General features: G+C 43.9%; 1 protein-coding gene and 1 non-coding gene across 4 annotated transcripts; both read left to right on the top strand.

The window, feature by feature from the left end:
- The first annotated feature begins 15849 nt into the window (after window positions 1-15849).
- On the top strand, window positions 15850-64802 carry LOC126481045 (uncharacterized). Of its 3 annotated transcripts, XR_007587502.1 has the most exons (6): window positions 15850-16041; window positions 22112-22179; window positions 37550-37684; window positions 37786-37903; window positions 49160-49245; window positions 64221-64802. XR_007587502.1 is itself a non-coding variant. In XM_050104526.1 (5 exons), exons 3-5 carry the CDS (start codon window positions 37587-37589, stop codon window positions 40345-40347), a joined length of 1023 nt encoding a protein of 340 aa, XP_049960483.1. In that variant the 5' UTR covers window positions 15850-16041; window positions 22112-22179; window positions 37550-37586; the 3' UTR covers window positions 40348-40645. The 3 variants fall into 3 exon arrangements, 2 of the variants coding, with proteins under 2 accessions (XP_049960483.1, XP_049960484.1); XM_050104526.1 differs by lacking the exons at window positions 49160-49245; window positions 64221-64802 and adding an exon at window positions 39541-40645; XM_050104527.1 differs by lacking the exons at window positions 15850-16041; window positions 49160-49245; window positions 64221-64802 and adding an exon at window positions 39541-40645 and having other exon boundaries at window positions 22081-22179.
- Window positions 22225-22531, top strand: LOC126482886 (small nucleolar RNA U85). The gene has a single exon (XR_007587723.1). It is a non-coding gene; the product is annotated as a small nucleolar RNA U85 (small nucleolar RNA).
- Window positions 64803-72089: the final 7287 nt, after the last annotated feature.

Below are 72089 nucleotides of genomic sequence, written 5' to 3'. Positions count from 1 at the left end.
GTCAAAAGTCGCAAACAATTTTACATGCACTGTAGTAGGTTGCACTGATATCATTAATTTACCTCTAATGTTTTGTGGTTTGCTGATCATGCAGTCCATCCACTAAATCTTGATGGTTAGTACATACATAGTTAAAATGTGTTGCAGGATGAAAGAAATTACTGCCTCTTCTTATGACTGAAGGCAAAAGTCATGCTTATGAATAAATCTTGGAATACTTTGGTGTAATAAACAAAAATATTCTTGTGGCTATGATGATTTTTAGTATATATATTATCTTGCAGTTTTATACACACATACCATTTACTACACACATTGTACACAAGAGTAAAAATTACATGTCCTTTTTATGTGAGGTTTTAAACATAAGTGCTCTCAAGCGAAACTGAAACAAAATTTGTTAAAAAAAATTGAATATTCTCCAGACATTTTTCTTCTGCTACAACTTACAAAGACAATTTCTTATTACTAAAGGGGGAAAAGAAATCATCATACAAATTAATAACGAAAAAAATAAAAGGATATAATGTTGGGAGCTGGTTGTTTAGGTATTACACATTTGGCAGATCAGTTTTCTCAAGTATGGAGATACATACCTCTACCCAAATCCAAAGAAGAATTCAGTATGTTAGCTAAATTTCATACACAATAACATATTATGTCATATGCACCAAACGCAAAATCATAAGAGACCCCTATTTTTCATTGCAAACTTTTCCGAAATTCGCGCAGTGCTTTACTTCCACGTAAATATCACAATACGTAAATATCACAATAACAATGTACATTGACGAAATGATGGGCATATCATCATGAACCTGATACATAAAGCTATTATTAAAGAAAAAATTAGTTTTTTTTGCTAATAGTTTCTGTAAAATCGTTTGAGAAAGATTTCAGGGCATACACTTCTATTCCGTCATCGCCAACCAGCTGAAAGGTGGAAAAAACTTGATGGCCTTCCGTTCCAAACAAACAAACGAATGAACTCACTCAGGGCTTTGGACGAAAACAAGTCACTGCTCACTGGTCATGGTATCCTGTGTGGATTTTATCTCATTGCAGAAGGCAACTTTATTTTCTTGTTGCATGGAGGAGTGAAATGAGTTGCTCTCGGTCGAAGTTCTTGGCTCACATTCATTTCCTGGTGGATGCCATCCATTCTCTTCAATGGAAGAAATTCTTCAGTGTTATTTATTCGGCGCTGCAGTCCAGGTACGTTGTTCGGACGATTCTATTCTGTTGAACTGTATACTGTAGTGGCGTAGCTATATGAATTTACATGCAGCTTGCTACGTTATAAGATTTGCTGTTGCAGGTGACTATGTTTCGTGCTTGTTTCCATTTAGTGTATTATGCATCTTCTATCTATGGCTTGGCAATAAATACAAACTGCACAATTGATGGAGGTGGGCATGTCTGTGAAGTGTGTTGTCCACTTCATCTTTCACATCTTCGCTGTCCTCTGCATTGATTTCTAACGTGGCCATAGCATGGGCATTTGAAACAACAACTGCACAGTTCTAAGAACACTTCACTCTTTGAATATATACAAATTTAGGTAAAGTTTGAGTATCAAATGGTAATAAATATGTTTTCTGTTCCCAGATCATTTCAGTCTCACGACTCGTTTGGACACCTTTATGTTTCTGTAGCTTTAAATTAGCTAATAATAGCATCCAATATTTTCTATCTACTTACTGAGAAATCAGTGTCTCTGATTGCATCATGTTTCTTCACCATATGTGTGAGAATGTACATGTACCAATTATGTTCTTTGAAAACTTTTTCCATTACTAACTGGTTGGGTGTCTCACTTGTTGGAAGAAAGATCTATTTTTACATTGTTTTTGCGAATAACAGACACATTCACAATATCAGATTTCAAAATCGGCACTTTTCTTATAAATTTGTGTACCACAGCCATTGGGTGGAGTTTACCAATACTTCTGCCGAGATTTTCGCCATACACTGAATATCATTCGTCTTATATCCTTTTATTGGATTTAGCTGTGATCCTTCCTACTTGTTATCTTTGTTGTTTTCCTTCCAGCTGATACTTGTTGTCAGTTGTGCAGTCTTTCCTATCTTTGTGCCGTCCCTGGCGTGTTCACTTGCTGTTTTTCCACAGTTCTTTTGTTCGTTGTCCTTTTGTCGAGATTAAAGTCTGCTTCAGACTCATCTGTCCTCTCTTTGATATCTGTAAAAACGAATTTCAACAACAAATAGCTGATATACTTAAAGATCATTTTATATCCAACAAAACAATACTCAAGTGCTTTGTATAATTACATCTTTACTTCACTTTCACAAGCAAAACAAACAAACTTACATCCTATTAACCAGTGTACATCATCCTACTAACCAGTGTACATTATTACAAATCTACTTCACTGTCCTACAAATATAATTAACTTATTGCATTTGCATTCATTTTGTTTCTGTAAGCGGATGATTTTGAGCATTCTCACTGCATGAGCCATATTAGACCGTCATACAATGTGAATGATTGTCAAGTGATCATTCATGTCTCATATGAGCACTTAAGTTCGGAAAAAAAGCCTTGTTTCAACACTTACTCATAGCTTCACTAACTATTCTGTGGATATACATATTGCATGTCTTGTGAAACCAGGTGGCCCACTTACCATTTCTTGTTGTGCTAGGATGTGGCAAGCGTGTATGAAATATAATCCTGACATAATCATATGATTTCAAAGGTTTTAATGACTTAAGTTACATTTGGTCACTGAAATGAATCAATGTTAACAGGTGAAAATTTGTGCCAGACTGGGGCTTCAACCCAGATTTCCCCCTTTATGCGCGCAGTCGCCTTAACCATCTCTGTTATCCAAGTCCACTTCCCACCTGAGCTAAATTTCCAGCCTTTTGCTTGCTACTTATGTAGCGACACCTACCAAGCTGACTCTCACTCCCAGCCCCTGAGTTCCAGAGAGATCGAGCACAGTGTGCATCCACACTGAAAGACAGGATCGTTTTTATTGTTAAGTTATTGATATAAATATTTTAATACGTTTTATATATATATACAGGGGGTCCATGAAGTCCCTTTACAACTTCAAAATTTTATTACAATGGCAGTTGTTGAAATACTTTAACAACTTTTCTTTTATTATAATCAGTGTTTATAAAAGTTTATTTGACAGTGTTTAATAGATCTCTATGTGGGCGCCTTTAGTTGCACAAAGCACATCAAGATGGTATTCGATTTCTTGCCATGTGCGAAGAATAGCGTCATCATTGATGGCAATGGCATTACAAATCCTTTGCTTCAGGTCGGCAATGTCTCATATCTGTGTTTGATACACAATATCTTTTACATACCACCATAAAGAAATCCCAAGGGAGCGATATCCGGCGAACGTGGTGACCAAGGAATTGGCCCATCCCTCCCAATCCATCTACCTGGAAATGTATCATTGAGGAACCGATAAACATGCAGTTCCCAACGTGGTGGTGCACCATCTTGCTGGAAAACAATAGTTGTTTGTAAGTTAATCAGTTGTGGTGCTACATATTCGGTCAGTAGTTCTAGGTAAACAATTGCAAAAATAAGGACCAATTATTTGGTTGCACATGATTCCACACCACACATTCACTTTTGGACTATCCCGGTTAAGCTCTCTAGTCACATGGGCGTGTTCAGATCCCCAGATTCTCACACTGCGTCTGTTTAATGTCCCAGAAACATGAAAAGTTGCCTCGTCGCTGAAATAAATTCGCTTGAGGAATGCTTCATCCTCCGAAAGGCGTTCTAGCATGTTGAGTGCAAACTCTGTCCGTTTTGGCTTGTAATTTGCCTAAAGTGTCTGTAACAGTTGCATACACATGTAAGTTCTTGTGGAGGACCTTACACACAGTTGAACGTGGTAATTGCAACTGTCTGGCAACAGTGTGGATGGACTATGTAGGTGAACCAGTGAAGACTTTTAAAACGTGATCGATGTTTTCCTCGGATGTTCCTGGTCGCTCACTCCCCCCTTTATCCAACACTGTCCCTGTCTCCATAAATTTTTGTGCCACGCACGGATTGAAGGGCGCGATGATGGATCTCTTCCATACTTCGTTCTGAAGTTTCGTTGAGTCTGAACATCTGATTTTTTGTCACTAAATCAGGACATATATTGTGCCTTCTCTTGATGAATTGCCATTTTATAGAGGTTCGGTTCCTTCCATCAACAGAGTATCTGAAACACAAAATTTTAGCATATATAAAAATTTTAGTAAACAGTGATTACAATGAAAGAAAGTTTGTTAAAATATTTCAGCAACTGCCATTGTAATAAAATTTTCAAGTCGTAAAGGGACTTTATGGGCACCCTGTGTGTGTATGTATGTGTGTGTATAATCATATGCACTTGTAGAATAAAAGCTAAATGTTGATGCAAAAGATCTCGGAACTGAGCCACATTTCATAAAATTAACAGAACATGTGTCTCAAAAAACTGATGTGACAACTCTTCATTTACAGTGCATACACTGTTACATACTTAAACATTCTTCATTTATGTACTTCTTCTGAAAGGCCTTTATCATGTTATTCAGATGACTATTTCACTGCTTAAGGCTAAAGTTTGGCTCCTGAAGAAATTTTTGTGCATATAAGAATATTCTGCCCTGTGATAATTGTTATGTTAGAAGAGTTTTCTTTATTTTCGGAACTGCTGCTCCAGTAAATAACAATAATGTGTGTGCATCGAAATCAAAACGCGCTGAACGTATTGTATTGTACTTGAAGTGTGTGTTGTATTTCGTAAAACCTTGATCCACAACTTTTTCCTTGCACTGATTTCGTTAGACTATAAATTGTAAATATAAAAGTGAGAGTCATCACTAACAGACACATTGTTTGCACTGACATACGAACTGCAATGTTTAGTTAAGTGCCATAATTCCGTAAGCCCAGACCTATCGTTTCCCAATACTACAGGGAGGCAAAAGATTTTAATTTTTTTATACATTCGATCACTAATTGGCAAGAGTCTTTGTGTTTATTCAAAGGCAGCAACATAAAATTCCAAACATCTCATTCTGATTTCACGAACGCCAGAAGCTGGCAGCTTTCCTAGCAATGTTTCACTTTAAGACCCTAAATGCTCTTCACTTAAGGAAAGAACGTTTCGAGGACAATGTGGATTAAGAATTTCAATTTCCTGCCGTGCTCTTACTGACAAATATTCTGGTCGATTCATTTAAGAAGTTTAATAGAATTTTCTGCTAGGGAACGAAGAAGAATCTTCTGACTGCCAAGAAAATTAAGAGCATAGAGGAAAGATGTGGTGTCAAGGTTATTTAGTTTACTCAAGATGAAATCAGTACTTTGTAGTTTATCCTCAAATGTAACTAAATTAAAAGCAGTGTAATGAGGACCAGTTTTCAACAACACAGTGTGTGTATTAAAGCAATGCTAACCATCTTGTAGTTGCTGGTTTCGGTATATGATTCTTTTGCACGTTGACAAACACTTGGATCTCAAACAGCTGTGCCCAATGCTTGTAGGTATGAGACAAGTAAGACGATATATTTCTTAGAAGATCTTTTGGTACATGAGGGAGTTTTTTTCGCAAGATTTGCTAGCTACTAAGGTTGCTGAACCACAAACGCATTGCATTAAAGTAAAGCCATTTACTTCTTCTTTAAGGCGAGAAGCAAAATAATCTCTAACATTGAACATTACACTGGTACCATCACACGAAATGTCTACGGAATATTTGTTATTAGGATGGCATTTGCAGGCAAGCATGCTATAAATGCCATATCAGTTTTATCTGCAGGAACAATCGCTAGGGTCCAAACCAATGAGTTCTAGAAGATGTGTTCTGATTCTTCGTGAAAGTGGAGAAAGATACATGAACAGAACACAATGGGATTTATGTAAGCTAATGTCTGATCTTTGATCCAATGACTCTGAAAAGGGGGCAGTTTTAATGTCATACACAGTTTCATCTGTTTCTATTTTGGATACAATTTCCATTATGATGCTGTTGCATTTAGACATTTTCATTTGAATATTCTGGGAAATTTTAGAATCGGAAAAGACGTTTTTCGCTAAGGAGATTAAATCTTTAGCAGCCTTGAATGAAATTTAACAACCTTGAATGAAACATTACATCCCGCAGAAAATATACTCATTTTAAACTCTGCTTCCTTGAACTGAGTTGTTACTCATATGTTCACTTATTTTTATATTAGGTATGTATCCACTTACAGATGGTGTGGCCACAGAAGTTTAGACAAACTTTTTACATTTCTGACATTGAGCATGTTTGTGTATTTCACTTTTTCCATTCTATATTTCCATGTTACATACAGCACATCTACATTTGAATTGTTTACTGAGAACCTGTCTTAACCATCCCTTAAAAATGCGATCACTCAGACACCAGTCTCGAAATTTATTCTTTTTCGAATCTTTCTCACTGACATCTTCTAGCCTTAATTCACCATGAACTTTTTTTCATTTTAGGAGTACTTCGTTGGTCATTAGTTAATGTACATGCACAATGTACTGAAATATTAATATAACTAATTTTTGTCTTTTAGGCACACTTCCACTAAGACCGAGAAAATTCAAATGGAAAGGGTTACGAATACTGTAAAGTTGATTTTTTTAACAGGGTTTAGGAGATACAGTGGAACCTCGCATAGCGAGCATAATTCGTTCCAGAAGCTTACTCGTTAAGTGAAACAATTTACCCCATATAAATTAATGTAAAATACGAAGTGCATTCCATACAGAAAAAGTACTGAAAGTTTCACCATATTCATGCCATTTATTCAAAGAAAATCAAATATACAGTATTATCTATTTTATTATTCATAATACATAACTAATTCCTTTTTACTAGGAAATTGTCTACAGTTTCTGCCGACGCTTCAATACTTGGCAAAGATTTGACAGTGTTATCGTCAAATAAATTTATAGCATGCATAGCCACTGCTTTATTGGGGTGATGATTTTCAATTTACGTTGCAATCAACTCCCTTGATTTCAGCATTTCTCTTATTGCACAGAAGTTCGCTACTTTGCTGCTAGCACTTCCTCCTCCTCCTCCTCCTCCCCCTCTGAAAAACTCTCCACACATTCCTGCTGCAAAACACACTGCAACTCTATAAGCTCTTCGGTGGTCATTTCTTGGCTGTTATCTTCCACAAGCTCATCTACATCATTGTTATACACTTTTAGTCCCATCCTCTTTGCCAAAGGCACAATTTCGTTGACTACAGGCTCCACAGGTACTGACTCAAACACCTCAGGGTTACATTCGACACTGCACTCCAGTCAAAGCTTCTTTCAAGCAGAAGTGAGAGTCCTCTTGGTAGACCCTTCCCATGCCTTTTATATCATCTTGATGCAGGCAACAATGTTGAAGTGATGTTTCCAAAACTCTCTGAGAGTGATTGGTAGCTTCAGTCGACTCAAAGCAATACTGGAAGAGTGCTTGAGTGTAGAGCTTCTGAAAGTTAGAAATACTCTGCTGGTTCATAGGATGGAGTAATGGAGTGGTGTTGGAAGGCATAAATTGGATCCTGATGAACTGAAATTCTTCAAGGAGATGGTCTTGTAGGCAAAGAGAATGGCTAGGTGCATTGCCCAAAACAAGTAAGACATAGAGTGGCAGATTCATCTCAAACAAATATTTGTTTCACTGAAGGACCAAACATTTCATTGTTCCAATCACAAAAAAGATCACATGTCACCCAAGACTTGTTGTTGGACCTCCACATCACGTTTAACCTGATCTTTCAGACCTTATACTTCTTGAAGGCTCATGGAGTTTCTGAATGGTAAACAAGCAAGACATTGGCACATTGGCCCAAAATAGCCATGTGAGTCGGTCTTTCATTGGGTTGCGACCACGCAATGCACTCTCCTCCGCTGTTGTAAAGATACACTTTGGCATCTCTTTCCAGAATAGATGCGTCTTGTCACAATTAAAAACCTGTTACAGCAGATAACCCTCAGAACCTACGAGCATCTTGAAGTTGCTACTGAATTTCTCTGTTGCCTTTGTGTCAGAGATGACTACTTTGCTGTGCCTCACGATGCTGTGGATGCTGGTTCTTCTCAAATCACCCATGACTTGCCTTAAACACTTCTTTGGTAGCTAATGATCCTGGCATTGTCTTAACGAGGTTGGTGACAATAATTCCCGCCTTCTGATTAATAGTGTTGTCTTGCAATTGTTTTTCATTTATCCACATAAGGAGCAACCTTTCGACACAAGTTTAGAAAAATGTGTGATCACAAGTTGCACCAAGATGGTAGCAGAAAGAGTGTTAAACTCAGACTGCGGAACGTACTAAAGACATTTTTCATATGCCACTGTCAACAATGAATGTTACTGTAATGAGGCTCTGAAACAAAAATTTTCCTTAGAGGGTATGGAAAGATAAACTGCCTGCAAGACTTCATTCCAGTAGCAGTTACTTACAATGGAATACAGTCTGAATGAAGCTGAAGAAATATTCAGTCAGATCTTGTCCTTGATAAGATTTTAAAGTAGTGCAATGATCGGCAACTTGCTTTAAATGTTCAAAAATCTAAAATTGTACACTTCAGAAAACGAAAAAACGTAGTATCATTTAAATGTAATGTTTGTGAGTTACAGCTGAAATACGTAAACTCATATACATACTTTCTGGTTAGTAGGGACATGAAGTGGAATGATCACATAGTCTCAGTCATCGGTGAAGGAGATAGCAGACTTCAGTTTACTGGTAAAATACTAGGGAAATGCAATCAGTCTACAAAGGAGATTGCTCACAGATCACTTGCGCGATTCATCCTAAATTACTGCCCAAGTGTGTGGAAACGATACAAAACAGCACTAGCAGGGGATATTGAATGTATATGGAGAAGCGCAACATGAATGGTCACATATTTATTTGATCCTTGGGGGGAGTGTCACTGAGACGCTGAAAGAACAGAACTGGCAGACTCTAAAAGATAGACTGGCTTAGACTATTCCCAGAAAGTCTACTTACAAAGTTTAAAGAACCGGACTTAGATGATGATTGTAAGAATATATTACAAATCCCTATTCATCGCTCCCATAGGGATCGTATGTTTAAAATTAGAGTGTAACCTGCATCACATAGGATGGCGCTTCAGCGCATGGAGGCGAGGTGATAGGGAAGTATGGAGGGGATGAGATCTGCGCATGCATGGCAGTAGAGTGTGAGCAAACAAACTCCGCATCGCCGAACTATGTTGCTGTGGACAACAATCATGTTCATTTACCTGCAGTACATCGCGTTGTACGTTCAAATCTACGAGGGGAACTAACAAATTTTAAAACCGATTTCGTTCGATCATCTACATGAAAGGAATCGTACTTCACGTCTTGATCGCATTGTGTCCACAGCTGAACAGCTATAGCCCATGTGACATCAGAAGGCGAGAATAGCTGACACAACTTTGCAAAGACGTCAGAGACAGTTTTTTCTTAAAATGGCTATTGCCTAACAACAAGGGCATCGAAACTGGTTGCAGTTTGGACTGTATTATAAGTAAAAATGTAATACATAACCAAATTAACTTCAAACATAAACTGCATGTATACATGACAACTGCCTGTACCCCATAGAATTTTTTTAAAATGTGTGTGCGAGTGTGTTTGACTGTAGTTGATTGTAAATCATTCTGCATTAAAAAAATTACTGGTAGCAAAGATTGCAAGAGACTGTCTTGTAAATGTTCAGTATGTTGTCATAATTTTCGCTGTCAAAGTGCACTATGAGTGTAAAATGACTCATTCTACATTACTGTGAGAGGCTGCAATTATGATACATTGAACAAGCAAGCAATTTACCATCTGTGACGATAACGTTGAGTGCATGCTAACTGATAACGTCGAAAACCACCGATATCTCGACAGGTCATCTCCCCATCATTTTAAGGCATTTTCTAAAACGTGCTTTGAAAGTAACAGGGGTTTACTCGTAGAACTATTGGAATATTTCCCGAATTTATCTGCCCGAATCCTCGTGAGTTATTGGAGCATAAAACACATTAGGAGAAACTTCACTTCTTTATGTCGAACATTATATAGTCTGCATACTTCACAGAATACAAGTTTCTAATGAATAAAGGTTACAAAATTCCATGTGCAATTAATATGTTGACAAATACATTTTTTAAACCGCAAGACTTTAAACCAAAGTCTCTATCGCAATACCGTCATCTGTGTCCAAACCATCTGCCTGCAAATTTACGGTGATAGGTTCAAGATGTATATTCCATCTTCACCTCCCTATCAAAGCCTTTTTCCTGAATCTTTTCAGCATGCTGCACACATTGTACCCATGCTGGAGGGAGGATGTTGTTTATTGCTTCATGCACAAGCAGTACAGTGGCTGTTATCTTCAATGCTTTTTTCCTTACCACATTGCCTTAAACTTGTGCCCAAATTAATTCCATCAGGTTATACTGACAGTGATTATGTGGGTACATGGAAAACTGTGTGATCTCATTCACGTGCAAGACGATCAGTTATGTCAATTCAGTCACATGACTTGTGTGAACTAACAAGTGGCAGGAATTTGCCATGAGCTTCGTTTATGCAGTGTAGAACATTTTTGTTTTTAAGCCATTGCATATCTGCTTTCTTGGTGTTTATACATGGTGTTTTCTCTGTAACAACTGACTGGTAACTGGCATGGTATATTACAGTGACCAACTCTGAAGCCACTGTGTGTCGTTCCGTGAAACTGATAGCGTTCAATTCCCTTTGTTAGTCTCTGCTGTTTTTCTTACTCCTAAATACAAGTTTACTCTCAGGATAAAAAACACAAGAAGAGCCAGCATGTAGAATAATTATCCAAGAATCTTTTTCTATGGGGACATTCAAACTGTCATTACCATCACTCATTTTCCAGCATGTATTCCTGGAATGATGCTGATTGAACCATGTTTCATCAAGGTAATATGCTGTTGATCTACCTCCTTCTCACGTATCATTTACCTCTAAAAAACGTGTGGTTGGTTTGCACCTACGTCACTCTTTTCTATTAAAAGCGCTCTTCTTAACATATTTGAACCCAAAGTCTTAAAATTCTTTGTATTGATGAAGGGCTATCTTTGAAGCCAATTTTCTCATTCGTAATTGTAATAAGTTTTTGTGATGTCAGGTATTCACCACTTACATATATTTAAAACACGCAGAGCTTTAAAGTATCATTGTCAAAACCAAATATTTGTGTTACAAGTTTCTTGCATTTTCGATGCATCCAGGCGATACAAAAGCAACATTTCCTGAGGAGAGATATTCTCGCTGTCTAGCCAGAATGGCTGAAAACTGGACTGCCTTCCCACATTACGTGGACTTTAAAGCCAAGTCCACACACGCAACAGAAGTGTCGCCACAGCTAGTGGTATACTGCAGTTGTATGTGTGAACTCCCAGTTTTTAGAAGCGCAAAATAAAGAGACAGAACTTTCGTCATGCCGAAAAAACTATAGCTTGGTTTTACTCTGTTGGGCCACTTTTCTTCAAAATGTGCAAATGGCTCTGAACACTATGGGACTTAACTTCTGAGGTCATCAGTCCCCTAGAACTTAGAACTACCTAAACCTAACTAACCTAAGGACATCACACACATCCATGCCCAAGGCAGGATTGGAACCTGCGACCGTAGCGGTCGCGCGGTTCCAGACTGTAGCGCCTAGAACATCTCGGCCACTCCGGCCGGCCACTTTTCTTCCACCACTGCTCGCTGGTGACAGTATTTCGAAGCACAAACATTCTGTCGCAATTATCGTAGAGTAATTGATGCTGTACTCCATTCGATTTCGGTGTGTTTTCATTTTATTACTCGAAAAGTAAAATAATGGTCAGAAGATACTCTTTTGCAGCTTCTGGAACTACAGGAACAAGCTACCATTCATTATCTGCAGCAATGGGATTTTAAACTTAATATATGTAACCAAAAAAGTTAGCGATATAAACTTAGTGATTTATGAGACCAAGCACTGCATAGATTGTGGATTGTATGCAGGAGCTAGCTCCTGTGATGTGGCATGGCTATAGCCAAAGAGGGGGTCGGTGGGAACCAGGCTCCTCCTATAACCCAAATGAAATTACACTCGACCTAGGTGAAATTGAAAGATATTTTGATTTTCGATCGTATGAGGAAAAAGTGATATACTCTGTCGATAGTCAGCAAGGCCAATGATGGATTTAAACTATCTGTAATTCATAGTAGCATCATTTGTCTCCCTTCCTTATTTTAGCCAAGACTATTTGTCCATCTTTTTATTGTGCTCAGTTGTTATTTAGTTAATCAGTTCGGTTTTTACTTGCAGTTGAATTTAATATAAGTAGTATCATTTCTTGTTTTTGTGCTGTGTGCCATTGTGATAGTTTCTGGTTACAGATAAGTCTGTAGTAATAAATGGGAGGAAAATATATTTCGATTCATCCTCTAGCATTACAGTAAGTTAGAAATATGTAAGCACTACTAAAACAGCCTCATTACCTATCTATAGCAGTTTAATGTTAGCATTGGATTCATTATTTGGAAGTTCACAGAATTGGGTTTGCAACATTTCAGTATTTTACAAGGCAGTGGAGCGGTAAATATCGTTACAAATAACATTAACTTAAAATCAATGCATAAAGACACAGGTGTATTTGTCAGTGTAGCCCAAAAATCGCATTGATCAACAACAATATCATGCTATACATTCATTTCTTTCAAAAATTTACTCAATATTCTATCATTAGTAGCTTAAGTAGCAAAATATCGCCCAATTTGGTCACCTGGGCGGTATTCAGTTATAAAAAACAATTCCAAGACGGAGCGATGGGGAGGGGTTTCTGGAGAGCAGAAGGGGTACGAGATGACAGAATGTTCTTCGTTCCTAAAAGATTTTTTGTTTGTTTCTAAAAGATTTTTTCAGTGGTCTGCTTTAATTCGATTGCACTCTGTATCCCTCCCTCCCCCTCTCACCTAAAAACTATTTACACTCGCGTGTTATTTTATTAACTGAAGCCAACAATTCCATGCACAATTCAGTCTTAAGATATGCATGCATTCATGCACTATCAGTTTACTTAACATGCACAATTAAAGTAAAAACGTACAGTGTCAGAATTCAGTCTTTTGTTGTGATAAATTTTACTTTAAAACAACGTACAAGAACCAGTTTTTGCAAATTGTCTTCTGTCTTGGGGTAGCTGAGAATGTTGGGTCGCTGAGCTATCAATCACTGGATTCGGGAGGTTTCCCATTTCCATTTTAGGCAAATGCTAGGAATGGTCCATTACTATGCTGTTGTTGTTGTGGTCTTCAGTCCTGAGACTGGTTTGATGCAGCTCTCCATGCTACTCTATCCTGTGCAAGCTTTTTCATCTCCCAGTACCTACTGCAACCTACATCCTTCTGAATCTGCTTAGTGTATTCATCTCTTGGTCTCCCTCTAAGATTTTTACCCTCCACGCTGCCCTCCAGTACTAAATTGATGATCCCTTGATGCCTCAGAACATGTCCTACCAACCGATCCCTTCTCCTAGTCAAGTTGTGCTACAAACTCCTCTTCTTCCCAATTCTATTCAATACCTCCTCATTAGTTATGTGATCTACCCATCTGATCTTCAGCATTCTTCTGTAGCACCACATTTCGAAAGCTTCTATTCTTTTCTTGTCTACACTATTTATCGTCCATGTTTCACTTCCATACATGGCTACACTCCATACAAATACTTTCAGAAACGACTTCCTGACACTTAAATCAATACTCGATGTTAAAAAATTTTTCTCCTTCAGAAACGCTTTCCTTGACATTGCCAGTCTACATTTTATATCCTCTCTACTTCGATCATCATCAGTTATTTTGCTCCCCAAAAGCAAAACTCCTTTACTACTTTAAGTGTCTCATTTCCTAATCTAATTCCCTCAGCATCACCCGACTTAATTCGACTACATTCCATTATCCTCGTTTTGCTTTTGTTGATGTTCATCTTATATCCTCCTTTCAAGACACTGTCCATTCCGTTCAACTGCTCTTCTGAGTCCTTTGCTGTCTCTGACAGAATTACAATGTCATCGGCGAACCTCAAAGTTTTTATTTCTTCTCCATGGATTTTAATACCTACTTCGAACTTTTCCTTTGTTTTCTTTACTGCTTGCTCAATATACAAATTGAATAGCATCGGGGAGAGGCTACAACCCTGTCTCACTCCATTCCTAACCACTGCCTCCCTTTCATGTCCCTCGACCCTTATAACTGCTTTCTGGTTTCTGTACAAATTGTAAATCTTTCTTTCATGAAAGACTCCAGTTCACATAAAAATACAGCACCTCTGCTTAAATGAAATGAGCTGCCCTGAAAGTGAGCCGAGCATCTCTTTGGAGACTCCCAGCAGAAAGGGGCATATTATGATAAATAACAATCTAAATTTTCCTAGGCACATGCATTTATCTTTCGGGACATCTTTAATGTATAAAATGATCTTTTTTACACTGCAAGACATGAGAGATGCGTACTTTAACTGAGGAAATTTCGTTAGTGTAAGGTTGAATGTTTCTGAATCTTTAATATTTTCGTCACGAAGAATTGTTATAGCCTCGTTGTCGAACAGAGATCTCCGAAGCCCTGTCGGTAATAATTACTATTTCCCATAAAATTAACGCTTGTCCGTTCACGATCACTTCCTCATCTCAAATCCAGACTTTAAGAAGAGTAAGATGACCTTGGAGGGAGAATAGAGATTAACAGCTTGTTAGTGAACTGCAGCACTCCTAAGTAACGATATTAAATCTCCACCTGGTGAAAATTCCAAGATCATTATCCAATAAAATGGTTTATAGTTCTTTATGGAAAATTTCAGAATAAATTAAAAACATGAGTGTTTTTAAGGTCCTCTTTAAGTAATCAGACCCCCTCTTTGGACAAAATCCTGGCTACGTCCTTGGATGTGGTAGCTGTTAAATTAAAAATTAGTTATTCGAAATGCCTATAACAAAGAATCTAATAATATTCTAAAATCTTGGAAGATTATCGCGTTTGCAAATGATATTTACATGCCAGTTGTTGGTTAGTTTGCTATTGCAGATAGCACTTTCGTCTCCGTGCGTTATTTCCTTTATAAATGTGTTTGTCGCCCCTGATTTATCCCTGTGCGAAATCTATATTCGGATCCAACATTTGTGTTTCCTCTTCCTTGTGTGCAACTCTTGTCACAGCCCTCTTGGCTTAACCTACACTATGCATCCGTACCTACCCATATGATCTCAGTTGACGCCAAGGAGTTAAAATTTTAACTCGTTGATTGACGCCTTACCTCCATGGACGCCTTACTGAAAACTGTGCATACGTAGAATTTGTGGGGTTCGATGTCAACGGTAACTCACGACGCCACAGGCGAAAGCCAGAAGCTGTGGCACCACATCAGTTGCGTGTGTGAACCCGGCTTAACTTCAGCGCGCGCATAGATATTAAGCAATCATTTTCCCACGCTCCATACATGAATGGTACAATAAACAATTGTTAAAATAGGATGTACGCCGAGAACCGTTCGCAGAGCTTAGAAGTAAATGTTAACAGGTCACCTTTGAAACGTCATAATTCAGACATCCACTATTAGATTTGTGAGTACAGTTTTTAGTACGTCAGTACTTACATGTTTTTATGGGCCTGTAATCGATCAATTCCTTAATTATATGATTTCTAAAAATTTTAAATGTGTGGGAAAAACGGTGATCTGTTGGGAAATTATGTGGATGTATGAGGGAAACCTGAGATGCAGTATCTGGCACCATTGGGATTTACTACCAGTTCCCGCCAGTAGAAAAGAGTTGAAGTGAGTTGAAGATAATGTAAAATGTATGGTGTGTGCCATTGCAAGCCGGCTGTGTGGCTCTTAATTTCTTCTGAAACTCTGCTGGTGGTGATATTTCAGTTGAAAGTACTAAAAACGTTAAGGGTAACGGTTGTAGCCACGTTGCTTAATCTGTTACCTACAGGGACATAAGATACCGTCGTGCATATTACCAATATAGTAAACATGCTTGCGAAGTAAGTGTATGGAGGTAATGAATCTTTATAGATATTGTTCTGAAGCATGTCGATGGTAGACTGGAAACCTCGTAACTTCATTTTGTTGAATTTTGCAGTTGAAGCAAATAGGTTTCGTAAAAAATAATGACGTTATTAGAAAGCTGCTTCATGTGTCACTGTATAATAGAAACCTAGGCATTTACAGATTAGAGACATCCATGCACTTTCAAATCTCTTTGATTATGAATTTGTTGGTTACTTGAATTAAGAGTTTTAATAGATATATGGAGTTACGAGATATGCTTGAAGTAGGCCTATAGAAAGTGTGCAGTGTAGTATATAGATGATGCCTCTGAAACATTTTATATTAATTCGGATGACTTGTTGCGGTCTTAATCTTTAAAAAATGACCTGTTATCGGTAAACATCGGGCTTCGCAACAGGTCTTAATTAACGTATAAATTCATTGGCAGCAGTCTCCACAAGCTAGATAGAAAATGCATGTGTGAATTACACAGCTCAGTACTATGTGACTCGAAAGTTTTAATGAAGTAAAATGTTTACTGTGAAAGTGCAGAAAACCATTGGTCGTGTAAAGTTCGTTTTTATGTAAGCTATTAAAATATTTGCTGTTGCAGTCAGCATGTCTAGTCTAGTGCTGTCTTAATGTGTGTGTGTGTGTGTGTGTGTGTGTGTGTGTGTGTGCGCGCGCGCGCAAGATGCAGACACAAGAATCATATACTCAGCTGAAGGGATTGAATAGACTCTGGTACCTAATGGTTAGAATATTTTCGTATTTCACTAGTAAAGCAACACATAAGACTACAATGTTACATTCTTTTTCTAAATGTCTAATGCAGAGTCTTATTTTCCTGCTTTGATATCTCATACATAATATGTATGTTCCTTGCCATTTCATGTGCTGTAGTGTTATAAGAACTACTACTTGATCTGTTAGTCTTATATACCATTGGCTTCAAATGAAAACCTATGTATCCCAAAAATAAAACCTTTTTATTGCAGTATTAGATAGAAAACCTCTTGGCTATTTGTAAGCCAGTGAGAGGACGTCACGATGTGCTGTGCTCTATTGATGGAAAAAAAATGAACAATGTATATTATTAGGTAACTATATTTACTGTGAGAACCACACCTAACTTATCTGAAATAAAGCTTTTCATTATAAGCTGATGACATACTGCATAACATGCTACAAAATTGAAGTGTTGTCAAATGTTGTGCAAATGGTTATTTTCGATTAATCATAAAGGCCACTTCTCATTTTACACTCTGCATGTGGTCTGGGTAACAGTAGTATGTTAAACATAATTATCATCTGTAGTAAGAGTGTTCAGTGGGTTATTTTAATGTGACTTACTTGTGTTGAAGTGTGCAATATTTGTTGTTGTACTGTTTGAAAGAACCTCAACAACAGTAGAATTCTTGGAGCTTCTTGTACAATTAATCACAAAAATGCAGTATTTTAGATTCCAAATTATTATTTGGGAACTTTCTTCACAGGACCAACATCACACTCCAGCAATAAAACTGAACTCTAGATCTTATTGTATTTCAAAATGTCATTTTTTTTAAGAAAAATAAAGTTGACACCAATGACAGTTATTTACAAAACTGTAGGTTATGAGCATAAAAATAACCTACATCACCTCCCCTCTCCCAAGTTACTTGAACCCTTCAGGGAATTTCAAAACTCGACCGAAACGGGTAACTTTCTTTGGTGAGACTGTTGCAGGTGTGGGTAACTAATTTGCCAGTGAAGTGCTCTGTAGATATAGACAGGTGCTAGAATTCACAAGGATGTAGGCAGGTTTCAGTCTGCCAGGTGAGATGTTTGTTTGGCTCATCCTTTATCCTTAGAGTGAAATATTTTGCGTTTCACTCCAAGACTCCATAGGAAGGCACTAATTTGGCTTTCACTTTTTCATTCCTCATAAATTAGTGAGATGCAGTTCTCTGCTAACAAATGGTGTTTCCTTTACCTTGTGGAAACATTTTGAAAGTGTGCTTTAGCCGTACGGTGGCATAACTGGGAAGCGAATGCTAGTAGATTTACTTCTAGTTTGTTTTTCAACCCAGAATGAAACCACTAGGCAATGTTAGGGTTGTGCCATACAGCACATCTGCAGCTATGCGTTATTTTCATTTCCTGTACAACATAGAATTGTTGGACTTGTGTCACTCCATTTATTTTTACTATATGCCCTGGTGGTTGCCTTAAATGCTCAGTGGAATCTCTATTTTCCTGTTTGACTGTGGGTGTATGTCACATTCTGAGTTAATTTAGGACCACAAATGTTAGCTGATGAATGGAACAGCTCTGATCGGAGCTGTGCTCATTGTCCTGTCACTATTTGGTTATGTGCTCGAAATCTTGTGATCCAGGAGTTAAAAAATGCCCGTGCCATGGTTTCTCCTTGATCATCATGTAATGGAATGACTTCTGTCCTGAACCAATCGATTCACATTAATAAGTATATGAATTCATCTGAAGGAGGCAGTGGGCCAATTAGATTGATGTGCACCATGTTAAATTGTCCATCTGTGCATGGAAACTAGCCGGTAGCAGATTTAGTATGTCTAGTCACTTTGTTTTTTGGCGTGCTATGCATTTGCCCAGTTTTGGATATTTTGTTTTGTTTGACCAAATCTGCACATGGGTAATTTTGCAGAAGACTTAATACCAGGATGTCTCTTACAGTGGTTATGCTGAAAAATGGAATATGTAAATTGTTAAGGAATATCAGGAGGAATGTTTGTTGATAAATCACACCATAATGATCTTTCATCACGGGTTTGACTGTTTAAATTTCAATGAGGTATGAGGACTGGAGTGAAGTTTCCAGAGTTCATACTTGAGCATCCATCTTCTCTTAATCAGTTGATACCACTACTTCATGTCTGGATAGGTTGTCAGCTTCACTGTTTTCATTTCCAGAAATGTGCCTGACATGTTGTGAATTGTAGGTGACACAGTTGCATAGGGGTTGCTTTATTGTTGTTTCTTTTTAAAACATATGTCAAAGGAGGTCCTTCAAGGTGGTACTTAAAATACCATATTGCCATGTATATGCTGAGAAGTTCCCTGTCCCATGTAAAATATTTCTTCTCCAGGAATGTTAAGAGCTGTGTTTGTAGGGTCCATTTTGTGCTTCTCAAACTGTTTTATTGCATTTTCTGTCAAATGTATGCTTCTTTAGTCATTTTTTAAAAATATTCTTCAAGTAATCATTAAGAATTGCCTGATGTTCTGTGGCATGTTCCAAATGCCTTTCGTAAAAATTCGGTATGTCAAGGAAATAAGGTAATTCTGATTTAGTACCTTTTGATGTAATTATTTGACTTTAAAATTTAATTTCTTGAACTCCAGATATGGCTTGTTCAACATTAATACTCAAACCAAATTTGTTAGTGTTCAAACAGGTTAGTTAAGTGTCAAGTATGTTCTTCTGGAGAACTAGAAGTTATCGGTAGATCATCTGACTATGCAAAACAGAAATCTAAAACTCTCAAAATGTCATTAATAAATCTCTGAAAGGTACTGAGGGCATTCAGGAGGCCAAACAGCTTGAAATTGAATCCATAAAGTCCAAAAGGTGTGAACATAGCACTCCAGACCTTATCACTTTCAGGTAATGGGATTTGGTAATATACTGTGAGGAGATTGACTTTAAAAAATATTTTCTTGCCCACAAGGATGGAATTTACGTAATTTATGAGGAATTGGATAGTCGTCGGGAAGGGTACAGTCATTAAGATGTCGGTAGTCTCCACACACACCAGTGACCATCCAGCTTTTCTGCCACACGCAGTGGAATATCCCACTAGGATTTAGTTGGGCGAATTATATTTTGATTCATTAGGAACTGGAATTCTTGTTTAGCCAACCTTGTGGCTCTAACCTGCCACTTTGAGTACACTCGTGGGCCACTGCTGCTTGCAGTATAATGTTTAACACCATGCTTCATTTCTCCCAGGGTAAGGGTGAATTTTGTCAGTTCAGGAAATTTTTTAAGTAGTTCAGAGTACTTAACATGGAGCAAACTGACAGAATCGGACAAATCAGCTGCACATTGTAATGCAGACTTGTAACTGAGTACTGCTGCCAACTAATAATTTTCTTCAGGCCTTTCAGTAATCCAAATGATGAAGAAAGTCCATGACGATTATATCTTTTGTTGTGTTAGTGACAATGGAAGGTCACTCAAACCTGCTTTTTAAACCTAAATCAAGATTCAGTAACTTTGATCCGTAAGTTTTAATCTCAGATCTATTTGCAGCATAAGTTTGTAGTCTGCCTCTTTAATCTTATTCTTGCAACATGGTGGTATAATGGAAACGCCAGTATCACTGTCAACCAGAAAATGCAGCTGTGAAGTTTTACCTCTCACAATCAATCACTATTGGCGGCCTGTGGCAGAACACTGTCGCTACTGTGTCTGCAGATTGCACGTGTGCCGTAGCTGTTGCAGCAACAACTCGGTGTTTCTGTTCTGTTCACAGGTTATCATGCAATTTGGGATTTGATTAGAAGTTGGTGATAGTTAAATCACGTTTCTCTGTGTGTTCGTATCTGTTTTAGGATACATCGCTATGTGAAATGAACATGCTGCACAAAGAGAGAATGGAAACAGCAAAAGCTAATAGTATTACCTGCAATTGACTGCAGTGTCTGGCACCTGAGGTAGCATAGTAATAATTCAATAGTGAATAAAATGAAAGGCAAGCCTTAGCTGATTCTCTAGCTGGTTGTTGCTGTGGTAACATTCCTGTAAACAAGTAGTGGTAAAGTAACCATTATTCTGATTCGTGTTGCCTTGCCTTCAGAGACCGTCAAGGCTATCTTGAATGTAGACAGAACAGTACCTGTGGGAGTGAAGTTGTTTTGGAAGGCATGGTTTAATCATAATTTTAGGGATATTAGTCACACTTCACATTATTTCTAGCTAAAGTCTAACTAAGCTCATCTTCTGCTCAGTTTAGAGCAAATGTTCTCAATAAGACACATCAGAGTGGAAGCAGGAAATGGGAGAATGGTATAGGGTAGTTGGTAATTAAGTCTTATGCAGCCTTCTGTGTACCAGAAAATATGACTTGCTTAAATTATATGGAAGAATGATTTTTGCAGTCTCACATTTATGAATTTTTTGTAAATTTGTGGTACTTATGCACTGTTTTGAAGTAGTTATTAACGAGTGATGGAATTTTGGTTGCAGTATCCTAGTGCTGGGTAACATAGCTTTGATTCTATGACAGACTGTAGCCAACAGTGCTTTTTTACAATAAATGTTAATGCTTCTAGTGCTACTGCATTTCATTAAAAATTATTTGTTCTAAACAAAAGTATATCACAATTTAACATCATTGATGACTGAGAACCAGTTATTGGGTCATCATCTCAACTATGCAGCAGTGTTTTTAAGTAGTTACCAGCCTACACTTAAATGGTAGGTTACTCATGTTTTAGCTGTTAAGCAGATCTAACACTGAACTGTAGGTTTCCATATTACTGCCTGGATAACTCATCTCAAAGGTAGTTTGGAGGAAGGCAAAGGCATACCACCATCAACTGGACCATGCCTAGTAAAGTGGTGTTCAAACCAATTCTTAAATACAGTTTTAATTTACTACGCTGCTGTGAACATATGAAAGGTTACTGCTGTGTTGATTGGCAACTAATTCTGTGAGGTGACAATGTTGCAGTGGGCTTATGATTCCATATATCAATATTTTAATAGGGTCATGCTGTTTACCAATTGTGTTGCATGCACCTTTTGTTCTTAATGTGTTCTTGTCACACTTTAAAAAGCTGCTCAGTTAAGTGGAAGTCTTTTTGATTCATTATCCTTTTCATATTTTTCTTCTGTTCTGGATCCCCTTTACAATGCAGTTTTTTTTTTTTTTTTTTTAGCTCTACTTATTACACATGGCCTAAATCACCGTAGTATACTTTCAGATATGAAAGTTGTGTGTCCATATTCTCAGTCTGTAGTCTGCTCATTAATTCACCACAAAATATATTCCAGGCAGAGTATATGAAGTAATTGTATTTTAATGGTTTTGATTACAGATTTGCTCATACTGGCTGTTTTACTTTACATTTCAATGAGAGATATTGATAGCAGTGGAACTTTAGAGGTAGGTACATACCTTGTTAGGATCTTTGTCATTACTGGAACATTGGCCGATGATGAGAGCTATGTATGACTGCCAGAGTGATGTGTACCAGGGCTTGACTCAGCTGCAATCATATGGCCAGTCCTTTGTAATCTTGGAGGCAGGTCGCCAGTGACCTCCCTCTGTAAGGCCAAAGGAATATTGAATTGACAATTCTTCCCATTCCATATGTGAACAATGCCTAAAGTGATTGTGTGTTGTTCAAGGACTGTAATTGTTAAATCTCTCTCTCTCTCTCTCTCTCTGGCACAGATTGCAGTAGCCCTGGTTCACTCCCTGGTTGTTGTGATTTTGCTTTAGTAATCTGATGGCCTATTGACCACACTGAACTAAATTGATAACTTAGTTGACACTACTCACCAGGTAACAAAATGTAATACAAAGGTTTATGAAAACACTGTTCAATAAAAGGATTTGCAAATTTTAAAATTTAATATTAATCAGATAAATATCATTGACTGGTGAAACATCTTCGTTAATCATGTAAAAAAATAAATAAATAAAATCATTTTTCTACTATAGTTGGAGTCACAGAAGATGGCAGTAGAGTTCAGGCATGGTGTCTACACCTACGAATTCTTAGAAAGCCGTTGAGTGTCCAGTAGTGTTCTGAGCACTCTGCTATGTCAAACCCAGTGCGAGCATTTAACATGATTGTAGCAAGTTATTTAGTGATTTCGTTTATTTCATTTGTTGTGAATTGTCATGGCTGATGGTGGTAAGTGACAAATTCTACAGAAGCAAGTGAGACATAATTTGTAGCATACATTACTACATAAAGTGCAAAAATTGTGGGGAGGTGTGTGTTGGTACTACAAAAAGAACTGTCAAAAACAACTTGAAGAGCACAAGGGCAATTGCAGAAGAGGGGAGACTGACAGATCAGCTGTTGCGGAACATCCTTTACAGCCAGGAGACCACCACATTCACTTTGAAGTACAGGCAGCCCCAAGCAGATACCACAAAAGACTATACAGAGAGGCTATAGAGGTTGTGGAACATCTCAGAAATTTCAATAGGAAGGAGGAGGGTGTGAAATTGAATGAAATTTTTATTCTGGTTCTGAAGATGATGTACCAGTCTTTCCCCAAGGGATCATAGTAACAGTGGACGACGGCAGTCGACAGCGGCCAGTTGCATGCACATATTCAAAATGTGATGCCATGCCACTCAACGGGAGCTTACGGAAGTGGAATTTTGCTGTAGTCAGAATCGTCAGGTATTAGTGCAGTTCCTTTGAGCACAGCATAATAGCCCGGAATATTTTATTGTGGCAATTCCAGCTGTGAAAGTTTACATTTTACAATAAAGTGCAAAGCACGTATATGCACACATCGCATCTGTAACTTGGAGCAGGCAACTATGCAATCACAGTCCGTTTCTTGACCTGTGTGAACAACTGTCATTCACGCATTAGACCAGAGGCCATTCCTCATTTTGTGAGATCAGAATAATGGGTTTGAGAAAAACTGCAACTGTAGCTAAATGTTTTCTCTTTAGTTGAAAGTAAGGATACATCCAAGGGATGGCTTTTTATTTATTCACTCATTCATTTCTCCTTGAACCATTTGACCCAACGATAAGACATATTAGGTGCATTGTGGCATACATGGGGCCTCCTTTCTTTCCTCGCAGGCTACATTTCTTCCCCGTACCCTTTTCACTCTCCCCCTCCTTCCCCTCTGTGTTCTTACGTCAACCTGGCTATCCCTCTGGTTTACTGTATTTCTTGCAGTTTTTTCCTTTTCATCCTTCCAGTTGGCATTTTTAGTCTGCCTGTGGACTCCACTTCTAAATTTTTTCTCTCGGTAGTGTGAGCCATTTGGGGAAGAAATTCTGCACTCACATCTATGATGTGGATGCCTCTCCTCCCCTTCCCCTCTACTTACCCCATTGTAGCCCACCTCCACCCTGCTAAGTCACCAGCACATGTAGCCAGTCCATGTGGTGGGCCTGTTATGTACCCATCTGGCTGGGCCCCTGACAACAGAGATCACACCTCTCGTACATGAGCTGCTGCCTCCCCATTTATGCGTAGGAGTGGTTGCTCATCATTCCGAAGCATCAGAACTTGTGGTAACAGCCACTGTGCCGGTTGACCCTTGCTGTGGGTGCGTGGTGCCCATGGGGAGAATTCGTTAATCCATGTCTTCGGTTGGTAATGGATCATTGAATGCTGTTCCTCATCCTTCAAACTGATGATTAACTCCAGGCAAATCTGGAACAAGGCATTCGTTTTGTCCAGCATGTTCAGAAAGGTTAAGGACAGTAACACCAATTCCAGCACATTTATTCAGTCTTTTGAGGGAGATAACCTCCTGGAGAACATCAGGGTTATGTTATGGGAGTGACGTGAAGCCATACATCCCACCACCCATCAGGTGTTCACGGTGTTTGCGTTTTGGACACATCTTCCTGCCTTACGGTGGACCCTCTTTAGTGAATGTGGACAGCCACTCTGTGAGGGGGATCTCTTGTGATCTGCCACCCGTATGTGTCAATTGTCATGACCGTCATGCTCAGTGCTCACCAGATTGCCAGATTTACAAGAAGGAAAGGGAGATGCAAAAGTATAAGTCCCTTGATAGTTTATCTTACATTAAGGCTCGACATAAATATGACAGACTTCACCCTGTGTCAATGATTTCTACCTTTGCTTCTATTAAATCCTTTCCCCATTGCCCTCTTCCTTGCCATAGTCCTGCCCCCCCCCTCCTCTCCCCCACCCCTGTGGTTCTCAGTAAATGCCCTCAAAGTGCCGCTCCCCCTCTCCCTGGCTGGAGAAGTGTCCCACTTCTTCGGTGCTTGCTGGTGATTGGGCTTCCTCCACACAGTCCTTGCACCCCAAATGTCCATCACTCTATTTAAGTTGCAGATATTGCAGAAGCCTGCTCTCCCTCTGTGGCCTGGCCTCCTCGACCTCAGAAAGGAGGAGGAGGGGGAGGAGGAGGAGAAAGAGAAAGAGAAAAAACGTAAGTCCCAGGACAGCTGCCCACATCCTCTCCCCTCCCCTCCCTGTATCGCCAGAGGTGTCATCTCCCCCCCCCCCCCCCCCCTCTCAACCTGACTCATCTTATTTCTAGAAGACACCACATCCTTATTGGTGATAGTGACTCAGTGGTGTTATTAGCTCCAGCCCATTTCTCCCATCTTGGTACCCGCTCTGTGCTTATTCAGTGGCACTGTAGTGGATACTACTGTAAACTCACAGCTCTGCAATCCCTTATTCCCTTTTATTCAGTAATGTGTGTTGTTCTTCAGGAATCTCTCTTACTTATGCTCACTCACTGACACTGTGTGGATTCTGTGATTTGTCAGACCCGGGTCAGCCATTTGAGGGCTTCCGGTGGCATTTGCTCATTGGTTTGTATGGATATTGTTAGAACATAGATCCCCCTTCACACCACATTGGAAGCAGTTGCCATCTCTGTCCACTTGGACTCTGCACTGTCTGTATCCCTCCTGACAGGACACCTACACCTACTTCTGTAACTGCCTTCCACCTTTCCTCCTCCTCTGGGATTTTAATGCCCATCAGTGTTCGTGGGGCAGTGCTTTTTTGTCTTTTTGAGGACTTCTCATTGACCATTTTCTTGCTGCATGACTTGTGGCTTCTTAATGATGGTTCCCCTACTCATTTTGGTGCTGCATGTGGCACTTTCTTTGCCATTGATCTTTTGCTCACTTCCCCACTCCTTATTCCTTCTTTACACTGGCTGCCACACAGTGACCTCTGTGACAGTGACCACTTTCAGTTGATTCTCTCATTCCCTTCCCACATCCCGGTGGCTTTCCATTGTGCTGATTGTCCTCTTTATTGACAGTCATACACGATCTGTCAGATAAGATAATCCACACTGCCGTTCCCTGTGTTCCATGGTGGAACACAGCCATTGCCACCACTGCCAATGATCGTTGTCATCCCCTGGAGCAGCACCAGTCTTCTGCTGGTCTTATTACCCTAAAGTCTTCACACCAAAGCCTGATACGTAATCAGGGCAAGCGGACATGTTGAAAATGCTGCGTCTCCTCAGTAGGTTCTTTGGTCCCTTTGTCGCGAGTGTGGACTACACTCTGCACTCTCCAAACAAAATTGTCAGCGGCATTCTTCCACCCTGTGTTTTGCCCTTCCAGGTGGACTTTGTACAGATTCATCGGTTCTCGTGGAACATATCGTGACCCATTTTGCGATGGCATCAGTGCTAGCTTCCTATCCAGCTGCCTTTCTCATCCAAAAATAGTGGACAGAAGCTTCCCGCAAATGTTTTACCCTTTGTCAGGCAGAATACTACTACGAACCTTTCAGTGAATGGAAGCTGCTTCTGGGCTAATTTTCTTCTGACGATTGTCCCTGGCCCCGATTCCATCCATAACCATTTGAGTGAACACCTCAGTCCTCTACAATGTCTGTATCTCCCCCACGTGTTTAACCATTTTAATCTCCAAAGCATTTTCCCCTCTGTGGGGAGACAGTATTATGGTTTCTGTCTGGCAAGGACCCATTGTCTCTTGATACTTACCGGCCAGTCAACCTGACCAATGTCTCCTGTGAGTTATTGGAATGGATGATAGCTCATTGCCTCAAGTGGGTCCTTAAATTTCACGATCCTTCATCTCTTTACCAGTGTGGTTTTCGGAAGGGACAGTCTCAGCTTGATCATCGGATTCAGTTGGAAACTGCTGTTCAGCATGCCTTTCCTCAGCACTGCCCTTTTTTACATTTGTAAAGTGTAAGACACAGCTTGGTGCCATAACATCCTTATTACACCCCATGAGTGATGTCTTTGGGGCCCCCCATCCTGATTTTTATTCACCAGTTCTTGTCCTACTGGTCATAGTTTAGGTTGTCACCATTCTCAACTCTCCACAGATCCACTAAAATGGCATTCCACAGGGCTGCATATGAAGTGTCCTTTTCTCATCACTATTAATGATGGACTTGTGGTCTCTGCCAGACTGTTGCTCCCCCCCCCCCCCCCCCCCCCCCCCCCCCCCCCGTTCTGTATGTGGATGATATCTGTATTTGGGCTAGCTCCCACTTGGTGGCTCTGCGGACCAATACTAAGTGCCATTGGTTCGCCCACCTACTCGTTAGCCAAGTTTTTGACTATGCTGTTAAAACCACATGTGGGCCATTCGGGCTTTTATATAAAGAATTTGACACATTTCATCAGCAGATTGAATGGCATAGTGGTCCAGCCAGAGGACATACTGGTCAGCTTCGATGTGGTATTGCTGTTTACCATGGTTCCTTTTAATGACCCCCCCCTCCCCCCCCCAGGGGGTCCGCAACTCTTTTGTGGATACGTGCGTGGCGAGCACGGGGCCCCGAGCCATTGCAGCCTTCTTTCTCTCCAGGGCTTCATTTCCTTTCCCTTCCCATCCTTTCCCCTCCTTACTCCTTTCCCCTCGCCCTCTCCACTCCCTCTCTTGGTGTCCCTGCTTATGTTGGCCCCGCTATCCTCCTGGTTCTGTTGGTTTTCCAATTCGGCTTTGTTGCATAATCATCTCCTCCTTTTGGCATTCCTTGGTCCCCCTCTGGGGTTTGACCTCCATTACAAAATTTCTCCTCCGTAGTGTTAGCCATTTGGGGAAGAGCACCTTACCTAGTGTCTCCGACGTGCGCCCTCCTAGTACATTCCACCTTTTCTCTCACGTCGTTGTCTGATATTAGGGTGCATAGCCAGCACGGTAGCCAGCCCGTGTGGTGGGGTCGCTATGTACCCTTTTGGTTGAGCCCCCTGAACACACAGGGATCACACTTCTGATACCTGAGCTGTGACCTCCTCATGCATGCCTTGGAGTGGTTGCTAGTCATCCTGGAGCATCGGAACTCCCGGCAATGGCCGCCGTGCCAGACGGCCCTTGCTGTGGCTGGGTGGCGCCCATGAGGAGAGCCCCTGATCGGAGTGGGTGGTATCAGGGCAGAAGTTATGCACATGAAACACATACGGGTCCAGAACTCTGGCCGTTCTTCTGCGGCCGTCTCTCTGCGTGGAACTGATTCCTCAAGTGCTGCTTCTCTTGCCTCTTCGGTCTTCCCTTCCATGGCTACCCCCCGGGAAGAGGGTCAGGCCCGTCGTCTAGGGGCAAAACCTTTCCCCCGTTATCTAGTTTGCACCAGGACTGATGGAGATACTTTCACCAGTGTCAAACCTTTATTCTTTGTGTAACACATTGAAGACAAGTTTGGCGAAGTGGACTCCCTGAGCAAGATGCGGTCGGGTTCGTTGCTGATAAAAACTACTTCAGCTGCCCAATCTGCGGCCCTTCGTGCCTGTACCCATCTTGGCACAATTCCTGTGTCCATTACCCCCCACCAGTCTCTAAATATGGTACAAGGTGTGATTTTTCACAGGGACCTCATCCTTCAAACTGATGAGGAACTTCGGGACAATCTCGGATGGTGGGGTGTTCACTTTGTTCGGCGTGTTCAGAAGGGTCCTAAAGACAATCGTATTGATACTGGTGCCTTTATCCTGGCCTTTGAAGGAGATACCCTCCCTGAGAAAGTTAAGATTATGGTCTATCGCTGTGATGTGAAGCCGTACATCCCACCTCCTATGAGGTGTTTTAAGTGCTTGCATTTTGACCACACGTCTTCCCGCTGTTCCCAGGCCCCTATCTGTGGTGACTGTGGACGTCCACTCCATGAGGGGAGTCCCTGTGTTCCCCCTCCTGTATGTGTAAATTGTCATGGTAGTCATTCTCCACGTTCACCAGATTGCCCAGTATATAAGAAGGAAAAAAAGATACAGGAGTATAAGTCCCTTGAACGTTTAACCTACACAGAGGCCCGTAAGAAATACGCACGACTTCACCCTGTGTCCACGACATCTAGTTACGCCTTGGTTACATCTTCACCCCTTCCTCACCCTTCCTTACCCCCATCCCGGACCCCTCTCCCCCCCCCCCCCCCCCCCCCTCCCCTGCGGCTCCCACACCTTCTCCTATGGGCACTGCTCCCCCTCCCCAGCCGGAGAAGTGTCCCACTCCTTCGGCGTCTGCCGGTCAAGGGCGCCTCTCCCGGGATGCACCTTCCAGGCCAAAGGTCTGCTGCCGTGCGACGACCGCGAGAGCAGTGGTCTGTCGGCCCCCAGGTCGCCCGGTCTCTTTCTGTTCCTGATCTTGCTGCAGCTGGCTCCTTTATGCCACACAGCCCTCCTCAATCTCAGCCTGAAAAGAAGAAGAAACATAAGTCTCGGGACAAAGAGCCTCTGGTGTCACCGGAGGTCCCTCCCCGACTTCACAACCGGATTCTGACCTGTCGTTCATGGATGTCCCCTCCTTGTCGGTGATGGGTGGGGACCCGGCGGTATGACTGGATTTAGCGTGTTGAGCCCCCATTTAAACCATCGTTCTGTGGTTCTCCAATGGAACTGTAATGGATACTATTGTCACCTTCCGGAATTGAAATCCCTCCTTTCGTCCTACTCTGCAGCTTGTGTGGTTCTCCAGGAATCTCATCGACCCTTCGTGGGTTCCGTGTTTTCTGTCGAAATCGGGTCGGACCCTTGCGGGCTTCTGGTTGCGTTTGTACGTTGGTCCGTACAGACATTGCTAGCACATGGATTCCTCTCCAAACTACATTGGAAGCAGTTGCTGTTAGGGTCCACTTAGACTCTGCAGTCACAGTTTGCAATCTTTATCTCCCTCCTGACAGGACTTACACCTGCTGCCTTAACCACCCTTCTTCAGCAACTTCCTCCTCCCTTCCTCCTCCTTGGGGATTTTAATGCTCATCATCCTTTGTGGGGCAGTGCCTTTCCATCTAGACGAGGTCTTCTTATAGACCAATTTATTGCAGACCACGACCTGTGCCTTCTTAATGGTGGCTCCCCTACTCATTTCAGTACCAGTCATGGTACCTTTTCTGCCATTGATCTTTCTCTTTCTTCTCCCTCTCTCCTCCCTTCATTACACTGGTCGCCACACGACGACCTTTGTGATAGTGACCATTTCCCGTTGATTATCACGCTCCCTTCCCGCTCCCCGATGGACAGGTTACCTCGTTGGTTTTTCCACCGCGCCGATTGGCCTCTATACACTGCACAGATTGCGTTTTCTCCCTCTTTGTCGGGTTGTATTGATGACGTCCTCCGTGACGTGTCTGACGCGATTGTTCGCGCTGCTAGCCTTGCTGTCCCGCGCTCATCTGGACCATTTCGTCGCCGGCAAGTCCCGTGGTAGAGTACGGCCATTGCCATTGCCATCCGTGATCGCCGTCGAGCTTTGCGACAGTTTAAGAGGCACCCATCCGTAGCCAGCCTTACTACCGTTAAACACCTCTGTTCTAAAGCCCGTTATTTAATCAGAGTAAGCGGATATGTTGGGAACGATTCGTTTCTTCCCTTGGTTCTACAGTCCCTCTGTCACGGGTATGGGCTACACTTCGTTCTCTCCAAGGTTGCCATCGGCAGTCCACCCTCCCAGGCCTTCACCTCCCAGATGGCATTTGTACGGACCCATTAGTTCTTGCAGAACATCTTGCGACCCATTTTGCAGTGGCGTCAGCGTCAGCCTCCTATCCAGCTGCTTTCCTTCATCAAAAACAGCTGGCTGAAGCTTCCACCTTATGTTTCACCCCTTGTGAGTCAGCATCTTACAACGAACCTTTTACTGAATGGGAATTTCTTTCTGCTCTATCTTCTTCTCATGATACGGCCCCTGGCCCAGATTCCATTCATAACCAACTGCTTCAACATCTCAGTGCTCCACAATGGCAACATCTTCGGGTGTTTAATCGTATCTGGCTCCAGGGTGACTTCCCTTCTCAGTGGAGGGATAGCATTGTGGTTCCTGTCCTTAAGCCTGGTAAGAACCCCCTATCTGTTGACAGCTATCGGCCAATTAGTTTGACCAATGTTGTTTGTAAGTTACTTGAACAGATGGTAGCCCGTCGGCTGAATTGGGTCCTCGAATCTCGGTATCTATTGTCCCCTTACCAGTGTGGCTTTTGAGAGGGACGATATCCAATCGATCATTTACTTCGCTTGGAATCCGCAGTTCAGCAGGCTTTTCCCAGCGCCGCCATTTGGTTGCAGTGTTTTTTGACCTTCGCAAGGCCTATGACACGACCTGGCGCCATCACATCTTACTTACCCTTCATCAGTGGGGTCTTCGGGGCCCACTCCCGATTTTTATCCGCCAGTTCCTGATCCATCGGTCATTCAGAGTTCGAGTTGGTACTGCTTTTAGTTCTCCACGGACCCAGGAGACGGGCATCCCACAGGGTTCTGTCTTGAGTGTCCTTCTTTCCCTCATTGCTATCGATGGACTTGTGGCCTCTGTCGGTCCCTTGGTCGCCCCTGCCCTGTATGTGGATGATTTCTGCATTTGGGTTAGTTCCTCCTTGATGGCATCTGCAGAACGGCAGCTCCAGGTGGCTATACGGCGTGCCTCTGCATGGACCCTCTCACATGGGTTTCAATTCTCTCCTTTAAAATCGTGAGTGGTCCACTTCTGTCGCCATACTACGGTCCACCCTGATCCAGAACTCTATCTCGCTGCACAACGATTGCCTGTGGTCCCACAGTTTCGTTTCCTGGGTCTTCTTTTCGACAACAAGCTCACTTGGCTGCCCCATATCAGACTCCTGAAGGTAGGATGTTTCTGTAAACTCAATGTCCTTCGCTTCCTTGCCCACTCCTCTTGGGGTGCGGACCGTCCCCTCCTCCTCCGTCTTTATCGTGCTTTAGTTCTGTCTCGCTTGGACTATGGTTGTCAAGTTTATGGTTCAGCTGCTCCTTCCACACTGCACATGCTGGATCCAGTCCACCATCGTGGTATCCGTTTGGCCACCGGTGCCTTCCCTACAAGCCCTGTTGGGTCTCCTGGTTGAAGCTGGGACCCCCCCCCCCCCCCCTTTCTGTTTGGCGGTCCCAGCTTCTGGTGTCTTATGCACTCACTATCCGTTCCTCTCCCACTCATCCTTTCTCTTCTATCCTGTTCCCAGACCATGGGCGTCGCCCACCAGACTCCCGCCCTCGGGCGGGTTTACCGGTTGGGCTGCACCTTGTGTCTCTTTGCCATGATTTTCAGCTTCCTTCTTTGTCCTGTCTTCCTTGCTCCCTCCCCTCCACCCCTCCTTGGTAAGTTCCTCGGCCTTGAATTCGGATGGATCTCTGCCGAGGTCCGAAAGACTCCACCCCCCACCCCCCCGGCGGTGTTCCGTTCGTTTTTTCCGCCAAATTTTATGGGAGTTTCGGGATGCTGTTGTTTTTTACACTGATGGCTCTAAATCTGCTGATAATGTTAGGTATGCCTTCACGTCCTCTGTTGGAACGGAAAGTCATGTGCTGCCACCTACATGTGGGGTGTTTACTGCGGAATTGATGGCAATTTCCCAGTCCCTTACCTTTATTAAACAATCCCAACACAACCGCGTTTTGTTATGCACGGACTCGATGAGTGGCCTTCTTGCTATTGACCGGTGTTTTTCGCGCCATCCCTTGGTCTCTGCCATCCATGACCATCTCGCTGATATTCACCGTGCTGCTTGTTCCATTGATTTCCTTTGGGTCCCTAGCCATGTGGGTATCCCGGGTAATGAGCTCGCTGATCATTTGTCTGGGGGAGCAGTTACTTACCCCACATTTCCTGTAACCCCTCCTGCAGCTGATTTACGGCTTCACATCAGATCCCACTTCGTACAGTCATGGGCCAATTCTTGGGAGGCTACTCCCCTGTCTAATAAACTTCGTGCAATTAAGGTGACACCAGGCCCATGGCGTTCTTCCTTTCGCCTCTCCCGAAAGGACTCGACCACACTGTGTCGTCTCCGCATTGGCCATACCAGGCTGACCCATGGTTTTCTTTTGCGTGATGAACCACTCCCACTATTTGATTGTGGAGCCTTCTAGTCAGTAGCCCACATTTTGGTTGAATGCCCCCTTCTTTTGGCTCTGCGTGCTAAGTACAGACTCCCCCACACTTTACCTTTGATGTTGGCTGACGATTCCCGGATGGTCTCTCTGGTTCTCGGTTTCCTCCGGGAAAGTGGTTTTTATTCTCAGTTTTAAGGTTTTTAATCTCTCTCTGGTGTTGGGGCAGGGCGGTGAGTGTTTGGGTGTCTCCCACTGTAAGCAGTGCTCGGAGATTCCCGATTCACCTCCCTGACCGAAATCCTCTTTTATTCCCCTTTTACTCTGTTTTTACCCTTCCCATACGTACTTTCTATATTATAGCAGTTGTACCTTTTAAGTCACAGGTGGTCTTGCCTATGCTGCTTCAGCATAGTGTTGGGTTCGTTCTCTTGCCGACTTCCCTCATTTTGTTTTTTTTTACCAATGACAACGTGACTGCCCTTTCACGTTTTTCCCTTTTTCTGTTTTATTGTTCTGACTTTACTGACATGTCCCATTAGCGGAATGGTGCATATTTGAAACAAGGGACTGATGACCTTGCTGTTTGGTCCCTTAAACCTCAAACAACCAACCAACAACCTTTTAATGATGTATTGGAACAGCTGGATCGAATTTTTCCTGCTGATATTTCAGAACTGTTTAAGTGTTGTTTGACGACCACATACTTCAAGTGGAATGAACAGTTTTATGAGCAAACGGATGGCGTGGCTATGGGAAGCACCCTAAGTCCCCTAATTGCAAATTTCTTTATGGAGAAATTCGAAGAACAGGCCTTAGGTACTGCCAGCAAAAAAACCAAATGTGTGGTTCTGATACGTGGATGACACATTTGTGCTGTGGAGACATGGCAGGGGGGGAACTAAGCCGGTTCTATGAACATCTGAACAGTATAAACTCGGGAATTCAGTTTACTGTGGAGGAGGAGGTAGACGGCAAATTACATTTCCTTGATGTGCTTGTTTTTAGAAATGAAAATTGTAGTTTGGGCCACTCAGTATACTGCAAACCCAGGCACCCTGACCATTATTTGCACCGGGATCCGAACCACCACCCACAACAGAAGCGGGGTGTTATCAAGATGGTAACAGACAGAGCTAGAAACATTTGTGAACATGAGTTGCTCGACACTGAGATGAAACGTCTCCACAATGCACTAATGAAGAACGGATATTCGTCCGCCGAAATAAAACGTGCGTTCAGACATCCACGCAGAAATCATAGTGACGTACAGGCTACTGCAAAATCTAAGGTGTTCTTGCCATTTGTTAAAAATATAACGGAAAGAATATGGAGGATCTTGACGAAGCGGAATATTACTGTAATTTAAAAGCCCACCAGGATGATGCAGGAATACCTTAAGCCTGCCAAGGATGCTTGCAAACCATTGGAAAAAGCTGGAGTGTATAGGATCCCATGCAGCTGTGGAGATCTTTATCTGGGTACCACTGGAAGAGCACAAGGGCAATTGTAGAAGAGGAGAAACTGAACGATCAGCTGTTACGGAGAATGCTTTCCAGCCAGGGAACCACCATATTCGTTAAGAGGAAGATGCAAGTAATAGCGGCCACAAGCGGATATTACGAAAGGCTCTACAGGCAGGCAATCGAAATCGCTAAACATCCTAATAATTTCAATAGAAAGGAGGAGGGCGTGAAATTAAACGGTATATGGATGCCGGTGTTAAAGACATGTGCCACCCGTCCACTACTGGGTGATGGCAACGGCGATCGACAACGGGCAGCAGCCAATTGCACCGACATTTTCAAATCACGTGACTTCACGCCATGGCGCGCGTAAGCACGCGGACACGGAATTTAGCGGCAGTCAGTAGCGAGCCAGTGGGTGTGTTGGACCTTTCATTGAGCTACAGACCCCCTTGAAGATGTCTCCTGCAGACGCGGACAAAACGTTGGGAATTGACACAGAATTCATCAACCGACCACGGCATAACAGCCCAGATAATTATAATGGACATGACATTTCCGACCATGAAAGTCTACATTTTAGTATAATTAAAAGCACATGTTCATCCATGGTGGATTTTGCCATTACCATTTATTAAAAATCTAGCACTGCCATCACCAATGGTCCACACCTTATAGCTAGGCAATTTCAGCCACAGTTGGGGAACTTCGTTTCCCAAGCCTGCTTGTTGCTAGTAGATTGCTTAATGGAGGTTTCTAAGCGTTTCTGAAACAGGTTCTGAAGCTGTTAGGGCATTTAGCAAAGTTTCTCAAAACTTGTTTGGATATCTTCATGGTTTCCAAGTCAATGTACTTTTTATATATATATAAACAGCATTTTTGCTGCATGATTTAAACTTCTTCTCTTTAGATAATGACTGGTTCTGGAAAACTGAGGCCAATTCAAGAGTTATTGGTGGCACATGAAGAGTTGTGATACTGTGCCGATCGGGAATACTCCATGTATATTTTCGAACTGGCCAGTGAAATATTGAAGGCCAAATGACTCATTGAATTTGTAACGTTATTATTCTCCTCAAATGAAGTTTCACAAATATTGCCAATCCTCCATATGTTATTCTTGCATTCAACATTCTGGTCTGGTTGCAGAGTTAAAACCATAAATTATTGGGCATCGGTTCTGATATTGTGGCAAAAAATGACAAGAAGGCCCCTGACAACCTTTTCACTTAAATTATATTCAAATCAGTTGGAATAAGCTGGTGATATTCTCATTACAGCAACTCTGAGCCATAGAAAACCTTTCTCTGTAGAAGCTCTGGCTAATTCAGTATGAGCCTTTTGAGCAAAAATTCAGTTTTATTACAGTTTTGCTCACAGAATTTGAATAAATAGAATATATGAGGATTCTGTTTTCCTTTGGAAGTGGTAGACTGATTTTGTGCAGCCAGTCATTTCATAGTTCCTCAAATTCTGACCTGCTCACTTTCAATGACTTGTTGCAGAAATGTTCCACTCAGCATTTACACCAAAATCTTTATGATGGTAGCACAGATTGGTGCAACTTCTGTAGTGGGATGCAGACCCATAGCTTGCCCAGCTTTGTCACTTTTTCAGTAGGCTCAGGTTTTATGAAAGGCGTGGCCTGCAACTGCATCATATCTTAAGCCCGTCTCACACGGAGCAAGGTTTGCTGCAAGTTTGCCAGATGGCGTTCATGCCTGTCGGCTTGCAGGGAAAGGAGCCGGCTATCTTCCATGCCGAAGCTCTCCCACGGTGCAAGATCAGCAGCTAGTTGTCGTTATCGGCTGTATGTTGTATCAAACGAAGATGGCTGCTTCAGGTACAGATGTTCAGAGCAAATTGGCATTATTAGCTGTTTTGGTGCTAAACGATGCAGAAATGCATGCTAATGAGAGAAGAAAGAATGGACGAAAAACTGGATTAAGAGGTGAAATGCTGGAAAAGGTGTGCTCTCCATGCTTCATAAAGAGTTGTGGTTAGTTCGCATAACACCTACTTTACTTTGAAAAGTATCGCCATTTCATTACTGTTTCATCATCATCATCAGTGTTCTGCCTAAAGGCAGGTTTTCACATGGTAGTTCTCCAGGCTGTCCAGTCTTCTGCCATCCTCTTCAGGTCTGCAGAATTTCCTCTTCCCTTTGTTGTCTATTGTCTTGTATCTCCTTCTTCCTCTGTCTTCTCCCACAAACCAATCCTTCCAAAGCATCTACAAGCAAGCACTCCCTTCTCAATGAATGTCCTAACCAGTTCTTTTTCCTTTGTCTTACAACCTTCAGCAGACATCTTCTCTCACCAACCCTTTCCAATACTCTTTCATTACTCACTCTTTCCATCCATCTTATTCTCTCCATTATCCTCCACATCCACATCTCAAATGCTTCTAACCTTTTTTCATCCTCTCGTCTGTGTCCATGTTTCTGCCCCATATAGTGCCACGCTCCAGACAAAACATTTGCCAAGTCTTCTCCTTAGTCCTTTATCTAATTTGCCACGTAAGTCTGTCCTCTTTCTGTTGAATGCCTCCTTCGCTATGGCAATTAGAGTTTTCACCTTCTGGTGACATCTAAAGTCTTCAGTTATTGTGCTTCAGAGATATTTAAATTCACTTACTTGGCTATTGGTAGATTGTCCTATTTTAATATTGGACATTCTGTGTCTTGTACTGATGACCATACTCTTTGTTTATGCTGTGTTTATTTGCAGCCCATATTCCACACAAGCTTCATTCAGATCTTTGAGCATGTTATTCACTGTCCGCTCACTTTCTGCCACTAATACCATGTCATCAGCAAATCTTATACATTCTATTCTCTTTCCACCAATACATATTCCTCTTTTCCCATCGAAGCTTTTCACAACAATCTCTTCAAGGTATACGTTAAACAACAGTGGGGAAAGGCAACAACCTTGTCTAACACCTCGTCCAATGCTGCTTCCTTCTGACATTTCATTTCCAATGTTGTTTGACTTTATAAATATACCAATAATGACTGTTATATACGACTTTATTTTATAGGATAGAAGATCTTACATCCTTTGCAAATTTTATACGAATGGATGTATTGGTATTTGAAGAACTGCTTTGTTTGGTTTCGCCTCTGATTCAGAAGAAAGACACGGTGATGCGTCAGGCAATTACGGCCCGGGAAAGGTAAGTACATGATTATATGGTCGAAAGAGAAAGTTAATTTTTATTTATAATCCATTGTAATTTTATGATCAATCTGAGACATGTTTAATATGCGTCTCTAGGCTTGCTGTCACACTGCGTTTCCTAGTGACCGGAAACATTTACAAATATTTGGCCTATTCTACACGAATAGCGAAAAACACGGCCATAGCAAGTGTGTTTGGAGATAATGCAATACAGGTAAGCCCAAGATAAATGCTAAAAGTATTTGGTAAGATTTTCTTCTTGGTATGGCACAACTTCCTACCACACCTCACAACAGCAGAAAAGCAAGTATCAACAAAGGCTTCCCGCATCTGACGTCACAAACGAAACGTGTCATGACTGGCCAACGCAGGTAGCACGCAGGGAACCTTACAAGAAAAATAGCACCGGACCTATACTGGAAATCTTTCAAGGTTCCCAGCCAGGTAGCCTGTTAGCAGACGACGGAGCCTGCAAGATAGCCGTCCCGTGAGCAAGCAAGGAAACTTACAGTGAATCTTGCTCCATGTGAAACGGGCCTTAGGCCGGTATTACACTATCAAATTTCTTTGTCAAAGATTTGATCAAAGATGTGATCCAATATTCCGTCCAATATATTTGACAAAGATCTTTGACATAGCGCTAGACGGGGTATTACACTGTCATCAAAGTTTTCGTCAAAGTTCAAGATGGCTGACAAAAACAAATTGTTATTAACCGCAGCAGCTGCTGCTTTTGCCAAAATTGCTGTGTGTGCACATGCGATACAGAAGCGGGGGAAAAAAAGGAAACGTACCTGGGTGAAGCCGTGGGTTTCACGAGACGAAAAAAGCATTCAGCAAAACTTGTTACGTGAGCTAATAGTGGAAGACGTCAAGTCATACATAAATTTCTTGCGAATGGATGAGCATACTTTTCAGTATGTTCTCAGTGAAGTGATTCCTCATATCTCAAAACACAATACTCACCTAAGAACTGCTATATCGGCAGAAGACAGGCTCACTGTAACACTTCGATTTCTTGCTACAGGAGAAAGTTACTCTAGCTTACAGTACAGCACTCGAATTTCACAATGCACATTAAGTAAAATAATACCTGAAACGTGTGAAGCAATTTATAAAGCACTAAAGGACCATTGTCTGAAAGTAAATAAATGTTCGATACACTTTATGTTCATGAAGAGAGATTGTTATTATTTTATTTATTTAATTTTATTTACATGGCAAATTTCAATTGATGTGATACCACAAAATTAATAGAGATGTATGAAGCGGATGAGACACTTTACAATGTGAGGCACCCTGATTATAAAAATAGAATAAGAAGATTGGAGAGATACAATAATTATACACACATATATATTTATAGAATGGAATCCTCATCCTCTATTCCAGCCTGCTGCAAGGCAGCCTGGATATATCCAGAGGTGGACGGTTGTGCACGGGCTGTCGCATGCAGCAAATCCCACCTGTCCATTAATGTCCGCTCCAGTCTGTGCATAGTGGCAGTGGTGTATTCCCTGCCGCCCACCTTTTCCATTTCACGCAGTTCTGCTGCGATGTGGGTGCCAAGGGTACTGTAGCGGTCTTCGTGGACAGGCATGGTTCTGGCAGCATCAGCCATAGCCTGAAGTGTCCTGCTGGCCTCCACCATGACGTTTGTTGCCACGTCTGGCGTGACTTTCCTCCTTTCAGTGGGAGGCCGCTCTTGATGCAGGGGCTGGGGCTGTGGCTGTGGCTGTGGCTGTGCCTCGCTACATGCAACAGGCTCTTGCATCTCATGCTATAAAATAAAAGATAAAAGCCATTAGTTACGTACTTCCTTGCACATACATAAATCTTATTTATGTACAGGTACCCACAAGCAGAGGAGAGTGGGAGCAAATTGCAGAGGATTTCGAGAAGAAGTGGAACTGTTATAACACTATAGGAGCAATGGACGGAAAGCACATTCGTATTAAATGTCCACAAGCTAGTGGGTCTCACTTTCTCAATTATAAATCCTTCAACAGTATCATTTTATTTGCCATGGTAGATGCTTCCTACAAATATTTCTATGTAGATGTAGGAACTAATGGGCGTGTTGGTGATGCTGGAGTGTTTTCAAAAAGCAAACTACGTGAGTGTCTCATTGACCGATCTATGCTCAACATTCCTGAAGGCAGGAAGCTTGGGAACACAAACATTACAACTCCAATGGTAGTACTGGCAGATGACGCTTTTCCTCTGAGTTATAACATTATGAAGCCGTACCCCTTAAAAGGACTCACAAAAGAAAAGGTTTTCAATTACCGACTGTCACGAGGGAGAAGATTAGTGGAGAGCAGCTTTGGCATTCTTGCAAGTTGTTTCAGGATTTTTCTTACTACCATTAATCTGCCTCCTGAAAAAGTTGCCACAATAACACTGGCTGCCTGCACATTGCACAACTTGTTAACTGAGAGAAGAAAACACTTGTACATTTGTCAGGAAACAGTGTCTGCCGTAGTAGGAGACTGCACTTATCTTGAGACACAAAGCACTGAGGACCTACAGCAAATGGAACCAGTAGCTTGCCAAGCTGCTTCTGGACATACAGTACACGGGAGAGCAGTTAGGGAATACTTTAAGGCATTTTACAATGGCGCTGGGAAAGTGCCCTGGCAAGATAATCACATTTAGTAACGTAAAATGTAAACAAATGTACATACCTCAAACATTTCCTCAAACGTCGGTGTGGCACGTTCACTTCCAGTTTCACTTTCCGTGCTCTCCATATTGCACACACTCTCGTTGGCCTCTGTTGACTGGTCGAGAAATTTTAGCATTTGGAACCAGTACACTTGTGGTGTGTACGTCGCCTGCGCACTGGCTCCACTTTTGCTTTTATGCATCTGCAATGTTAGTAGTGAAAATAATTTAAACTACTTGTAGGTTACGTAAACATTATTGTATGCTTAAAGTCGCTGCAGTGAACAAATTAATGCTAATCATTTGTATGACATGTAAACTTTACTTGCATAAATAAATATAAATGAATATGTCAATACGTACTTTTGCTTTCTCGTACGAATAGCTAGTGCGGAGGCCATTTATCTTCCTTTTGATATCCTCGGCCGTACATCCAGGCCGTATGTCACGGCTAATAATCTCTGCTATATTTTTATAACTCTCCAATCTTCTTAATCTACTTTTATAATCAGGGTGCCTCACATTGTAAAGTGCCTCATCCGCTTCATACATTTCAATTAATTTTGTGGTAGACGCCACACACAAATTGTATTTAGCAGCCATGTTTACAAACAAAAGATGACAGAACGCTCCAGCGATGCTGGCGCTCCGCGTGGTAACATATTGCATTGCAGTGAACAGAAGAAAAGAGATTTCTTTGATCAAATATACGGCCTCGACCTAAATTTGATCAAATATTGGAAGACATTTGTCAAAGATCCCTATTACACTATCAAATATCTTTGACAAAGATGTTGGACAAAGAAATTTGATAGTGTAATACCAGCCTTAGGCTGAAAGCAAAATTCTGTGGTATTAAGCAGAGCAGTTACTTCACCAGACTTAAGATTTTGCGTCACAGTTTTTAGATGGCGAGTTTGATTTTTAAAACAGTAGTGAATCGTCAGGTGTGTAATCTGTTTGGATACACTGTTTGTTCTAAAGTTTTTTCGGATAATGATCCTAGGTCAGTAAAATGTGAATAAAGTGAATTTCTTTCAGCACAACTCACACTTGATGCTGCATGAAAGCTTTTGGTTTACTACAGCTAAAATCTATGAAAAATGTGTATAGTGGAAGCTTGTTAACACTTTTTTGAAATGATTGCAGATTTTGAATGTCATAAGCAGGAATACTTACTACCAAAAATACTTCTTATGGTAGTGATTAGATTTTTTCCATCAGTGAAAATGTGGTGTTATGGGTACCATTTTTGGGATCTCTTAAAGCCACACTTCCTGATGTGGTGTGGCAGTAAAGTTAATTCAGAATGCACCTTTTTGAGATCACTTCAGAATACTGAATCCAGAAACTCAAATTTACGTGTTAATATATAAGAAGCAAAAAGTCTTAAATTTGGCAACATTGTCCAAATCTAACATATCGGATGCATACACTACTGCCATCAGCCAACTGGTATGCAGAAGAGTCATGTGACCGAAGAGTGCACCCTTTAGTATCCATAGTACGTACCTGGGATGTGATGAAAAAATAAAAATATGCTAAAATTGAAACTTTTATTACTCTTCTAAAACTCACAAACATGATTCATTTAGTGTGTCTCAATTAGAGGATCACTACTGGTAATTGAATATAGGTTGTCATTTCACCAACTATGAGTAGATTGTATGTCTTGCTAGCCTAACTGTGTGGTAGCACAATTACAGTGCGCTGTCCTATCTATGGAAAGGTTTCAAAACATGACAATAGTTGATTGTTCATTTTGTCCTACTCTTAACATTACGGCAGGTGCACGGACTTTCATAACGTGAGCGGGCATGCGTTGTATGTACTACACGTGTAAAGGAAAACTGCCTTTATGTTAACAGGTTCTACTTATAAAATGAGGTTATAACCCTTCTCATTGTAGAATGGATACAAGCCAGTGTTTTCTGTACAAGGAATTTCCTATATTTTTTCAGGCATATTATAATGTCTTCGTCAAGTGGATGACAGTGGGTTGTACAATTCGGAGGAAAGAACACTACTACATATGATGTATTGTAGGGCTGCTTTGCACACTGGTCAGTAAAAAGGGTGATTTTTTTTTTTCCCCATTTCTAACATTCAATCTTGCTCTCCAGACAAGCAAGAATTGTTTGAATATAGTTATTATCCATGCACTCGTTTGAGACATATGGAAATGTCTGCGTATTTTAAAGAATTGTGGACTCTTCAGCATTTCCAGTTGTTAGCGGCACCGACTTTTCCACTTTCATTACAACATGGTAAAATAGCTTCTCTGCAAAATTTTGTGCTATGGTGTTTTTCGCATCTGAACTCAATTAGTAAGATGCTGTTGGAGCTAGTATATTCTATATGAACTACTTTTGAGACTCATTTCTACCATGACAGACAATCTGTATGAGTTGCAAAGTTGCCAGCACTGAATAGAGCTGTCTCCCTGCATATATATGCACTACGCAGCCATGAATGTCCTATTCCCACAACTCTTGGCAACAAAAAATTGCAGCTGCCATGCATTTTACTAATGCAGACACAGCCAAGAACAACAGTTTTGTCTTCTTCCAGAATGATTTTTAGAATATAGGTCAATGAACATGAGCTACAAACTTAATAAAAAAAAAATTGTATGTTTTACAAAAAATGTATGTTGGTAACATTTTTTGACTTCTTAGTTTTTGAAGCAGAAGGTGATGCATCAGCCATTAACTACTAGCTATTGCAACAAAATGAGAGCACAGTTTTCTCAAGTTCATAGTTATATTTATATTTTGCTATTCTATTTACTAAGTCGCTGTTGCACTGTAACATATTGGTCACTGTGTTAATGGTGTCACCTCTCTCGCCCCCCCTGCTCCCCCCCCCCCCCCCCCCCCCCCCATCGAAATCCCCCCCACCCTCCTGGTCCGGGGGTTAGAATAGGCCCGAGGTATTCCTGCCTGTCGTAAGAGGCGACTAAAAGGAGTCCCTCCCCCTCAAGGAGGTAGTTAGCGCCTGCGTCCAGAGACGGACGGTTCCACGACCTCTATTTGCGGTCATTTTGCTTTTTCACTTCTCATTTCTTCCTTCCTTTGGTTGGTTCCTTTCTTTGTTCTTCTCCATCTCACTGTCTTCCTTGCCTTCTTCTCCTTGCCTTCTTCTCCTTGCCTTCTCTGGTCTCCGCCTCAGCGTTTGAGACAGTCTGTCCTCTCTCTCTCTTCTTTTTCCTCTTCTTCCTTCCTCCCTGTGCGCGCCTGAAGGCCGACCCACGCGTTTGCACGCGTAGCCGGTGACGGGGTAACACGTAATTCCCCGCCCTGGGTAGACAAGTAAGGCACGCACGTACCCCCTGGTAAAGGACAGGCCCAGGGAGGGGTGATTGCCTGAGCTGATACCTTCTGACCATGCCGATTGGTCCCTCCGTCTGTTTCTCGGGAAGTGTGACCTGAGGTGTAAACATTCACCTAAGGCGGGAGTGCCCTCTGAGAGGGTCCCCACAAGGAAGGAGCGCACCATCAGAGATGCTGGCAGTCGTGGGGGATTCCTCCGCAATGGATTTCTCTTCTTCTCTCTCAACTTCTGCCCACAAATGGAGACTTGACCAGCCACCAGTGACAAAAGTACTACCGCCTGCCCCACAGTTCCTCGTAGTTTCTCGATCTGAGGACGGAAAGGATTATTCCTCTGTCAACCCTTTCGTTATACAGAAGGGCGTAGATGCCATAGCTGGATCTGTCAGGTCTTGTACCAGGTTGCGTAACAGTACCTTGTTACTAGAAAATGAGAGCGCCTTTCAGGGCCACACTCCTGTACACGTTCCCTGTCCGGGTGGAGGCTCACCGAACTTTGAATTCGTCTCGTGGTGTGGTATATACTAGATCACTCGACAGATTGACTGACGAGGAGATTCAGTCTTTCCTCGCTGAGCAGGGCATGACGGCTGTCCATAGGGTCATGAAAAAGGTCAACAATGACCTTGTACCGACCCGGACACTTTTCTTGACCTTTGATAGTGTTCAGCTCCCGTCACGCATCAAAGCGGGCTACGAGGTTATTTCTGTTTGCCCCTATGTCCCGACACCTACACGCTGCTACCAGTGTCAGCGTTTTAATCACACTCGCCAGTCTTGTTCCAATGCGGCTAAATGTGTCACTTGTGGCAGGTATGCCCATGAGGGTGACTGTCCACCTCTGTCTCCTCGTTGTGTGAATTGTCAGGGTGGCCATGCAGCATCCTCCCGCGACTGTCCCATCTACAAGGAAGAACGCTGTATCCAAGAAATTCGGGTCAAAGAGAAAGTGTCAACCTCAGCTGCTCGCAAACTATTTGCTAGTAGGAAGCCCACACTGCTCCCAGCGGAGAAATACAGTACTGTCCTCGCCTCTCCTCGGAATACCATGGAGGTGGCGACACAGACATGCGATCTGATCTTCAGCCCCACGGTCGTCCATTCGGCCAGTGCTAAGATCGCACGGTCGACGTCTCTTCCTCCCGTCACCCCTCCAACACAAGCACCTTCATCAGCTTCTGCCAAGACGAAGACCCAGAAATCAGATGCACGGGCCTTCAAGAAGGAACCATCCCGTGCAGACTTCCTACGTACCTCGAACTCCCAGCTGTCGACCAGTACTTCCACTAAAAGACCTTCCAAGAAGGCTCATAGGAAGCACAGTTCTCCTTCTCCGCCACGGCGCATTTCTTCTCCTGCGCCACCCAGCGGTTGCCGCCCCAGGCCGTCATCCGTTTCGGCTGGCCGCACCGCTGGTAGCTGAACATCTGGCCGTTCCCCTGCAGAGGAAGCTCCCCCTCCCGGCCATCTTAACAAGATGGCCGATGAACCTGTAGAACCAATGGACGATGACTGTCCGCCTACTGATAGCGGTGGCAGTGCTCGCTCGAAGCCTGGCCCTCAGCGGCCTTCGAGGTGACCCCTTTTTTTCTCACGATGGCAGCATTCGCTCCAACCGAGAGGACTTAAAATTGCTGCTCCGCTTGCGCCGTCCGCTCGTCGTAGCCCTCCAGGAAACGAAGCTACGCCCATGCGATCAAATTGCCTTGGCACACTACACCTCAGTGTGTTTTGACCTACCCCTTGTGGTAGGTATTCCGACTCGTGGAGGGGTTATGTTACTGGTCCGGGGTGATATTTACTACGATCCCATCACATTGCACACCGGCCTGCAGGCAGTTGCCGTCCGAATTACTCTCCCAACTTTTTCATTTTCCATTTGTACCGTTTACACTCCATCGTCGTCTGCCGTTACCAGGGCAGACATGATTCAACTTATTGCTCAGCTACCTGCAACATTTTTGTTAACTGGAGACTTCAATGCCCACCATCCCCTTTGGGGCTCTCCGGCATCCTGCCTGAGGGGCTCCCTGTTAGCAGACCTTTTCAACCAGCTCAATCTTGTCTGCCTCAATACTGGCGCCCCTACTTTTCTTTCGGACACATCTCACACCTATTCCTATTTAGACCGTTCTATATATACTACCCAACTTGCCCGCAGGTTTGAGTGGTATGCACTTTCTGATACATAGTCGAGCGACCACTTCCCGTGTTATCCATCTCCTGCATCATACCCCCTCTCCATGCTCAACTAGTTGGAACATCTCCAAAGTAGACTGGGGGCTCTTCTCTTCCAGGGCGACCTTTCAGGATCAAACCTTCACAAGCTGCGATAGTCAGGTCGCACACCTCACGGAAGTCATTCTCACTGCTGCTGAATATTCCATCCCTCACACCACTTCTTCTCCACGTCCCGTACCGGTCCCCTGGTGGACCGGAGCATGTAGAGACGCTTTACGTGCTCGTCGACGTGCTTTACGCACCTTTAAATGCCACCCTACAGTGGCGAATTGTATCAATTATAAACGATTACGTGCGCAGTGCCGTCGTATTATTAAGGAAAGCAAGAAATCCAGCTGGGCTGCTTTCACAAGCACCTTCAACAGTTTTACTCCTTCTGTTGTCTGGGGTAGCCTGAGCCGGCTATCTGGCACTAAGGTCCACTCACCAGTTTCTGGCTTGACGGTCGCGAATGACGTCCTTGTGGCCCCTGAGGATGTCTCCAATGACTTCGGCCGCTTTTTCGCTGAGGTTTCGAGCTCCGCTCATTACCACCCTGCCTTCCTCCCCCGAAAACAGGCAGAGGAGGCTAGGCCACCTAACTTCCGCTACTCGAATTGTGAAAGTTGTAATGCCCCTTTCACCGTGCGGGAACTCGAACATGCACTTGCCCGGTCACGGTCCTCTGCTCCAGGACCTGATTCTATTCATATTCAGATGCTGAAGAACCTTTCTCCTGCGGGTAAAGGTTTCCTTCTTCATACTTATAATCGCATCTGGATTGAGGGACATGTTCCCGCATGCTGGCGCGAGTCTATTGTTGTACCGATTCCTAAGCCGGGGAAAGACAAGCACTTGCCTTCCAGTTATCGACCCATCTCGCTTACCAGTTGTCTGTAAGGTGATGGAGCGAATGGTTCACTCTCGTTTGGTTTGGCTGCTCGAATCTCGACGCCTACTTACCAATGTACAATGTGGATTTCGTAAGCGCCGCTCTGCTGTTTACCATTTGGTTACCTTGTCAACCTTCATTATGAATAACTTCTTGCGGAAGCGCCCGACGGCGGCTGTGTTCTTTCATTTGGAGAAGGCTTACGACACCTGCTGGAGGGCAGGCATTCTCCGCACCATGCGTACATGGGGCCTTTGCAGTCGCCTCCCTCTTTTTATTCGTTCCTTTTTAATGGATCGACAGTTCAGGGTACGTGTGGGTTCTGTCCTGTCAGACACCTTTCGCCAGGAGAATGGGGTGCCACTGGGCTCAGTTTTGAGTGTCGCTCTCTTCGCCATAGCGATCAATCCAATAATGGATTGCCTCCCAGCTGATGTATCAGGCTCCCTTTTCGTGGACGATTTTACCATCTATTGCAGCGCGCAGCGTACATGTTTCCTGGAGCGCTGTCGTCAGCGTTCTCTTGACCGTCTTTACTCCTGGAGTGTCGCCAATGGCTTCCGTTTTTCTGCCGAGAAGACGGTCTGTATTAACTTCTGGCGCTACAAAGAGTTTCTCCCACCGTCCTTACGACTCGGTCCCGTTGCTCTCCCATTCGTGGAGACAACAAAATTTTTAGGTCTTACATTTGACAGGAAACTTAGCTGGTCTCCACATGTGTCATATTTGGCTGCCCGTTGTACCCGTTCTCTAAATGACCTCCGTGTTCTCAGTGGTATGTCGTGGGGAGCGGATCGAACCGTCCTACTTCGCCTATATCGGTCGATCGTCCGCTCCAAGCTGAATTATGGGAGCTTCGTCTACTCCTCTGCACGGCCGTCCCTCTTACCCTGCCTCAACTCCATACAACATTGGGGTTTACGTCTTGCGATCGGAGCGTTTTATACTAGGCCCGTCGAGTCTTCATGCTGAAGCCGGTGGATTGCCACTGCCCTACTGGCGCGGTATACTGCTATGTCGGTATGCCTGTCGGCTACTGTCAATGCCCGACCACCCGTGTTATCGTTCCTTTTTTGACGACTCCCTCGATCGTCAATACGGGTTGTATGTCTCTGCCCTGCTTCCCCCTGGAGTTCGCTTTCGTCGCCTCCTTCAACACCTTGATTTTTCACTCCCTGCAACCTTTAGAGTTGGCGAGAGCCACACGCCACCTTGGCTCCAGGCTCAGGTTCGCGTTCACTTTGACCTCAGCTCGCTCCCAAAGGAGGTTACCCCCGGTTCGGTATACCACTCCCGTTTTGTCGAACTTCATTCGAAGTTCATTAATATGACCTTCATTTATACAGATGGCTCTAAGACCAATGACGAGGTCGGGTGTTTTTATTGTCGGGGCACAAAGTTTCAAATACCGGCTCCATGGCCATTGTTCGGTCTTCACAGCTGAGCTCTTTGCCCTCTACCAGGCTGTTCTTTACATCTGCCGCCACCGACATTCTGCTTATGTCATCTGCTCTGATTCCCTAAGCGCCATCCAGAGCCTCAGCGATCCGTATCCGGTTCACCCTTTCGTGCACTGGATCCAACGCTCTCCTCAGCAGCTGGGGGACGACGGTTCTCCGGTTAGCTTTATGTGGGTTCCTGGCCATGTCGGTATCCCTGGGAACGAAGCTGCAGATGCCGCGACCAAGGCTGCGGTCCTCCAGCCTCGGACAGCTTCCTGTTGTGTCCCTTCATCAGATTGTAGCAGGGTAATTTGTCGGCGCATTTTATCGCTGTGGCATGCCGATTGGGCTGCACTTACGGACAACAAGCTTCGGGACTTGAAACCTCTTCCCGCGGCTTGGACGTCCTCCTCACGCCCTTCTCGGCGGGAGGAGGTTGTTTTGGCCCGGTTACGAATTGGACACTGCCGGTTCAGCCATCGCCATCTGCTGACGGCTGCGCCAGCGCCGTTCTGCCCATGTGAGCAATTGCTGACGGTCCGCCACATTTTAACGTCCTGTCCGGATTTTAATACGTTGCCTCTTGATCTTGGCCTGCCATGTACTCTCGATGCCATTTTAGCGGATGACCCAGGAGCAGCTGCTCGCATTCTTCGTTTTATCACCTTGACAAACATGTCTAAGGACATTTGATTATGCTGTTTTTTAAATCCTATGCCTGTCAATCTGTCTTTTATCGTGTTTGCCCTTAACACCCTCGAAGTCCCTCCACACTTCACCCATTTTTGTGGTGTTAATGCTGTTCTTTTGCTGTCTTTCTTTGCAGCTTCCTCTGTTTCTCCTGCTGCTGCTGCTGCTGCTGCTGCAGTTTAAGGTACCTCATGTGGAACCTAAAGTCAAAAATTTACTGGTTTCAGATGCCAGCTACTCAAGATGAATGGTGTGCAACAGAAACTGTGTTTAGCCACTCTACCTGACACCCATCATATGGCATCTGTGGATGGTAAGCTTATTGTTCTACAGTGCCTTGCTGCTAGTGGAAGTGAATATTACAATTATTAAGACATTTTGCATTGTGTTACTTGTTATTGTTCATGCAAGTTACAACCTCTTATGTGCAGATATTGGCTGCCAAGGCAGAATTTCAGATGGAGGTGTTTTTAATAATGCATTTAGAAGTGGAGTTAAGACAGAGAAGAAAACTACACTTGCCACAGGAATGTTTACCTGGAGGGACAAAACCATGACCTTCTGCATTCAGGGCAAATGAAGCCTTTCAATTGCAAGAAAACAACATGAAGCCCTTTCCAGGGAAGTACAACCAGGGATCAAATAAGGGAATCTTTAACTATCGACTGTCTATCGCCAGGATGGTTGTGAGAAAACATTTGGTATTCTGGCCTCAGTATTTCGTGTGTTCTGTAAACTAACCTGAGAAGGCACAAACCATCACTATGTCAGCTGTTTGTTTATGCAGTTTTTTGAGGAGGAATGCAGAGTGAGGGACTGTTACAGCCTGCCAGCTAACTTGGATTTGTAATTACTTAACAAAAATATAGGTTGGGACTTAAATATTAGCAACACTGCTGTCTTATGCAATGGAATCTACTACTGTCACTGATAGCAGACATTGACATACCTACCTTACCTCAGAGCAACCCCCCACCCCTGCTGGTCCAGGGGTTAGAATAGGCTCGAGGTATTCCTGCCTGTCGTATGACGCGACTAAAAGGAGTTTCACACGTTTCGGCCTTTATGTGATGGTCCCGAACAATTTACAAATTATGATGCAGATTTATATGGCATTCTAATGACACTGGAGAGGGTTCACAGACATCAACGTACAAGAGTTTTCTTATCTGTTCTGACTCTTAGTGCACTGAAAGTGCTTCACCAAATGTATCTGGTAGGCCTGCTGATTCAGCTGATCCATGACTGCTTACAGCGGCTCCAACGCCATGGCAAGGTGGTGATCTTTTGCTGAGTACCTGGCCACGTTAGGATACGGGGTAATGACACGGCTGATAAAGCTGCCAAGGAAGCGTGTTGGGATGGTGCTGTCCATCAATGTCCCATCCTGTTGCATGCCATTATCTCATTTTCTTACAGATGCATCATGTCAGTGGGAGACTGAACGGTTGCAGGTGTCAAACAACAAACTGCGGTCACTCAAGCCAACCACAAAAGCTTGGCAGACTTCGTGTCAGCCTCGTCGCTGGAAGGAGGTTTTGTTTACCAGACTGCGCATCGGGCATAGCTTTTTCACACACAGCTTCCTTGTCTGGGGGGAGGATCCACCTTTCTGTGAAGTTTGTGGCATGCCGCTTTCATTTCAGCATATTGTGGCTACGTGTGTCCTGTATACTGATATAGAGCAGCCCTTGGTCTCGCTCGAGATCTGCCTACCATTATCGCAGATACTGATACCAGTGTTAAGAGCGGTGAAATTTTGTGAACTACTAGGCATCATCCCTAAACTGGTGAGGAAGGGCGGCAGATTTTAGTACGTTATAAACTGCTCTGCATGTGGCGACAGCCTTCGTCCCCACCCATGAGATTTCATATTGATTTTTCGTCAGGGCGCTGGTGACTGTGATGTTGAGTGCCCCCTCAACCCAACTCATCATCATCATTTAGTTTATGCTCCCCTGTATGGTTTGACATCCATTCTTCAAAATTTTCCTGGAGTGCAAGCCAATTGGGGAAGGGCACTTTACAAGGTGCATTGTGTCCATTGTGCATTGAGATCCTTAGCCCACTTTCTAGTCATTGCATTGCAGTCCTGCACATTCTCCATCTCTTGGGCGAGGACACCTTCCTGAATATGTTTTCCACCGTGCACTATGCAGTGTCGATTTCTGCATCGACAATGACCATGGACTTCTTTGCACCTGATATCTGACACAGTAGCCAGTCCGTTGTGGTGGGGCCACCATGTGCTCTGTTGGTTGTAGCCCCCCTGACCACACAGGGATTGCTCTGCTAATGCCTGTGCCGTTAACTCCCCATATATGCCAAAGGGTAGATGCCCATCCCCCTGGGACATCGGGACTCCCAGCAATGGCCGTCCTGCCAGGTGGCCTTTGCTGTGGCTGGGTGGTGCCCATGGGGAAGGCCCCTGGTAGGAGTGGGTGGCATCAGGGCAGATGACACGCGATGAAGCGGAGTCCATCATCTCTTGCTGTTGGTGAAACACCAGCTGTTTCAAAGCAATCACGAGCTCAATTCAACGCACAGAAGTAAGACCCCAAATCGTTCCCCTCCCTGGCCACACCATTGGAGGAACGTCAGGCTAAGGATGGTAGCGGATCTTATTCGGCCTGGGGCCTTGTGTGTTAGAGAGCTGATGGGAATCTTTCATGACGATGAAGCATCAGTTTTTTGTTGAGCGTTTAGAGGACATGTTCGGTGAGGTGGAGAGCTTGTTCAAAATGAGATCTGGGTCAGTGTTGATCAAAGTAGCATCCTCTGCCCAGTCATGGGAGTTACTCGCTTGTGACAAGCTGGGGATGTTTCTGGAACCATCACGCCCCATAAGAGCTTAAATATGGTCCAGGGTATCATATTTCACAGAGACCTTCTTTTGCAGTCCGATGATGAACTGCACTCCAATTTAGAGCAGCGAGGTGTACATTTCGTCCGGTGTGTGCACCGGTGTCCAAAGGGTAATAAGGTTGCCACCAGTGCCTTCATCTTGGCTTTTGAGGGTGATACATTGCCCGAGAAGGTCAAGGTGATGGTCTGCCACTGCGATGTGAAGCCCTATATCCCTCCCCCGATGCAGTGCTTTAAGTGCTGGAACTTCGGCCTTATGTCTTCTGACTGTACTTCCAGCGTCACATTCAGAGATTAGACGCCCATCACATCGCAATACTCCATGTGCCCCGCCTCCCATCTGTGTCAACTGCGGAGAACACCATTCCCCTTGCTCTTCTGACTGCAAGATTCTCCAGAAAGAAAAGAAAATCCAGACGTACAAGACCCTGGACAGACTGACCTACACTGAGGCTAAGAGAAAATTTGAAGACCTGCATCCTGTGCATATGACACCGTCTTAACACCACCGCTACAACAGTTCTGACACCATCAGCTCTGCCCACCCAGGTCACCTCTCAGAGCTGGAAGACTACACCTGCCCCCGTGATGGTGGTGGGCATTTCCCTCCCTGTTGTTCCTGCACCACCTACTTCAGGAGCAACCCCCCAACCATCGGGGACATCCGTCCCCACTTCTAAGACAGAGAAGTGTATGTCTTCTTCGGCTTCTCTCACTAGAAAGGGGTCCCTTGGGGCACTCCCTTCCCAGGTTTCTTCTAGTGGGAAAGACAACACCCGCCAGTGGCGGAAGAGCTGAAAAGCAGCTGGTCATAGGGCTTCACGCTCATCCTCAGTCCCAGAGACTGAGCCAGTGAAGTCCTTCCAGCCAGGGAAACCCAAGGAGCAGTGAGAGAAATCCAAAAAGAAAACCCCTAAGACCAAGGAAATTGCAGTGGCACCCACACCACCGCTACCTACAAGCTCTGCTGCTGAGGATGGGGTGGGGATTTTGGCGTCTGCTGGACCTCGATCTCACCAGACCCTCAGACACAATGGATATAGACTGCTTGGTCAATAAATCGGTGGCAGCGGGTGACTTTGAGGCATAAACTGCCTCATTGAATGTTCCATGCCTTCCCAGACTCAAGATATCATCCACCAGTGGAATTGCAGTGGTTTTTTCCACCATCTGGCTGAGCTATGGCAACTGTTAAGCTTTACACCTGCTATCTGCATTGTCCTCCAGGAAACCTGGTTCCCAGCAGTGTCGACCCCTGCCCTCTGCGGCTATAAGGGATAGTACGGGAACCGTAGCGACTATAATAGTGTCAGGTGGAGTTCGCGTTTATGTCCTAAACTCGGTCTGTAGTGAATATGACCCTTCAAACCCCTCTTGAAGCTGTGGCTGTCGGAATAAGGACGATGCAGGAAATAACTGTCTGCAATGTATATCTTCCTCCAGATGGTGCAGTACCCCTGAATGTATTAGCTCCACCTATTGCTCAACTCCTTAAACCTTTCCTACTTCTGGGAGATTTTAACACCCATAACCCCTTGTGGGGGTGGTACCATGCTTACTGGCCAAGGCAGAGATGTCGAAACTTTACTGTCGCAATTCGACCTCTGCTTCTTAAATACTGGGGCTGCCACACTTTTCAGTGTGGCTCATGGTAGTTAATCGGCCACAGATGTATCAGTTTGCAGCCCAGGACTTCTCCCATCTGTCTACTGAACAGCACATGACTACCTGTATGGTAGTGACCACTTCCCCATCTTCCTGTCACTGCCCCAGCGTCAGGCGCACGGACACCTGCCCCGATGGGCTTTGAACAAGGCTGACTGGGAAACCTTCACCTCTGCTGTAACTGCTGAATCTCCCCCACACGGTAACATCGATGTGATAGTTGAGCAGGTGACTAGCACAATTGTTTCTGTGGCAGCAAATGCGATCCCCTCACTCTTGAGGGTGCCCGAGCTGTAAGGCAGTCCATTGGTGGACACTGGAATCGCTGAAGCAATTAAGGAGCATCGGCGAGCTCTGCAGCGGCATAAGCGGCACCCTTGCCTGGAGAGGTCAGAGCCGTTTAAAGGCTATGATGTGCTCCTTACCTGGAGCACATCAGAGCCTTTAAATGGCTCTGTGACCATGTTCACTACCTTATCAAACAATGAAAGAAGTGTTCGGAGAGATAAAGTCTCCACCATTGGGTGCCACACGGCACCTTCCCAAGTCTAGGCAAAGATAAAACATCTTTGAGTACCAGGCCCCAACAGCTGTCCCTGGTGTTACCATAAATAACGAGTTTATTCAAAGCTTCCTGTCGCTCCGTACTTTCCGTGTCCAAGTTGGTGACTCCCATATTTCCATCCATATCCAGGAAAATGGAGTCCCTCAGGGCTCTGTATTGAGTGTCTGTATTTTTAGTGGCCATTAACGGTCTAGCAGCAGCTGTCGGGCCCTGTGTCTCACCTTCTCTGTATGTAGACTACTTCTGCATTTCTTACTGCTGCTACAGTACTGGTGTTGCTGAGCAGTGCCTCCAGGGAGCCATCCACAAGGCACAGTCATGGGCTAGCCCATGGCTTCCAGTTTTCAGCCGCAAAGTAATGTATCATGCACTTCTGTCAGCGTCGTACTGTTCATCCAGAACTCACATTTTACCTTCACGATGATACTCACTGTAGTGGAGACATATCGATTCTTAGGACTGGTTTTAGATGCTCGATGGACTTGGCTCCTTCATCTTCGTCAGCTTAAGCAAAAGTGCTGGCAGCACATCAATGCCCTCCATTGCCTGAGCGAACCAATTGGGGTGCAGATAGCTGTATGCTGCTGCAGCTCTACAGAGCCCTTGTCCAATGCTGAATTGACTATGGGAGTGTGGTTTATGGTTCAGCAGCACATTCAGCATTGCATTTACTCGACCCTGTGACCACTGTGGGGTTCGATTAGCGACAGAAGCTTTTAGGACAAGTCCAGTGACCAGCTTACTATTGGAGGCTGGTGTCCCTCCACTGCAGATCAGACGTACACAACTGCTTGCCAGTTACGCAGCACACATTCATAGTTCCCCTCAGCATCCGAATTACTGTCTCCTTTTCCCACCCGTAGCATTCTCATCTCCCGCATTGGTGGCCCAGATCGGGGCTAACGATTGCGGTTCGCGTGTGGTCCCTACTCTCCGAACTGGAGTACTTTCCTTTACGACCTCTACTTGTGGTCCATTTACCTACGCCTCCATGGTGTACACCTTGGCCGCAGCTTCGTCTGGACCTTTTGCGTGGCCCTAAGGACTCCGTTAACCCCGCCACTCTCCGCTGTCACTTCATCTCGATTCTTGATGTTTTCTGGGGCTCTGAAGTGGTTTGCACTGACAGCTCCCCCCCAGGGGGTCCACAACTCTCTTGTGGATACGTGCATAGCGAGCACGGGACCGCGAGCTAATGTGGCACTCCTTCCTTTCTGGGCTGCATACCTCCCTTTTCCACATCCTTCCCCATCCCCCATCTTGCCCCCCCCCCCCCCCCACCTCTGCCTCTTTCCTTCCCTTTCTCCCCCTCTCGGAGTATGTTTTGTACCTATATCCGGAGACGGACGCTCGAAAATGTAACACATTCTTCCCTTTCTCTGCTTGCAAGTCTTCATCCTTCCTTTGTCCTTCTCTTTTCCTTACCTCTTCTCTTTACCCTTTCTCCACTGCAGCGTTTGAGACCCCTCTTCTTTCCTTTCCTGTTCTTTGTTTTTCCATTTCTCTTTTTTCCTCCCTGTGTGTGTCTGAAGGCCGACCCATGCATTTCCATGTGTAGCCGGTGACGGGGTAACGCGTAATTCCCTGCCCCGGGTAGACAAGTAGGACACATACGTACCCCCTGGTAATGGCCAGGACCAGGAACGGGTGATTACCCGAGCTGATACCTTCCGAAAGTGCCGGTTGGTCCCTCGGTCCGTTTCTCGGGAGGTGTGACCTGAGGTGTGAACAATCACCTAAGGTGGGAGTGCCCTCAGAGAGGGCCCCCACAAGGGAGGAGCGCGCCATCGGAGACGCCAGTAATCATGGGGTATACTTCCGTAATGGTTTCCTCATCTTCCACTATGTCTGCTCACAAGCGTAAGTTCAATGAGTCTCAGCCACAGACAGTTCTTCCATCGTTGCCACAGTTCCTTGTTGTTTCTCGGTCTGACGGTCACGACCTCTCCACGGTCAACCCTCTCATTATTCAGAAAGGTGTCGACGCAGTTGCAGGTCCTGTAAAGTCTTGTTTCAGATTACGAAATGGCACCTTGTTGTTGGAAACAGTCAGTGCCCTCCAGGCCCAAAAATTGCTGCGTACTTCACTGCTACACACCTTCCCTGTCTGGGTGGAAGCACACCGCACCGCACTTTGAATTCCTCACGTGGGGTCGTTTATACCCGCTCCCTCGACGGATTGTCTGACGAGGAAATTCAACACTACCTGTCTGACCACGGCGTAGCGGCTGTTCATAGAGTTATGAAAAGGGTTGACATGAACATCGTTCCAACCCGTACTGTCTTCTTGACATTTGAAAGAGTTCAGCTCCCGTCAAACATCAAAGCCGGCTATGAGATAATTTCCGTTCGCCCTTACAACCCAAACCCTACGCGTTGCCATCGGTGTCCAATCCGGCCACATGTGTTACGTGTGGCAAGGATGCCCATGAGGGTGCTTGTCCACCTCCATCCCCTCATTCCATCAATTGTATGGGTGACCACGCTGCTTCCTCTCGGTATTGCCCCATTTTTAAAGATGAAAAGCTCATTCAGGAAATCAGAGTGATGGAAAAGGTGTCGACCTTTGCTGCTCGAAAATTATTTGCCAGTCAAAAGCCCACTGTGCCTCACAGTTAAATACAGCACTGTCCTTGCCTCTCCTCAGCCAACAAAGGAGGTGGCCACGCAGACTTGTGATCTCACCTTTAGTGCCACAGTCGTCAGATCGGCCAGCGCAAAGATCACCTGTTCAACCTCCCCACTTTCGCCTGCTCACTCTAAGGCTCATCCTTCATCGGGTTCTGCTAAATCTCGAACCCAAAGTCAGACACCCGGACTTCCCAAAAAGAGCTTACACGTGAAGATTTTTTACGTACCCCAAATTCACAACCATCAGTTCCTCCTTCATCTAAACATCCTGTTCCCAAGAAGGCTAATAAGAAACCCAGTTCCTCTCCTTCTCCGCCACGGCATGTCTCATCTACAGCACCACCTGGCGGTAGCCGCCCTCGGCCGTCTTCTGTGTCGCCGAAGTGCACTGCTGGCGGCCGATCGCTGGTGGCAGGGGCTGCTCCTGGACAACCTATGGATCAGGATCTTCTGCCTTTGGCTGACTGCCGTTCCACACTGTCAGTCGCAAGCTCTGAGCTGTCGTTGAGTTGAGGGCAACCTCGGTAACATTCTTCCATTTTCTGTCCACCCTATGTCCATTATCCATTGGAATATATGCCGCCTTCGAGCCAATGGGGATGAATTGTCAGGATCCTCTTACGATCCTACTCGCCGGTCATCTTTTGTCTTCAGGAAACAAAGCTGCGTCATCACGACCGCTTTGTTTTCCCCCATTTTCAGTCAGTCCGATTTGATCTCCCCTCTGTTGAAGGCACTCCAGCACATGGAAGACTCGTGATTCTTCTCCAGGATACTCTCCATTATCACCCAATCCCCTTAAACACTTCCTTCCAAGCTGTCGCTGTCCGTCTTTCCCTTTCTGGATACACCTTCTCTCTTTGTACTGTATACATTCCATCATCCACACCAATGGCACGAGCTGATCTCCTTCATCTTCTTGGTCAGCTTCCACCCACCTATTTGCTGGTTGGGGACTTCAATGCCCACCACCCGCTTTGGGGATCTCCACATCCTTGTCCGCGTGGCTCACTATTGGTAGAAGTCTTCCACCAAGCGGATCTTGTTTTCCTCAGCACTGGGGACCCTACATTTTTGTCTGCCTCCATGACAAATTTTTCTCATTTGGACCTTTCGGTCGGTACTGTTCCGCTAGCTCGGCGCTTCGAATGGTTCGCTGTTGCTGATACACACTCGAGTGACCACTTTCCATGTGTCCTTCGATTGCAGCCACACCTGCCATATATGCGCCCGTGACACTGGAAGTTTGCCCAAGCCGATTGGACACTTTTTTCGTCTCTAGCCACATTCTATGACTGTCACTTTCCTAGCGTCGACAATGAGGTCTCTCATATTACAGACATTATTCTTTCAGCTGCAGAATGTTCAATACCTCGCACCTCCGAATTGCCCCGGCGCCCCCGAGTTCCTTGGTGGAACGAGGCATGCCATGATGCAATACGTGAACGGCGGCGTGCTCTTCGCGTTTTCAGACACCATCCTACATTGGCCAACTGTATCCGCTATAAGCAGTTCCGTGCGCGATGCCGTTGCGTCATCCGCGATAGCAAGAAGGCAAGCTGGGACTTCTTTACTAGCTCATTTAACACCTGCACTCCCTGCTCAGAAGTTTGGAGTCGGATTCGACAGTTATTTGGTGCGCCTAGTTTACCCCGGTCTCTGGGCTCACTGTCGCGCATGATACATTAGTGGACCCGTCACAATTTCTAACTCATTGGGTGAACACTTTGCTGAGATTTCAAGCTCTTCAAATTACCCGCCAGCGTTTCTCCCGAAGAAACGTGCAGCGGAAGTGTGACCTCTTGCTTTCTCCTCTCACAATCGCGAAAGCTACAATACAGTTTTCTCCATGCGGGAACTCTAACATGCACTCTCTTCTTCTCGCTCCTCCGCCCCAGGACCGTATGGTATCCACATCCAAATGTTGCTGCATTTATCATACCATAGTCTGCGTTATCTCCTTCGCCTTTATAATTGAATTTGGACCGACAGTACTTTTCCCAGACGGTGGTGGGAAGCTATCGTCGTTCCTGTTCAGAAACCTGGAAAGGACAAACATTTCCCCTCTAGCTATCGCCCTATTTCTCTCACGGCTAGTGTATGTAAGGTTTTGGAGTGTATGGTGAATTGCCGTTTAGCTTATGGTGAATTGCCGTTTAGCTTGGTGGCTGGAGTCTTTTAACACCTGCCCAATGCGGTTTCCAAAAGCATCTTTCTGCAGTTGACCATCTTGTTTCCCTCTCCACTTATATCATGAACAATTTTCTCCGGAAACGCCAAACGGTAGCAATATTTGTTGATCTGGAGAGAGCATAAGATACCTGTTGGAGGACAGGCATCCTCCGCACACTGTTCTCTTCGGGCTTTCGAGGTGGGCTGCCCCTTTTTCTTCACGAATTTACGGCAGAGCGCACATTTAGAGTGTGGGTGAACACTACTCTCTCCTGTACTTTCTCCCAAGAAAACGGGGTACCCCAGGGCTCTGTGCTAAGTGTTGTACTGTTTGCCATTGCCATAAATCCCATTATGGATTGTCTCCTTCCTGATGTCTCGGGCTCCCTCTTTGTGGACGATTTTGCGATCTACTACAGCTCTCAACGGACCAGCCTTCTTGAACGACATCTTAAAGGATGTCTTGATCGCCTCGAATCTTGGAGCAACGAAACCGGCTTCTGCTTTTCTCCCAGCAAGACTGTTTGTGCTAATTTTTGGCGTCGTACGGAGTTTCTTCCACCTTCCTTACATCTAGGACCTGTCAACCTTCCATTTTCGGATGTCTCTAAATTCTTGGGTTTTATGTTTGGCAGAAAACTGTGCTGGTCCTACCACATTTCCTGTCTTTCAGCTCGCTGTCTGTGATCCCTCAACACCCTGAGTGTCCTGAATGGTACCTTCTGGGGAGCGGACAGAGTGGTCCTCCTCCGCCTCTATCGCTCCTTAGTGCGATCGAAATTGGACTGTGGAAGCATAGTTTACTCCTCTGCTTGGCCGTCTATTCTTCGTCGTCTCGACTCTATCCACCACCGTGGATTACGTTTAGTGTCTGGAGCTTTTTACACCGGCCCTGTGGAAAGCCTTTATGCTGAGACTGCTGAACCTCCGCTGTCCAATCGGCGAGCTGTCCTTCTGAGTCGTTATGCAAGCCATCTGTCTTCCATGCCTGCAAATCCGGCCCATGACATTTTTTTCGACACCTTCTTGGATTTAGGGTATGCAGGTTGCCCTTCCTCCCTACTACCACCGGGATTTCACTTCCGTCAACTGCTCCATTCTCTTTCCTTCCGCTTTCCTAAAACTTTCTTGACCACTTGGGGTACAGCACCGCCTTGGCTCCGTCCCCGGACCTGCCTGCTCCATGACATTTGTCAGTTTCCCAAGGATGGTACCCCTTCACTTGTTTATCGTCAGGCATTTGCTGCTCTATGCGCACAAATGAAGGATGCCACATTTATGTATACTGATTGCTCAAAAACATCGTTAGGTGTTGGGAGTGCCTATACTGTTCGCGACACCCCAAATCGATTTAGGCTTCCTGGCCAGTGTTCGGTTTATACTGTGGAGCTTTACGCTGTTCTCCAGGCTGTCCAATACGTCCGTCGCCATCAGCGGATACAGTATGTTATCTGTTCAGATTCTCTCAGCTCTCTCCTCAGTCTCCAAGCTCTCTATCCTGTCCACCCTCTGGTCCACCGTACTCAGGACTGCTTCCACGTGGGGGGCGTCTCTGTGGCGTTCGTCTGGATCCCAGTACACGTTGGTATCTGTGGAAATGAGGCAGACGATATAGCGGCCAAGGCAGCAGTCTCTCTTCTTCAGCCAGCTATTCGCGCGATTCCTTTCGCCAATCTACGGAGTGTTTTATGTCGTCGTGTTGCTTTTTTTATGGCACGCACATTGGTCGACACTTCCCAATAATAAATTGCGGGACGTGAAAGCTCTTCCCTCTGCTTGAACCTCTTCCTCCCGAACCCGTCATCGGGAGGAGGTAATTTTAACTAGATTCCAGATAGGGCACTGTCTTTTTAGCCATCGACATCTTTTAAGTGGTGATCCTCCCCCACTCTATCCCCACTGCTCTCAGCTGTGGACGGTAAGACACCTTTTACTTCAGTGCCCCTATTTTACTCCGTTACGCGCCCGTCTACAGCTGTCGCCTGTTATATCTTCCATTTTAGCAGATGACACGCGCTCAGCCGATCGCGTTCTCGAGTTTATTAGTGCCAGTGAGATGATGTCAGTCATTTGAAGCTCTTTTTGGGGACAACCAACCCCATTCTATAGTGGTTTTTTAAAGCTTTCCTTCTGTTTTTTAGTTTCTCCAATACTGACTCATTGAGCAGCCAACAAGCTATTGGCTAGAGCTACCCTCGCTACCCTCTGGTAGCATCCATTCAGGAGTCCATCTATGTCCTGGAACAGTCCCGCGATTTTGTGGTGTTTGTGTGGACCCCAGGACACGTCGGAATCCCCGGCAATGAACTCAATAAAATACTGTGCAATGTATTGTCTTTATTAGTAAAATTCTTTGCCTCATTTGGAGGGAACAAAACTTAATGTATACAACTAAAATTTTGTTTAAAGTAACTACTTGCTGTTATGTAAAGACTGATCCTCACTAAGGGCTTTTAGTTATTTTGTATGTAAAAGGTGGTGTGGTTCCCCTCGGGAACAGAACTTTGTAGCATGCGCAAAATGTGGTTGGCATGGATGGAAAGGTGGAAGGGAGAGTCAGTCAGGGATGAGCTACTGAACCACCAACAGCTCACAAAAAGGCTGTGAATTGTGCTGGTGCTGAGAGGGGCTTTTTGTGCTGTTTTCCAATGTGCCAAAGCCTCGGATGAATGCAGTAAGTAGCTGGAATTATGTTGGAATTGATATCTATCATCGCCACCAAGAAATGAGAATCCAGTAATTCTACCTGCAAATCCACCTACAAACATGCATTCGCCACCACATTGCACCATCACTGTAATGGAACAGAACTACTATAGTAATGTACAGTGAAGGATCAGCTCATTGGATGTTATAATGTACTCAAATATAAGGTAAATTATAACTGAGCTCTTGTACCTACCGTGATTTATCCTTTGTCACATATCCAGTTAGGATTCCTCCCACGCTAAACTGCTTACCAAGTGTCCTTTATTGAAAGCATATCAAAGGTAATGTGGCAATAGTGTGTGCTAAAATTAATATTGTTTGTTGAAAGGATCTTACAAATATCTCAGTTTTGCGTTTCACTGCAGTAAAAGTTCAGAACTGCAACTGTTGAGTTACATGTTCATCCTTGCTAAGTGCTTGTTTCACTAATGTAATGAAAGTAGATTTATTTTGCTCTACTACAGTGGTCAAGAGTAAGCCCCCCTCCACACCCCCGCCCCCACACCCCCTTGAAAGTAGTCCAAATGCACAGTTACTTAATCATCGAAAGTTTCAGTTACTCCTGCTATTCCTGTCAAGTTCTGTACAGTATTGGGTTCCTCTTGGGTATTGAAAGTGCTTATTAATAGTGTAACAGGACCCACAGTTTGTTTATTCTGCTAAGCTAAATAACGATTAATAAAAAGACCACCATCTATGATAACAGTAACTTCTTTTATTCAAAGGTCAGTGAGAAAGTGTTTGTTAGTGAAATATATTTAAATTTCATTCTAAATAGAAATGTATTTAGCTGAGAGAGACTTAACCTATGCCCAGTTCATAATTTTGCTGTGAACTACATTTACAATTTTTTTGTCTGATAGGACAATGTTTGAAAAGTAATACTGAACATATGTCCAATTTATGATTCTACAATGAATATTAATAGTCATGTTATTGACACCATTCAGTTTGACTAAGTCCTGAAGGTAATAGTGTGTATCATTATCTGTTATATATATGCAAAAAATTGCATCACGATGAGTTCTGCATGACTTAATGGAAATGCAGAAATGGATGTTACAATGCTGCTCAGATGCACTTAAAGCGCTATGAGCGCAAAAGAGAGGCTTTCTTACACCGTATCGCAACACTGGATGAGACATGGGCCACATCATAAGAGCCAAAACTGAAATGCCAATCCAACGAATTACATCATGGAGTTGCCGCAAAAGTTGAAAGCGCGTCAGAGCCCCTATATGGTGAAAGTTATAGGTATTCTCGTGTACGTCTGTGATTGTTATACTAACACATTACCTTCCTCCACTGCAGACCGTCAGTGCACGGTACAGGGTGAGGCAGTGAAACGGCACGATTTCAATAGTGGTTGTCGGGCGCGGAGGGGGGTTGCGAGAGTGGGGGAAGTGACCTTGGGCGTCTAGAGTGGTGGAAGTTTCAGTAGCCATGGAGCGTTGGTCGAATGCGCAACGTGCATATGCCGTAAAGGCATATTACAAAAACACGGATAGTGTGGTTGGTGCTCAACGCGCCTTTCGTCGTGAATTCAACCTGCCGCCACGGGCTCCCGTGCCATCAAGGAAAGCCATTCTCCTTTGGGTTAAAACCTTTGAAGCTACTGCTAGCACAACAAAGAAAAGAGGCGGCAGCACAAAAACAATCCGGACACCCGAGAACATTAATCGTGTGCGCGAAGCGTTGGGACGAAGTCCGCGAAAATCCGCGAGACGGCACAGCGCAGAACTTGGTCTCAGCAATCGATCAGTAAGACGGATTTTGAAGAGTGACCTTCACTATCATCCATACAAAATTCAGGTAGTGCAAGCCCTTAAACCTAATGACTACAATAACCGTATACGCTTTTGCCAGTCAATGCTTAACGTTATTGAACGAAATGAAGAAAGAGTGCATAACTTATGGATGAGTGATGAAGCCCACTTTCATCTTAGTGGGTACGTAAATAAGCAAAACTTCAGATATTGGTCCTCAGATAACCCGCACGAACTTCATGAAAAACCTCTCCATTCTGAAAAAGTAACAGTCTGGTGCGCAATGTCATCTCGTGGAATCGTGGGGCCCAATTTTTTTGAAGATGGAAGATGGCAACACAGTGACGGTAACCTCTGGACGTTATGCTGACATGTTGACCATTTTTGGTCTGCCTGGAATTGATCGACATGATCCAGATGCTGAAACACTCTTCCAGCAAGATGGTGCAACAAGCCGTACTGCTAATGTCTCAATGGAATTGCTCAAACTTGCATTTCCACGACGTCTAATCAGCAGGAATGGCGATTTCCCCTGGCCTGCCCGTTCACCAGACCTGACGGCACCAGAATTTTTTCTTTGGGGCTACCTCAAGTGCAAAGTCTTCCGGGAAAATCCACCAAGAACAAAAGAAGACCTGAAGGAGCGAATTCGACAGGAAATTAACAACATTCCAGTACAGATGCTACGAAACGTCATGGGACAATTTCATCTCAGGCTTAGACAATGTGTGCAAAACCAAGGACGACACCTCACTGACACCATATTTAAAAAATGATTGTTTTTAAGTTAAATCTTTAATTTCCACTCTTGTACTTGAGATCCATGTTCAACTATTATGATTTTACTTGTAAATAAATCTTTGGTGGTTTTACAAAATCGTGCAGTTTCACTGCCTCACCCTGTATTACTGTTAGTTTTCAGAGCATCACCTGCGACCAGCTTTACGAAGGAAGCGGCGACACTTTCTGCGCAACCCACCCATCATTTTGCACGACAATGCGTGGGCGCATACAGCGCAAGCTGTGGCTGCTCTATTTGTTCGATGGGACTGGGAAGTATCGTACCATTCACCATACTCCCTGGACTTAAGGACTTGACTTTGACTTGATTCCGAAGATCAAAGAACCACTTCATGGCATTCGCTTCGGAACTGTTACAGAGATTAAACAGGCAGTAAACTGCTCCATTTGCACGATCAACAGAACAGGCTCTGCTAACAGTCAGTATGCTATGCCTTCCACATTGCTGGCAACGGGTTCTACACAATGGTGGTGGCTACTTTGGAGGACAGTAACAGGAACAAACATTTAACTCTTTTTGTATTGGTTGTGAATAAATAGTTGCCACTATTTAAGTTCCAACCCTTGTACATAATGAATTTGCTAATTACTTGGTGCGTCTACTAGGAATTGTACTTTGGCATAGCTATTGAAGCTGAGATAGCTGTAAAATTATAAAAACAAACATATGCAAGAATAATATTGTTTACCTCTTCAGTTGTTTTATTTGATTTGTGGATATTGTTCAGGAGCTGTAGAATTTAATATACCAACAGCTTCCCAATGTGTTACTCTTCCTCCTTCTTCTTCTTCTTTTTTTTTTTCCAGTATTGAGAGAGAGTAAAGTTTTTTTTTGTCTGTCACTGTAGCTGGTGCCAAGCTCTGCAGCTTCTTTTTCTTTTTCCCCAGTGCACATTGCACAGGCATTCCTCTGCCTCATAGTGATAAGTTTGTATACTTTCTCTCTGCACCAACCCATTCAACCACTACATATAGACCAAACAAACATTAGCAGTGCTTAGCGACAGTTTGTGGTAGCAGGCCTGGAAAAATATTACTTTGATCTCTACTGACACAGCTCCAGAATGCTAGTTTAGTATTACCCGCATGTTGTGAATATCAGTAGTCCAATACTAACTGCAAACACTGTTTCAGAAATGTTTTGAACTTCATGGAAATGCACCTTACGCCATCACTAGTGGACATATGTACAGATACAGATTTCATTAGTAATGGCTTCAGTATGTGCAGAGAATTGAGTGGTTTGTTTTGAAAGGTTCAAGGGCACATACTCTGCAATACAGTACAGTATATTTTGCTTGTAGAAAGAAAACTCATGTCATCAAGAAGTGAGGACCACATCTGTAATTTATATTCTGTAGCTGCTGTGTTTTCTATTACATGCATGTTTTTTAGAGTGAAAATAATACATTGCAGACAACACACATTAAAATTCAAGGAATTCCCATTCAGTGGACCAAAAGTTACCCAACATCAACTGCCACATGGCGTGCTTTAGTTGATAAGCATGGTGTTGTGAAAGTAAGTAAGTTGACAAATATTTCATAGGGATTGAACATGGATTGTACTGTTTAGAGCTATATGCCAAATGGACTGAATATTGAAAAGTATATAAAGGCAAAAGTATTCCTTGCACACAGCAAGCAGTAAAGGAACACCATTTTTAAGTTTTGAATATAGTGTCCAGTATCTCTGAAAATACCAAGCCAGTAAACTTGATTGGCAAGTCTTAAGGGACTCTTCATGCTCTTCAGCAAATTTATTTCTCAAATTACATATATCAAAAATCCTTTAACTGCAAGACAAGAATTAAGCAGTGGCTTCACTGCCTTTAAAATGGACACCACATACTCTCCTAAAGAGCTCCATGCTATCTGCCACAGTTTGGATACTGGCCAGAGTCGTCACTAGAAAGTTAAAATTTACTATGCAAATGACTGGAATTTAGACTTGAAATTCAAAGAAATAATCAAAGAGATGAGCATTTTAATTGCGCAGCATGATATCTGACATTGCTGTGTTCACCCTGCTATCCAACTAATGTGACCAGTTTCTTTCATATAAGATTACGTAAATCTTTGCATTTTTTATAAACCTCTAAAATTAATAATTGGCAGGTGCCAAGGAACAGGTATTCTGAACAGATAAATGCTGTGATGATCAGCATATTTATTGAATTTATTCTGCGCAGAAGAGAGAAATTAATTAGCTTGGTATTAAGTTTTCCGTAAGTGGAAAGAAGAGAACAGTTAAAATCTATACAGTAAACTTCAAAATAACTTCTGTAACGGCTGGCACTCTCCCTATCCAGATGTACTGCACAAATTCTATGTGCATCCTATCACCAGTATATTGGAAAAAAAATGATGTGAAGTGGTGGTCACGAATCATGTGAACTGGTAGTCAAATGTCGAGAGTTCTGTTGCTCTAGCAAGATGGAGCAAGGCTGATCAAAGTACTGCAGCAGTATTGTGTGTTGGCGTTGACTGCCTGCATTGCTCGGTGGGTTGCTGTGTGGATGACCGATGAAACTGCAACTATGATGATGCGCAATCGCGGTAAACAGCGTGTTCCTAGGTAATATTATCATCTCCGTACTTGGTAGCAGACGATACAGAATACCAAGACTGCTCACTACAGCATCAGAACATGAATCTCCTTTCCTCATATTGAGTGTAGCCTCAGTGTCTCCTGTGTACCAGCGGCTGCCCAATTATTTCCTCGCAACAAAATTTGCGCCAATCCCCCGTCTTCCTTCCAAACATTGCATGGGAATCATCATCCTATGTGTCACAATTTCAGCCAGTGAGTAGCTTCTGGGAGGCGTCTTATGTTGAAAAGTTCTTAAGGCTTCTGCGTCTCTGACGGAACCATTGGAATGTTCCTGCAGTGTCCCACATCGAGAGCAGGGATGTGAGGGGGCTCTTAAGGAGCGCACCTCACCAACACAGCCCGTATTGGAGCCAGACATCTTTTGTGTTAGTATGGCACCTTGGGCACAAGAAACAGCCTGGGCCAGCTTTCCACGTAATGGAAAAATCGCAGCTTTGAGTTTTACGATGTGGGAGGAGGGCGCCATCTCACCCCCATCCTATGCAAAAGCTGCCACCTGCCAGGGATGGCCTGTCCACTTGCTTTCTCGTGGGTCACCTGTGGAGGCCACCATGAACTGCCCTGCCTCTGCCATTCCCTTACTGTGGCTCACTCACAGAAACATAAGCTAACTGAATTACTTTCATCAGCTACAAAATTTGCTATTTCCATGAAATAAGACATTTAATCACCACTTGCCCCTCTTGGTTACTTCAGTGTGAAGATAAATAGAATTCAGAGTGCATGCTGTCCAGATAATTCGTTGGTGGCAAATGTCGTGCTGTTTTCAGTTAGCGACTTATTCAGTCTCTCTCTGAAAGGCTATATAAGGACACCAGGAGACTCGACCAATACTTGTGCTCCAATACTTCTGCTAGAGCATTTTGAGCCATCTGTATCATGTGACACATATTTAGCATACAATGTAATTTTCCATAGGATGATGAAAACTAAAGGGTTTTGAAGGTATGTTGTGGTGATCAAGTTACCTGTAATTTGAGGTCGCATTCTGTTTTGATGATGCTGATAAACTCGCTATTGAATGCCCTTAAGCTTCTTCTGGTTTTGATGGAACTTGATCTCATATCTTGTTGTACGGGAAAGGTATCCTGGAAAGTGACACAGTGAACGATAGTGCCAAATGATGTAGGTCTAACAAGAAATGAATTTTAAGTGGTTCATGACACTTTCTTTGCACTGTACTGTAGTTGATGGGCAGTTCGTTTTGCAATTCGCTATTTGTGCAGGTAAAAGGAAACATGGCTTGCTTTGCAAATATGTATGGAAGAATCCCATTCATTAAACATGATCGTATTTTTTTAAAAGTTCGTATTATTATACTATACAGTGACAGGAGCACAAAGGTAATGGTGCACATGACATAGTTTGCAGTATAGACTCCAGCGGTTGAGATACATAAGAAAATGAGGGGCAGCAGCCTTTTCAGTAGTTGCAGGGGCAACAGTCTGCATGATTGACTGATCTGGCCTTGTAACACTAACCAAAACGGCCTTGCTGTGCTGGTACTGCGAACGACTGAAAGCAAGGGGAAACTACAGCTGTAATTTTTCCCGAGGGCATGCAGCTTTACTGTATGGGTAAATGATGGCGTCCTCTTGGGTAAAATATTCCGGAGGTAAAATAGTTCCCCATTCGGATCTCCGGGCGGGGACTACTCGAGGATGTCGTTATCAGGAGAGAAAAAACTGGTGTTCTACGGATTGGAGCGTGGAATGTCGGATCCCTTATTTGGGCAGGTAGGTTAGGAAATTTAAAAAGGGAAATGGATAGGTTAAAGTTAGATATAGTGGGAATTAGTGAAGTTCAGTGGCAGGAGGAACAAGACTTTTGGTCAGGCGAATACAGGGTTATAAATACAAAATCAAATAGGGGTAATGTAGGAGTAGGTTTAATAATGAGTAAAAAATAGGAATGCGAGTAAGCTACTACAAACAGCATAGTGAACGCACTATTGTGGCCAAGATAGACACGAAGCCCACACCTACTACAATAATACAAGTTAATATGCCAACTAGCTCTGCAGATGACGAAGAAATTGAAGAAATGTATCATGAAATAAAAGAAATTATTCAAATAGTGAAGGGAGACGAAAATTTAATAGTCATAGGTGACTGGAATTCGGCAGTAGGGAAAGAGAGAGAAGGTAATGTAGTAGGTGAATATGGATTGGGAATAAGAAATGAGAGAGGAAGCCGCCTGGTACAATTTTGCACAACTTAATCATAGCTAACACTTGGTTTAAGAATCATGAAAGAAGGTTATATATATATATATATATATATATATATATATATATATATATAATGGAAGGAAACATTCCACATGGGAAAAATTATATATAAAAACAAAGATGAGGTGACTTACCGAACAAAAGCGCTGGCAGGTCGATAGACACACAAACAAACACAAACATACACACAAAATTCAAGCTTTCGCAACAAACTGTTGCTTCATCAGGAAAGAGGGAAGGAGAGGGGAAGACGAAAGGAAGTGGGTTTTAAAGGAGAGGGTAAGGAGTCATTCCAATCCCGGGAGCGGAAAGACTTACCTTAGGGGGAAAGAAGGACAGGTATACACTCGCGCACACACACACATATCCATCCACACATACAGACACAAGCAGACATATTTAAAGACAAAGAGTTTGGGCAGAGATGTCAGTCGAGGCAGAAGTGTAGAGGCAAAGAAGTTGTTGAAAGACAGGTGAGGTATGAGTGGCGGCAACTTGAAATTAGCGGAGATTGAGGCCTGGCGGATGACGAGAAGAGAGGATATACTGAAGGGCAAGTTCCCATCTCCGGAGTTCGGATAGGTTGGTGTTGGTGGGAAGTATCCAGATAACCCGGACGGTGTAACATTGTGCCAAGATGTGCTGGCCGTGCACCAAGGCATGTTTAGCCACAGGGTGATCCTCATTACCAACAAACACTGTCTGCCTGTGTCCATTCATGCGAATGGACAGTTTGTTGCTGGTCATTCCCACATAGAATGCGTCACAGTGTAGGCAGGTCAGTTGGTAAATCACGTGGGTGCTTTCACACGTGGCTCTGCCTTTGATCGTGTACACCTTCCGGGTTACAGGACTGGAGTAGGTGGTGGTGGGAGGGTGCATGGGACAGGTTTTGCATCGGGGGCGGTTACAAGGATAGGAGCCAGAGGGTAGGGAAGGTGGTTTGGGGATTTCATAGGGATGAACTAACAGGTTACGAAGGTTAGGTGGACGGCGGAAAGACACTCTTGGCGGAGTGGGGAGGATTTCATGAAGGATGGATCTCATTTCAGGGCAGGATTTGAGGAAGTCGTATCCCTGCTGGAGAGCCACATTCAGAGTCTGGTCCAGTCCCGGAAAGTATCCTGTCACAAGTGGGGCACTTTTGTGGTTCTTCTGTGGGGGATTCTGGGTTTGAGGGGACGAGGAAGTGGCTCTGGTTATTTGCTTCTGTACCAGGTCGGGAGGGTAGTTGCGGGATGCAAAAGCTGTTTTCAGGTTGTTGGTGTAATGATTCAGGGATTCCGGACTGGAGCAGATTCGTTTGCCACGAAGACCTAGGCTGTAGGGAAGGGACCGTTTGATGTGGAATGGGTGGCAGCTGTCATAATGGAGATACTGTTGCTTGTTGGTGGGTTTGATGTGGACGGACGTGTGAAGTTGGCCTTTGGACAGGTGGAGGTCAACGTCAAGGAAAGTGGCATGGGATTTGGAGTAGGACCAGGTGAAACTGATGGAACCAAAGGAGTTGAGGTTGGAGAGGAAATTCTGGAGTTCTTCTTCACTGTGAGTCCAGATCATGAAGATGTCATCAATAAATCTGTACCAAACTTTGGGTTGGCAGACTTGGGTAACCAAGAAGGCTTCCTCTAAGCGACCCATGAATAGGTTGGCGTACGAGGGGGCCATCCTGGTACCCATGGCTGTTCCCTTTAATTGTTGGTATGTCTGGCCTTCAAAAGTGAAGAAGTTGTGGGTCAGGATGAAGCTGGCTAAGGTGATGAGGAAAGAGGTTTTAGGTAGGGTGGCAGGTGATCGGCGTGAAAGGAAATGCTCCATCGCAGCGAGGCCCTGGACGTGCGGAATATTTGTGTATAAGGACGTGGCATCAATGGTTACAAGGATGGTTTCCGGGGGTAACAGATTGGGTAAGGATTCCAGGCGTTCGAGGAAGTGGTTGGTGTCCTTGATGAAGGATGGGAGACTGCATGTAATGGGTTGAAGGTGTTGATCTACGTAGGCAGAGATACGTTCTGTGGGGGCTTGGTAACCAGCTACAATGGGGCGGCCGGGATGATTGGGTTTGTGGATTTTAGGAAGAAGGTAGAAGGTAGGGGTGCGGGGTGTCGGTGGGGTCAGGAGGTTGATGGAGTCAGGTGAAAGGTTTTGCAGGGGGCCTAAGGTTCTGAGGATTCCTTGAAGCTCCGCCTGGACATCGGAAATGGGGTTACCTTGGCAAACTTTGTATGTGGTGTTGTCTGCAAGCTGACGCAGTCTCTCAGCCACATACTCCCGACGATCAAGTACCACGGTCGTGGAACCCTTGTCCGCCGGAAGAATGACGATGGATCGGTCAGCCTTCAGATCACGGATAGCCTGGGCTTCAGCAGTGGTGATGTTGGGTGTAGGATTAAGGTTTTTTAAGAAGGATTGAGATGCAAGGCTGGAAGTCAGAAATTCCTGGAAGGTTTGGAGAGGGTGATTTTGAGGAAGAGGAGGTGGGTCCCGCTGTGACGGAGGACGGAACTGTTCCAGGCAGGGTTCAATTTGGATGGTGTCTTGAGGAGTCGGATCATTAGGAGTAGGATTAGGATCATTTTTCTTCGTGGCAAAGTGATACTTCCAGCAGAGAGTACGAGTGTAGGACAGTAAATCTTTGACGAGGGCTGTTTGGTTGAATCTGGGAGTGGGGCTGAAGGTGAGGCCTTTGGATAGGACAGAGGTTTCGGATTGGGAGAGAGGTTTGGAGGAAAGGTTAACTACTGAATTAGGGTGTTGTGGTTCCAGATTGCGTTGATCGGAATTTTGAGGTTTTGGAGGGAGTGGAGCTGGAAGTGGGAGATTGAGTAGATGGGAGAGACTGGGTTTGTGTGCAATGAGAGGAGGTTGAGGTTTGCTAGAAAGGTTGTGAAGGGTGAGTGAGTTGCCTTTCCGGAGGTGGGAAACCAGGAGATTGGATAGTTTTTTGAGGTGGAGGGTGGCATGCTGTTCTAATTTACGGTTGGCCTGTAGGAGGGTAGCTTTGAGGGATGAAGTAGTGAAGGCAGCTGAGGATCAAGTAGGTAAAAAGCGAGGGTTAGTATAAATCCTTGAGTGACAGAAGAAATATTGAATTTAATTGATGAAAGGAGAAAATATAAAAATGCAGTAAATAAAGCAGG

This window comes from Schistocerca serialis, chromosome 5 (genome assembly GCF_023864345.2).
Source record: "Schistocerca serialis cubense isolate TAMUIC-IGC-003099 chromosome 5, iqSchSeri2.2, whole genome shotgun sequence".
NCBI classification, from domain to species: domain Eukaryota; kingdom Metazoa; phylum Arthropoda; class Insecta; order Orthoptera; family Acrididae; genus Schistocerca; species Schistocerca serialis.
Note: the sequence above shows the minus strand (reverse complement) of the source record. Positions and strands in the feature narration are given on the sequence as shown.

Coding starts and splice junctions, on each gene's coding strand:
- LOC126481045 (XM_050104526.1), top strand. CDS start 37,587: ATGGATGTATTGGTATTTGAAGAACTGCTTTGTTTGGTTTCGCCTCTG. Junction 37,685..37,785: donor GCAATTACGGCCCGGGAAAG/GTAAGTACATGA, acceptor ATGCGTCTCTAG/GCTTGCTGTCACACTGCGTT. Junction 37,904..39,540: donor TTGGAGATAATGCAATACAG/GTAAGCCCAAGA, acceptor ATTTATGTACAG/GTACCCACAAGCAGAGGAGA.